Below are 67662 nucleotides of genomic sequence, written 5' to 3'. Positions count from 1 at the left end.
AGCGGCAGCAGGAGGAGAATAACCGGATGAGACAGGGAAAGTAACTACTGTAATTGATCCACATATGTATAATATATCCGGTGTCAGAGACTGATAAAATCAATTTTACAAATACTTATTTAAAATAGGAATATCTTGCCATTAACTTTGCGTATTGAAGAGTAGTACACATGATTTTAATATAGGTTCATGTCTTTTTGTGATAATAAAAGTATGTGAAGACAATCACAATAGAGTGTGTTTAGATCTAAACTTAAGGATTTTTTGAGTTCTTTGGTTTTCTAAATCTTAGCATTTGTTGGATAAATCTAATAGTGACTCGAATCTACTGTGTATCTCCATATGTTGTTTATGCTTCTATCTAACTAGATTTTCCTCATATTGCTTGTCTGACTTTGGTTTTTCTATCTCGTTCCTTGTGATCTCTCCCCTCTCTCGGCTTGTTCTTCAATGTACACTCTCTTCTCTTTATATAGTCGGGTCAGGGGAACATACTTTACTAAGAGGTTTCGAGTGTATGCTTCCTAGATTATATTAATTTTGAATATCTAGAGAACTTATTCCTTATCCGAGGATGATTTTTATGTAGAATACGATGAACTGTCTAGAATATCGTTATGTGCCACATTTACCTTAGGATAGTTAAAAAATCAACCGTATCGTATAAAGTACACGTGCAAGATGGTGATTTATCTTCAGAATATACTGCATTTATGATAAATCCTTAATTATTAATAATTTAATCCTGGTCATCCGACTTCACTCGTGGAATAAAAAAGTGGAGTCAAACGAAAGAAGCATGAGTCTCGTTGATTAAGATTAATCGTGTGGCCAACTCACCTCACCCATCTTCTTCCTCTTAATTTTTTTTTTCTTCTTGGCCCCGTTTGGAGGTGAGTTGGAGTGGCATTGCAATTTGCAAAAGTTGTCAAGCAATCAGGTTGAGGAGAATGGTGAATGAATGGTGCGGGAGTCGCAAGCACGACGGACGCGACGCCTCCTCCCTGCTGCGTCTGTAAATATTCTTTCTCTCTCTCTCTCTTAGCATGCAGTTGACTTTGGATCATTGATTCGCATCGAATCGGGCGGTGGAGTATGAACCTGAAACCGGCAAGCAAGCACATATTCAGACTGCTGCCTGCATACTCTCCATTCGTCCTTGTGTTCCTTCTTCCTTGTGTTCGTGCGCACCACCTCTCTTCCTCTTCCTCTTCCTCTTCCTCTTCCTCCTTGCCGCGCGCCTCTTCCCTCCAAACCAATCACCCCTTCGAATCCAGCTCCAGCCATTGTGTTCAAATAACGATCGAGGCAGCTGGCTGGCCACGGCCGGCCATACCCAATTACCCATACCCATAGCAGCAGCAGCATGCAAACATGCCTCGGAGCCATTGTTGAAGCCTTCTTGCTGCTGCATTGCGTTGGGGGACAGGTTCAAGCTTCAGCTTTTTCCTTCCTTTGATTGTCGGACTTGCACTCCAATTGTCGTACCAAGCACCGACCGATTGCATCTCTCTCGTCAGATGATGAAGAAAAGGTGATCCCTGCCAGCACCATGCATGATCCATCCCCCCTTTCGTCTTCTACTCATTGTTTGTTTCTACTTGATACCTTGAATGCATGCACCACCGATTCAACACTCGGGAACTTGCTTATTTCCATCTCCATTCTCGATCGGTTTTCCATTCGGCTTTCAGTAGTAGCACAAGCTTCAAAATTAATGATATGCTCACAACAGATACAAGGAATCAGCAGCCACTAACTAGTGCTACACCAACGCCTTGAGTTGCTGCCAATCTTCTTCAATCTGTAGCATGCACTTCCTCTTTGAATTGCCAGCAGGCAGCAGGGGCTACTTGATTCTTTTCTTCTTCTCATCATGCATGGGGAAATCTCCACTAGCACTTTCCTTTTGCTGCAAATTCCATCCATCGTTTTATTACATGACTATTTTGAAACTGATTCTGCAGATCAGCAAGCGCATAACAGCAAAGCACAGCAAGACGACCAAGAAGAGGCAGTAGAAGAGAGCCAGCCATCGCTCGCGGGGCATGGCATCCAAGGGGATCCTCAAGAACAGCGGCTCCAGCCGCATGCCGCCCCAAGGCGCTGGCAAGCCGCCGACGGCGCCCACATCTGCGCCGACGGTGGTGTTTGGCCGCCGAACTGACTCCGGGCGGTTCATCAGCAACTCTCGCGACGACCTGGACTCCGAGATCAGCAGCGTCGACTTCCAGGACTACCACGTCCACATCCCGATGACGCCGGACAACCAGCCCATGGACGACGACGGCGGCGCCAAGGCCGAGGAGCAGTACGTCTCCGGCTCGCTCTTCACCGGCGGCTTCAACAGCGTTACCCGCGCGCACGTCATGGACAAGTCCGGCGTCGCCGGGCGCCGTGGCGCCAAGGGCCCCAGCAGCTGCATGGTCGAGGGATGTGACGCCAAGGTCATGCGCGACGGCCGCGGCGACGACATCCTCCCCTGCGAGTGCGAGTTCAGGATATGCGTCGACTGCTTCACCGACGCCGTGAAGGCCGGCGGCGGCGTCTGCCCCGGGTGCAAGGAGCCTTACAAGAACACGGAGTGGGAGGACCTCGCCGGCACGGCGGATTTAACGCGTGCGCTGTCGCTGCCCCGCGGGCCTGCAGGGGCCAACAGCCACAAGATGGAGAGGCGCCTGTCGCTGGTGAAGCAGACGACCGTCAACCAGTCCGGTGAGTTCGATCATAACCGGTGGCTCTTCGAGACCAAGGGCACCTATGGCTATGGCAACGCCATCTGGCCCCAGGACGGCGCAGACGATGACGCCGCCCCAGCTGGAGCTGGGCACCCCAAGGAGCTCTTGACCAAACCATGGCGACCGCTCACCCGCAAGCTCAAGATTCCAGCTGCCGTCATCAGTCCTTACAGGTGCCGTCTTTACCATCTCACTCCTACAGTCTTTACTCCCAGAAGCCAACAGTTCACCTGCAGGCAGTTGAAATTGAATACATCGTGTATAGGCAAGGTTGGAAATAGCGTATAGTGGAGCTTTGGCAAGGATTCTCGCTTAGCGTTTAACATTATAGCGTGATATAGCGACCGATAAAGATTAAAATATATTATAGATATTTACCTATTTTATCATAATTTTACATAATTAGATTTACTAATCAACACACAAAGTACATTGATAAAGTACGAGACGTATAGTAACAAACAAGGTAGATAGTAGCAAGCGAAACATTATCAATAAAAATAGACAAATATTTTCTATTCGTCTTTTGACCTCAACTTTGCCGAGATAACAATACATCAACTCAAAGTCTCACAAACAAGATCGATAGCCAGTACTAAGTAATTAAGTATTTAAGGGATGAGCTCCCTGACGACTCCATCTCAATATCTTCATCCCCATCCTTACAAAAGCAGATTGATTTTTTTGACAGCTAGGGTTTCAAACTGACTAGCTCCACTTCACCTTTGTATATATGACCATTGAGTTAGACCTATTGAGCCAAAATAGCCAAAAACCTAACCCAAACACAACTTTGACATATATTGGTGATACATCGGTCTTAACACTAAGAGGATATATCGCTATAATCGACGATAAATCGGCAAAAAGCATGAATTACGATATCCTTGCATTCTTTTGCACCAGCCACTATTTTGACGCTATAGCGTCATATCACCGTTAAATTGCCACAATTTGTAAGCTTGTGTATAGGTTAACAATGCTTATCCAATTTTGCATGAAACTAGACAAAACTCCAGAATACATGCATCGGCACAGCATTGGCACTCGTTGTGTTGCGCTCCAGAATTATCATCTTGTTCTCAATGTTTACAGAACGTCAACAATGATAATCAGGAGTAATAATAACAAGTACAGAATAAAATCCAATGAACAACCGTGTTATACCATTCATTTCACTTCATGAATACATGTTGTGAGTGGTCTAAATACTACCAGAGACCATAACAGCCTGTACACAGAGTAGTTATGTTTATGATGCAGATGCGCCTATGATTCTAGTCATTACACCCAAAAAAAACTTCGAGAGTTTCTAGAAAATGAAAAAAACTTTGGGAGAAGAAAACACTAAAAAATCCAAATTTGCACAGTACTAGATATTGAATTCTATTGCTGCATTTAAAAGAACTACATCGGCTTCTACTGCATTGCCACTTTGTTGCACCTTCCTCTTTGTCTAGTTGTTCTCATTGTTCCTCCCATACAGGCTCCTCGTCCTCATCCGCTTGGTTGCACTGGCCTTCTTCCTCATGTGGCGTATCAAGCACCAAAACGATGATGCCATTTGGCTCTGGGGAATGTCAATTGTTTGTGAGCTCTGGTTTGCGTTTTCGTGGGTACTGGACCAGCTTCCAAAGCTCTGCCCTATCAACCGTGCTACAGACCTCTCAGTGCTGAAGGAAAAGTTTGAGACGCCAACACCTAACAATCCAACAGGCAAATCCGATCTCCCTGGAATTGATATCTTTGTGTCGACTGCTGATCCAGAGAAGGAACCGGTCCTGGTCACTGCAAACACCATTCTCTCCATCCTCGCAGCTGAGTACCCTGTTGAGAAGCTTGCATGTTACCTGTCAGATGATGGAGGGGCACTGCTCACCTTCGAAGCGATGGCTGAAGCAGCAAGCTTTGCTAATCTCTGGGTGCCATTCTGCAGGAAGCATGACATCGAACCCAGAAACCCTGACAGCTACTTTAACCTGAAGAGAGATCCCTTCAAGAACAAGGTAAAGCCGGACTTCGTCAAGGACAGAAGGCGGATCAAGCGTGAATATGACGAGTTCAAGGTCCGTGTTAATGGCTTGCCAGATGCCATCCGCCGCCGTTCTGATGCACACCATGCCCGTGAAGAGATCCAGGCAATGAACCTTCAGAGAGAAAAGATGAAGGCTGGTGGTGATGAGCCATTTGAGCCAGTGAAGATTCCCAAGGGAACATGGATGGCTGATAGCACTCACTGGCCCGGCACATGGCTCCACCCCTCACAGGATCATGCTCGAGGTGATCATGCAGGAATCATACAGGTGCTGCTTCGATCACAAAGCTCCATCTAGCCAAGAACCATACTAACATGTGCATTCTTGTGTATCTCAGGTTATGCTGAAACCACCAAGTGACATGCCGATGTACGGGAACATCAATGAAAAGTCACCTCTTGACTTTTCAGTAGTGGATACACGGCTTCCAATGTTGGTGTATGTGTCAAGAGAGAAGCGCCCAGGATATGATCACAATAAAAAAGCAGGTGCTATGAACGCACTGGTCCGTGCATCAGCAATCATGTCCAATGGTCCATTCATTCTTAATCTGGACTGTGATCACTATGTCTACAACTCAAAGGCCTTGAGGGAGGGTATGTGCTTCATGATGGACCGTGGTGGTGACCGCCTCTGCTATGTGCAGTTCCCTCAGCGGTTTGAAGGCATTGACCCTTCTGATCGTTATGCAAACCACAACACCGTCTTCTTCGATGTTAACATGCGTGCACTTGATGGTCTGCAAGGACCAGTGTACGTTGGTACTGGATGCCTCTTTCGTCGAATTGCCCTCTATGGCTTTGACCCACCTCGTTCCAAAGATCACAGCCCAGGATTCTGTAGTTGCTGCCTCCCACGCCGCCGCAAGGCGTCGGCTTCCAATGCCAACTCCGAGGAGACAATGGCTCTTCGCATGGGTGATTTTGATGGGGACAGCATGAACCTCGCAACATTTCCAAAGAAGTTTGGAAATTCGAGCTTTCTGATTGACTCCATTCCAGTAGCAGAGTTCCAGAGTAGGCCCTTGGCTGACCATCCATCTGTCAAGAATGGGCGTCCACCTGGTGCTCTAACAATTCCACGTGACATGCTGGATGCATCCATTGTGGCAGAAGCAATCAGTGTGATCTCATGTTGGTATGAGGAGAAGACAGAATGGGGTATACGGGTGGGGTGGATCTATGGGTCTGTCACGGAGGATGTTGTGACAGGGTACCGCATGCACAATCGTGGATGGAAGTCGGTGTATTGTGTCACACAGCGTGATGCCTTCCGTGGCACCGCTCCTATCAACCTTACCGACCGCCTTCACCAGGTGCTTCGATGGGCTACTGGTTCTGTTGAGATCTTCTTCTCCCGCAACAACGCATTGTTTGCCAGCTCCAAGATGAAGGTATGCACTATACGCCCCTCAAGAATTACTACCCCTCAAGAATCTTCATTGGAAAAATGACCAATCTTCTCTGTGTCAACAGGTGCTCCAAAGGATTGCATACCTTAATGTTGGTATCTATCCCTTCACATCCATCTTCCTCATTGTCTACTGCTTCCTTCCAGCACTCTCCCTCTTCTCAGGACAGTTTATTGTGCAAACACTCAATGTTACCTTCCTGACATACCTACTTATCATCACCATCACGCTTTGCCTCTTGGCCATGTTGGAGATCAAGTGGTCTGGGATTGCACTTGAGGAGTGGTGGCGAAATGAACAATTCTGGCTCATTGGTGGAACTAGTGCTCACCTGGCTGCTGTGCTGCAAGGTCTTCTGAAAGTGATTGCAGGGATTGAGATCTCATTTACACTCACATCGAAGCAAGTGGGTGACGATGTGGAGGATGAATTTGCAGAACTCTACACAGTGAAATGGACATCATTAATGATACCACCCCTCACCATCATCATGATCAACCTTGTTGCCATTGCTGTCGGCTTCAGCCGAACCATTTACAGCACAATCCCACAATGGAGCAAGCTTCTTGGGGGAGTGTTTTTCAGCTTCTGGGTGCTCGCTCATTTATATCCATTTGCAAAGGGGCTCATGGGCAGGAGAGGCAGGACACCCACTATCGTGTATGTCTGGTCTGGACTTGTCGCCATCACCATCTCATTGCTCTGGATTGCGATCAAGCCTCCATCACAAGCTGCCAACTCGCAGTTAGGCGGGTCGTTCTCTTTCCCTTGACCCAGTATGTGCTGAAACTTACAGCTCTTACTGGATTGATACAGGAAATTGCAGAAAACAACCAAACAGCATTCGGGTTCTGCAGCAGACCTAAAGAACATCCTGTGCTTTAGACAACAGGTTACTTTGCAGCTCAATCTCATTACAGAGCAGAAAACATAGGATATATCTAGTACATCAAAAGGTGGTATCACTGTTTTGGTTCTTTCTGATTTTTCATTTCTTTAGAGTTTGCTCTCATTTGAATCGTGTGCCTACAAAAAAAAAGGTGTAATGTGTTGTTAGAATGTTAATAATGCTACTTCACAACGTTTTTCCCAGTTGAGTTGAATGTCACTATTTAGTCAAAAGTCTTGTGTATTTTTAAAGAAATATGGCTATTGCGAGATAATTTAGACGCATAACACAGCATTAGAGGTGTCACCTGACCTACATAATATGATTCCCTACCGTTAGAAGTCAGAACTAACAAATCCAGAGTTTCCAATCTGATTGACTTTACAGAAGCAGAATAAACTAGCAGTAGTAGCAGTTACATACAATGCTGACCTTTATTCTCTGGGGCCAATTTAAAGCCAAAATGGAAAAAAAAAACTCACTTTCTTAAGAAAACTAGAAATCTATTGCAAGGTAAAAGTGCTGCAGTGAAAGCTGCAAAATATCTAAAGCGTACCTGCACTTTCTCTCCAATCAAGTGCATGGGCCATGTTGCAAAATCATTTAAAGTGTAAACCCCTAATTTTAACTGCAAGTCTGCAGAAAGATCCAATATTTATAATACCAGACCACTTCATTTCCTGCACCAAATAAAGTTGTGCAGATGGCTCGGTTTCACCACAGTATAAGGGGGCACAACCTGTATCAGAGTCAAACCAAAGGATCAAGAACAGTTTCTTTCAAATTATTACCATCGAATGATTATTTACCAATAAACCAGATATGAACAACCTTGGAAAGGATAAGAGAACACAGGATCGTCACTGCATTATTATAGAGCAATGTATTTCAGCTAGAACCAACCAACCAGTAAAAGGAGTTGCTCTGCAAATTCAATGAGATACTCAATTAAACTGTAGTTCTTGAGTTATTAAATAGAGTAGACATACATGTAGATAAAAGCACACATACACCAGAAAATTGTATTGATTGCCACAAGCACTTCACCCAAGTAGATGTTCTTCAAAAAAGAACACCCGCGATTGATAGATGGACTCTGGCAGATAAAGTAAGTACTGCAAAAACAAAAATGAAAATAAGAATTAGCTGCAGCACTAAGCATGGGAAGATCCACCACCCTGGCGAGGCCAACTGCCTGTAACTGAGCCGGCAGTAGAATCCCCTTCCCCAGCAACTAATTAATGGCTTCCTTCTATATTAAGAGTATAAAGTATGGAGAGCACAACTATACTTAAGACATGTTTACTAAGGTGTTTTGTTCTCAAGCACTGAAATGCAATAGTAATGGCTGGTTTACCTTTTTCACTGCAAATTAAGAAACGATCACAACGATCGGCAATTAGTACAACAGAATGAGAAGGGATAGAAAAACCAGAGTTTAGTTGAATGTTTTCTTCACAGCTTGGCTTGGCAAGTATAATAAAATGAGAATGGATAGCAGAATCAAGTATTTAGTGGTATGTTTTCCTTCATGTTTTGGTTTGGCAACCAATGCGAACAATTATATCAATGACCATAGCATGCATCCATCTTCTTATGATCTTCTAGATTGCTAGTGCTACATCTAGTGTGATGTCAAGTATTTGCTTATGTCATTGTTGGATATTTATCGTGTTCTACACCACCCTACCTAAAATTTTGTTCTGCATCCGCCACTAGAAGTTCAGCACATTTTGTAACTTAAATAGTTGACACTACAATCAAGAAAAAAAATGAGCAAAGAGACATAACAGCAGGACATTTAAAAAGTTCATAGCTCTGAAATAAATAGTTGTTGGATGTCACAAGGAAAATGGTATAGCACCTACGTTATGGAAGGCAGTAGTTTGTATATGTATGCAACTGTGCACAGCCAAACAGTATGCTTGTTCAGTTGACATAATATTGCCTATACAGCTGAGCATACAAGGAAATCACTGGATGAGTCAGACCCATCAGTTTCAACAGTGGCCGTGGTATTATCCTCCAGAACGAACTTATAGCCAACAGACTGAGAAAGTAATGAGCAGGTTTTGGTACTAGGCTGCATGCCTAGATTAAGCATTTCTCTGATCATTGCAGCAGCTGAGCCAATACGCCGTGACTTAATTAAGAGCACAACTACTGTGTTGAATGATATACTGTCCATCTCAACATCTGCAAATATCATTTCTGTTAGCAACTCCTTGACAGCATGCAGATCCCTGGTCCTACAAAGTCCACGAAGCATTACATTGTATGTACAAGTGTTGGATGCCATTCCTGAACATTTCATCTGGTCAAACAACCTGCAAGCCTCTTCCACCAGATGAGCGCAGAAAAGACCATGTAAAACAATAGTGTAGCACACAACATCAAGAGCATAATTTTCACGTACAGCCTCCCTCAAAATTCTTAAGGCCAAAACATATTGGCCCTGTCTAACAAGACCACAGAGGATGGCTGAATGGACATAGGAATTTGATCCAGGATTGCTCACAACAATACTGCGGTAGACACTGATTGCATGGTTTACCCTTCCCAGCTGGCACAGACTATCCAATAACCCAACATAAGTGTAGCTGTCTGGCCAGATACACTTACCAATCATATCAATGTAGAACCGGATGGCTTCTGATGGAAAACCCGAGTTGCACAGAGCACTCAGCACAGAATTGCAGGCCACAAGATCATAAGAGATGTCTGAGCCCCGAATCAATCTGGGAAGAAGATTTATGTTAGACGACAACTGTAAAACCCGAGTTAAAGTAGAAAGTGTGTATGCATCCGGCTTTATCTGGCTGCCATGAATATGCATGTAAATGTCCAGGGCGACATCATATCTCCTCTCCTTGGCCATGCAGTCCATCAGAACATTGTACAGAACAAGGTCTGGGTTGCAACCAGTGGACACCATGTATCCCAAAAGCTCGCTGACCATGTCATGCTTCCCAGCTCGCAAGAATGCTCTAACAAGCGGCGTGTATGTGACCACCGTGGGAGAAGAACTAGAACCCGCCATCTTTCCCAGCATCCTACAAGCTTCTTCTAGCCTCCCCTCGCGGCACAGATGAGCGATCAAACATGTCCACATGGCCGAGGTGAGCTTGCAGCCCGAGACATGTGTGAACGACAGCAGCTGCAGATGCTCGGACACGGTTCCAGCCTTACTGCAGCAAGCGAAAACCGCCGTGAGAGAAGCAGCGCTGGGGAGAAACCCCAGCCGCAGCATTTCGACAAAACAGCTCCGCACCCCTGACCAGTCCCCGGCTCTGCAGAGATGAGTGAGCACGATGGCGTAGGTGAGGTAGTTGGGCGCCGGGTTGTCCCGCAAGTTGCGGCGCGCGGCGTCGACGTCGCCTGTCCTGAGCAGGACATCGAGGACGACGTTGCAGGCGAAGGCGTTGGGACGGAATCCCCAGAGCGGCATTTGGTCGAACAGCTGGAGCACGAGCGGGTAAAGGCCCCCGCGCCAGTAGAGCCTGAGCAGGAGCAGGAAAGTCTGGGGCTTGACGGGGCAGCCGAGGCCCTGGAGCTCGCGGAGGAGGGCGGGGGCGGTGCGGAGGCGGGAGGCGAGGCGGGTGCCGGCTGGAAGGAGGCGGTCGAAGGAGGAGGGCGGGTGGAAGTAGCCGGGGCGCCGGGCGCACCAGAGGAAGAAGGAGAGCGCGAGGGCGTCGGAGGGGCAGCGGGAGACAGCGGCGTCGACGAGCTGCGGTGATGGCAGCGGTGGTGGCTGGGGCTTGGAGGCGAAGAAGAAGGCGGCGAGAGCGGCAGGGAGAGGCGGCGTCCGCCTGCGCGCGGCGTGGAACATAGAAGCGAGTGGACGGGGATGGAGACGTCGCTGGCATTGCAAGCGCCGACGACACGCGGGAGGGAAGAAGGGAGGGAGCAAACAGCAGCAGTTGAGTTGATTTAAGCAACAGCGCGGTGCTCAAACGCCGCCGGGGTTTGCCTGCCGCACGACGGCGGGGCGGGCGTTGCTTTCGTCAGCGGCGGCGGGGGCGGCTCGGCGAATTATTTTATTTATATATTTCGGCTCAATGGACCTGGAGCTCGGCTCACCATGGAGCTCGAGCTGGACTGCTGGAGCCTGGAGCAGCAGCACAAAAGACTACGGGGCAAAAATTTGCTCGTTTTCTTATTTGCCACATGTCATTTGAGTGAATGAAAAAAAAAAGAGGTAAAATTTTCAATAGCAAATAAGGAATTTAGCCAAAGACTACTCCCTCAGTTAAAACCTTTTAGATTTGATGGGTACTTTTGATCATTATTTTTAACCAAAATATATGTATACAATCTAATAAATTTATGATATTATCAAAATATTTTTGAAGACAAACCCGTAAATATAATTTTCATGTTTTAAAACTAAATATTTCAAATGTTATTGATGATCAAAGTTTTAAAATTTTGATCAAACCTTATTCAAAACGAACAACATCATGTATTTTTTACCGGAGAGTATTAATTCGATTGAAAAATCCACCACATTCACATCAAATACCTTCCCTGGCTACAGCAACAGACACTTGCTCCGCGCACTATCGTCCCAACCTATAATGCAATACCAGTATTCGCAACGAATCAAAGCTTTACGGCTTATGGCAATGAGACAAGCAAACGTCAGGCACAACTATCTTTCGAAGACTACAGAGAATCAGCAAGATTTTCCTGCATCCATGTCTAACAAACAATCAGAGTTAGTTACAAATTAAATTCAGTGGGAAAACTACAGCAACACCCTGCCAGCATGAAATTTTTAATCCATTGGCGTCGTCTCCGTGATACTGTGTGAAGTCCTAACAATCCATGTCCAGAGGATAAGAAAATGAAAATTACAGGCCCTGATCAGTGGCCCAGGGCAACAGGTTTCCATTATCCAGATTCCAGAAGAGGACTACAAGCAGCACCAACCAGGGCCTCTCTCATTTTGCAACGCAACCTTGCTGACCAGGCCTCTCGCAAAAGGTTTGTAGAATAGCCACCAACAAAGTTATGCAGCAACAAGATCAGGGGTCTCCGCCTCAACTGAAAGCAATGTAGTATGCACCTTTCCAACCCATGCGTCCAGCCGCTCACGCAACGCTTTGACCTGTGGAATTCCAAGTACTCTAGCCTGGACCCACGACACATGAACTGTACTGTCCACTTCATCAATTATCCCCTCAATAAGATGAACCTGCGGCAGAAAAGAAAATAAGAAATGTTACAAATGGATCGCCAACCGTATCGCAGCCAATGAGACAATGGAAATACAATACCCAACACTCCAGTGATACTTCAGCAACTAAACAAAAAGCATCAACAGGTTACACTTAAACAAGAACAAGCTGATAGCAGTGACTCTAATTAAAAGTTCAAATCTAATCTTATATAGAAGACTAAAGATGGAAACTAGTATCCAATATTACCACATCCAAGGGCTAAAAAGACTAAGAATTCAAGTTGATGCTTTGGACAAACACTGCAGAGAGTAGGTTATAAAAAACGAGAGTCAAGAAACAGGTCTGTGGCAATCAACAAACACTTGAATCACAAACATTTGTAAACATGTGTAGTAAAATGTGAGTCCCACAAGACTAGCCAACTTAAAAGGAAACGAAATTCATAATTCATTAAGGAAGTTTCACAAAATCAACCACTGAAAATATAAATACCTATAAGAATAACACAAGTGAAAATTCATTAAGGAACTGAAGATAGTGATGTAAATAAGGCCATGCAAACATGCATTGAGTTTCCAATTATCAAAAAGAAAAATGCAAAGCATAAACAAAAACAGGAAGTTTTGTGACAATCCACAAGACCACGGTCCATCCCAAAAAGATTCTACGACAATGTAAAAAATATCTTATGGCAGAAAGAATGCAGGAAATGAAGTTACCGAGAGACTCTTCATAAGAAGATACTCCACATCACTGATAGAAAGCTTAGTCCGCTCAGCAATAACACTCAATGGGATAGTTCTATCTTCTGATGGCCGGCTGCAACATGAAGACATGACCATGTCAAAGGAAAGGAAAATGGAGGTGATACTAGAAAAGTAGTAGCCCACGAATGGTACCTAAAGATTATCTCCATCAGACACAGAATATTGATCTTCTCAAGCAGTTTCCGTTCATTCTGCACCAAAGCTGGCTGTGCGCTAAGAGCAGCATTGTGTACCTGGCAAAGTTCTTGGTACAGAGCAAGGTTGCCAGTGTTGAACGCTTGTAGCATATGATAGACCCACTCCACCTTGGTTCCAATAAGACTATTGATCTAAGGGTACAGATAAAAAGCACTTTTAGACCAAGGAAGTATCAAATTAACAAAGTAATTTGCAAGAATACTCTAAGTCCGATTTAACGAATGTTCCTGTTACATTAATCAGCTTGTCTTACAATGAAATAAGATAGCCCATCCAAATTAATTTTGTCCAGATCATTTACTATAATCATGCTGTTAGGGTAAACACCGCTGAGAGGATAGTCAGGCAGCATCGGCTGCTAGGGGAGGGATTGGACTATAGATTAGGGAGACTTAGAACACTGGAGGAGATATAAGAGAAGGGGACTGAGAACTAGATTGATTTCTCTTGCCTGATTGATTAATCACGGCTGACGCCGTGTATATATAGTCGGCCAGTCGCCTACAAAGACTATTCAAACCAACTCTATCTCTAATCTTATCTCTAGTTTAAATCCAACTCTATCCCTTAATCTTATCTCTGATTCTCTCCTGATTTAAACTAACCAAACTCTATCTTATCTCCTAAACCGAACCTGATCCAAACTAACAAACCAATCAGGTGCTACAGTACCACCGACGCCGCACTAACCATTGTAAACGTCAACCAAACAAAAATGTAATGAAAATTACTCTGTAATGAAAATTACACTATATATGACTATAGTATGTCGGTCTGTGTATATGTACTTTGTATTCGAAATTTTACATTATTATGTGACACATTTACAGCTTAATTTTTATTATCCCACCGATAACTGCGTACATAAAATTGTGCAGTTGGCACCGATATCTTAATAACTATACCGCTGATATTTGTGTATGAAACTATGAAAGCCACGAAAGAAGTAGCAAGTGGCATGCATATCGTGAAAAGAAAACTAACAATACATCAAAAGTAGGGATGCGAACAGAACAAGTTATGGACAAGCAAAGCATTACTTACAATCGGGTGAGCTAACAATTCGCCAAAGTTGTAAATGTTATCACCCAGCAAGGCTGCAAGTGAAAGATCAAACGCCAAGTCCTAACACGATAGAATATCATGCTATCAATATCATTAAAAACAATAGCCAGGGCACACTTCAAATCAACGAGAAATTAGAACCAGCTCAACTTGAAACTGAATCGTTATGACGGAACATACCAGTTTAAATGACTCTGAGAGAGATTCCACAGTAGTGTAGGCCAGATAGAGAAGAGAATTCTTATAGAACTCAGCAAATTCTTGGCGAGCCTTGTGGTACTGAGATGATATCCAGTAAAAGGTAGCATGAACTGTGGGATCAACATCAGTCATACTATCCAGAGTGGTTTTTCCTTCCTCCAACAAATTCTTGCACTCCTTTTGGTTTCCCTTCTCAAGGTTGATTGCTGCAATTTGCATCTTCACATAAAGAATCGGTTCATTAATCCGCAGTTCCCTTGTCTCATGCAACTTTGTGATCACTCCCTCTAAGAAAGCAATTGCAGCATCCTTGTCAGGATATTGCCGTGAAGCTATCACCGCAAAATGAGCAAGTTTCAGCAGATTAATCTTTGTCTCGAAATCAGTGATGAAATTGCTGTACAGCTGTATGAGAGTGTCGCCAGTCTGTAGAAGAAACAGTGGAATAAGAATTGTGAAAGATTATAAAAGTTTGAAAATCATGGCAGGGAGAGTAATATGAGGCAATATAAAATTAATGGAACTTCCAAACGTCGTAGGCAATCAAGCTGTAGTTGGTTCAGAGAGGCCCATGGCATATTCACATTACATTAAAAGAAACTAGAACAAGCATGAAAGTCCTTCTGTGTGTTATAAACAAACAAAATGTTCATCATAAATGAATTAGGAAAAAACCCACAATAAATTACCCAATCGCCTAACCGTCACAGCTAACAGCAGTAGACAAGTCTGAACCGCACAGCACGGAAGAAAATGCAGGAGACATGAATATAAAGGCTGTCATCTATGTACCAAACAAGAAGAGAAGCGATTCATCTTCATAAATTTAAATCAGGCGAATTCTACCCTCGAATTACCATCAGCAAGCTACACAACATAAGCAAGTTAAATGGAGGTGAGTTGGTTGCGGTGGCCTATATAATAGTTTAGGCTAGTCCCCACCCAATTCCCCAATTTTGCCCATCATCACAATTCCACGTCCAAGTGAGGGGAAGGGGGCATGAGTACGCCCTACAACTAGGTGAGGTTGCGGCGAGATCTAACACTAAGAGGAGGAGGAGGAGGAGGAGAGGACGAACCTGTGCGGGCTGGAGCTGGAGGAACTGGTCGAGCTTGAGGGTGAGCTGGTGCCAGAGCTTGCGCTGGTAGAGGTCGGCGAGGGAGGCGTACCAGTCGGCGAGGTCTGGGCGCGCCTGCCGCTGCGCCTCCACGTACTGCAGCGCCATGGGTTCCCGAGAGTCTGGAGAAACTGACTGCCCTCCCTGGTCTGGTCGTTAGGGTTCAGAGAGATCTGCGGCGAGGCGAGGGAGACGAAGAGGAGGGTAACAACCAGCAGCAACAAATAAAAGCTTGGGCGAGGGGAGGCAGGAGAGGCCGAGAGGGAAGGAGGATGCTTGCCGTGGAAGGGAAGGGAAGGGAAGGGAAGGGACGGGATCCCGATCAGATCTATTGTATCTGGACACGACTGCGACCAAGGCGGCCGGAGTGGGAGTGACGGACCAAGAGAGAGAAGACGACGACGGCGGCGGAGAGGGATGGGCCCAATGCAGCCCATCCAACCAACACGACACCAGCCGAACTCAACTCGGCCGGTATGCTATATTGGGCCATATAATCCCTTCCTTCTTTTTCGGATCATCTAAAATTAAATCACAATATCGTATTTAATATATTTATTCGACAATACTTCTACAATACATTCACATTCAACGAATCTTAAATATATAATTAATATTACTAGATCCAAATAAATTTATGTTTTACGTTACAACTCATGAGTACACAGCTAGTCCTATTCCTATTAAGGGAGGGAATGGATTTATACTGGGCCAGAGCTCGAACAGGAGCTAACGCTGACCGCGTTGGATAGAATAGATGGTGGCCGGCGTTGATGCACTCCCAGTCCCAGGGAATTGCCCCGCGTCCAAGTCGACTCCATGGGGATCTATCCATTTAACTATAGTCTGATTTCTCAGAAAAAATCTAAAAATAGACAACATATATAAATATTTTTATCGAAATAGATAATATATCGGCGTATTTATAATTTTAGCATCCGTATTTAGCATCCTATTTACTGAAAAACAATTTTCGATACACCGTACCTGAAAATACGTGGATCCAGTCATATTCGGTACACGGTGCGTCGAATATGTCATTGTAGCCCATAATCGGCACACGATAAACCGAATATGATGCCGGCGCGTTGTGATTTCATGTAATTGTCAACTTTCAATAAAATTTGTAATTATTTACTAATTTAAATGTACATTTCAAAATTCCTAATTCAATGTACATGTAGTCTCTAAGGTAATTGGCAGTCTTAACACTTAGTTATGTTTAAACATGCATAATTTAAAATATAGTAGTGGCAATGTTCCCTCTTGTATCATTGATCATCTCAAGATGACGGTGGAAAGTGACGACGTAAATTAGTAGAAGAATATCAATTGTGCCAGTTAAGGCTATTAGGGTAAGATGGTTGTCGTCTACGAGGTGTTGATTGGAAGTTGTGAGGATATGTGCAAGCAAATCTACCGTCATCTTCACGGTCATCAGTGTTCTCCGGAGATAGAGGCCTCGGAGGGAGGGGTCATTGTGGCATGAAATACACATACTTTGAGCTTTTGTCTTCCTTCTCTCCCTCTCTTGGTTTAGTGTTGCATCTTTGAGAGGTTTGAGAGCATCTAGTGCATAATTTCAAGAGTTTGAGCAATTAAGCACTAGTGAACCTTCAAGTAAGCGTCATCAGCTTTTTATTCTTGGAGGTTGCCGCTTCCTAGACGGCTTGGAGGTTGTGGCACCGTCGAGCCCTTCAAGAAGATTGTGAAGGATCCGCGGTTGTGATTGTGAGAAGTTTGAGCACGCCTTACCGGAGTGGCGAAGTGCATCTCTAGTGAAATCGAGGTATTGAGTAGTTCTTGTTCAATTTCGACTTAAGGTCAAGTTACTCGGTGTGAGCCCTTTCTCGTGAGAGAATTGGATACTTGATAGAGAAGCGGATTGAAGCTCGAACTCACCTCAACGTGGATTAGGGGTGATCGGCAAATCACCGATACCACGGGAAAAATTCTCTTGTGTCATCTTTGAGCAATTTACTTTATTATTGAGCCTTTTACCTTCATGCAATTTACTTATGCAATTTATCTACCTAGTCTATTAAATTGTTGCATGTCACCCTAGGATTGCAAATCTCAACATAGCTCTAGTTGTCTTTTATATTGCTTTAGTGATCATAAGTTTTATTCCGCAAGTTTTTCTTAATCGCTTTGCAATTAGTTTTAAAACCACCTATTCACCCCCTCTAGTCGATATCCTTGATCCTACAATGTAGTGTGTGAACGTCTTCTTGAAAGTGCCTAGAGGGGGGGGTGAATAGGCTTTTCTGAAAATTAAAACTAAAAACAGCGGATTAAACTGCCGGATATTCCGGTGAAGTCCGGATACTCCGGTATGGTCCGGAGTATCCGGTCTAGTCCGGAGTCTCCGGCCTGACAGGAATTTTCAGAATAAATTTGAACTAAAGGCCACAGCTAGATTCTAAGAGTTGCACTAGGTCAAGTAGATATTGCTAAGCTAGAATAACACTTAAAACTAGCAAGATTGATACTATAACAATTTAAATGACAAATTACCAAAAGCACACGATAAAGTAAGTTTCGCAAGTAAGAACACGAGAATATATCCCGGATTCGGCCACCTCACAAAGAAGTGCCTACGTCTCCGTTGAGGAGCTCACAAAGAGCCAGGTCTTCTCCAACCCTATCCTCTTCTAGCGACCACAAAGATCAAGCTAGAAATTCTTACTCAATATGAAGATGCTTACAAACTTCCTGAGGCACACCACAAGTTTTGGGTGCTCTTCGGACGACTCCTTTCCTTCTAGAAACCCAAAGCTTCAAGGGAGATGATCGCAGTAGATGCTCGATGAAGAAATCAATGCTCAAGTGGCTTGAACCCTCTCCAAACACACACTCTCAAATTTGTGCAAATTTGGCTCTAGAGATGATTGGAGGGGCTTTGAATGCTCTTAAAGTGCTCAAGAGGTCTCAAGGAAACCAGCCACAGCAAGCTCTAAATGCTATGGAGAGAGGGGCATTTATAGCCCTCTCTCACAGACTAGCCGTTACCGTTTTTGTCAGAGCTTACTGGAGTATCCGGTGTACACCGGAGTCTCTGGTCCTAATTCCAAAAACGGCGTCAGAACGGTCACGAACGTGTCAGAACTAGCCGTTACAGTTCTGTTTAATTACCGGAGTCTCCGGTGAACACCGGAGTCTCCGGTCCTGACAGATTTTCCAAAACAGACTAAGTCCGGAGACTAGCCGGATCCTCCGGCATCTCCAGGTACCGGAGTATTCGGTAAACACCAGAGACTCCGGTCTTTACTTCTTTTATCAAAAAGATTAAATGCTAACCGAGAGCCTCTGCCGGAGTCTACCTCGGAGACTCCGACTGCACACTAAACATTTTACCGGAGTATCCGGTGAACACCGGAGACTCCGGTCTTTTTCTTGAAAAGATTAAACCGTAACCGAGACTCTCTGCCGGAGGCTATCTCGGAGACTCCGGCTGAACGCTGAGTACCGGAGTATCCGGTGAACATCGGAGACTCCGGACTCTGAAGTTTTTCAGAAAGAGTTTCGTGTCCGTGAGTGAATGTGTCTCTCAACTGGGTGATTCTAAAGGATCTCTTGAGCATTGAGACACTAATCAAGCAACTGAATTCATCCATCTAGGAAAAAATCTATCCTAGACTCAATTTCAAAAGTAAAATGAATTTAAACCATATCTTGTATCCTTCGTTGATTCTTCAATTGTTTCGACGGGCGTCAAACGTCATTTACCTTCACAACTAATGCTTATACCTGTTCAATACTCGCAAAGTATGTTAGTTCTTTAATCGTTTTGTCATCAATAAGCCAAAACCCACTTAGGGGACCTAGATGCACTTTCACTTCTTGCAGTGTTCGTTGAACCTTCTCATGTATTGTTGCTGGAACGTCGAGTCATCGGTGGCATGAAATCATCATCATCATTGGCCTCATCATTTTCTAGTTGAATAGTAGAGGGCGCCCTTGTACCCCTTAGGTTCGCTGATCTTCGTTATCTTCTATGTGAACCAGACATCACATCCTGTCGAAGAGCAAATGCATCACCAAGAAGTATGGGATTTTTTTTGTTGATCAACTATGCGTCTTCAGAGAACGCCTAACGTATAAGAGGAAAGTTCGAATCAATGTAAATAAGATAAGTAGGGTGACGAAATAGAAAATGACGAACCTGGATGTGGGATGCATACTAGTTGCGTAACATCGTCATCCTTCTTTGCCTTATAGAGAAACCTAGCATACAAGGATGGTCGGCTAGTTCACACACCCTGAGATACATTTGATGCCGCTCATGCAAGAGTGCTCTAAGGTCGTCGGTGGTTACATGTAGGAGCGAAACGGTCAACACAAAACAGAAGGGTCTTGCATGCAATTTGAACACTACTTGGATTAGGTTGCTCTCCTTGAATGGATCATCCTTCCCTCCACACACAACCTGCAAGAGGCATTTATTGCTACATTGATTGTTGTAGGTGTCCATGGAAAGCCTGTACTAGAAGATCCCGTCATATATGTATTGATCCTTGACTGCAACGTTCATACTTTGCACCAAAGCACGAATCTCTGATTCTTTAATAAACATTAGACAAGTATTAAATATCATAATTAATATGTAAAAATGCTTAATAAATAACTAATAAATAAAATTATGTGTCATAATTATTTAACAAATATTAAATAAATTAAAAGTAATTATGTTAACGATACAGTGCATAAGACATATTAGAGATGACTACGATAATATAGTGAATAATACATATGTCATGAACAAATGTAAGTGCACCGAATAACTGTATTGGCTACTCAACAACAACGATGCCGCATGCAATCCCCAGGAGTGTAAGTGTTTGGCGGGTGTGTGGCTCTCATCCCAACGGCCTGTACTGGCCCCTATCACGTGTGCATTTGCTCATCATCATCATCGTCCTGCCCTGTTGGCCCCCCATCGAACGTGTATCCAGACCCGCTAACTCGGCCCTGCATGTACCATGATGAAGGATCCTCATGCGTAAGTGTGGACGATTGTAGTACGTGCTCCGATGGAGTCTGGTGTGCCGAAGTCTCACCATGCTGGTACAACTGTTAACCCCCAGGTGTATCGGGATATTAGGGGTACTGGCCACTTAGGAGCTTAGCGAAGCTACCAGCCTGCATTGCAGGAACCGAGTCAAAATCATATGTGCCGCTCCAGTTAGGCGTCTACTGTGTGCGGTCAATGACGTCCTTGTGATAAGTCGATACTGCAGGTGGAGGTGTCATCGTGGTCTGAGGAGGTTATGTCCACTGTGGGGTTGTAAACCTAGTGTACACTCCTCGGCTTCAACACCGGAAGATGACACATGATACTCCGCAGCCGATGGTGCCTCTCGTGATTGTGCACAAACAGGTTCATCACGGGTACTCGACGAGCGCCTAAGTGGGAGGTACGATATGGGTCCATGGCTGATATGTCGTACCCCCTCAAACGCGGGGCACGACCACCTAAACCACATAACGCGAATATCAAGTGAGACCCTCTCGTCCTCACGTAGTCCCGGAGAGGGTTTTGATCCCTCCGCGTTGATGACCCGCTTTATCGGTGTATTAGGAACCTGGGGTCCCTAAGTCCCGAGGCCCGACCGGCCATCCGCCACGTGTCGCCATCCCGCAAGATCCCTCCTGCGGGGTGAGAAAAGTTCAAGTCCCGGGAGAAGGTGCTCGGGGCTACAGTCCCCGGTCCCCGAGCACCCCAGTTCCCCGATGATCCGCAGAGCCTAAGTATCAGGAAAAAAGTGCTCGGGGAAGTGCCTGGTCACCCTCGAGCACCCTGGTCCCCCGACGATCAGAAGAGCTAAGTTCCGGGAGAGAGTGCTCGGGGGCTGCGTGCGGCAGCCCCCGAGCGCTCGGTTCCCCGAGGGTCAGTGTGAAAGTGCTCGGGAGAGAGTGCTTGGGGCTGCGCGTGGCAGCCCCCGAGCTCTCGGCTCCCCGAAAGATCTGTGCAAAAGTGCTCGGGAGAGAGTGTTCGGGGTTGCACGTGGCAGCCCCCGAGCACTCGGTTCCCCGAAGGTTCGCGCAAGAGTGCTCAGGAGAGAGTGCTCGGGGAGGTAAACAGTGCCCCCGAGCACCCGGTACCCCGAGGGCAAGGATAGGCATTCTCGGGAGAGAGTGCTCGGGGAGGTGAACAGTACCCCCGAGCACTCGGTGCCCCGACGACCCAGAAAGGCCCCCGAGGGGCCCGCCGATGAGGTGTCAATTAGTCAGAGGTCCGATGGCGCATTTAATGAGCGTGCGTGGCTTGACATCCCCAACTACTCCCGCCGCAGTGTCAGTCCCTGCCATTGTTTGGCAGAGAGGCGTGGGGCCATTAATTGCACGGGTCCCGTCCCGTATCATTCGGTGTGTCTTGGGATAACATCGCCAGGATCAAGGCGTTCCGTTCGCCATCCTGCTGTGGCAAGGAACAAGACAGGGTGGGCACACCGGGTTGCTCTGTGGCTGCCCGGTGGGCCCTCTCTACGGCGCCTGTTACCAGGGCGTTTATGGTGACAGGTGACTGGGCGTGCGCCGCGTTTTCCACCCCCCGGTCACTTCACTCAGAAGAAATGATGACGCCTTTTCCAGTCATGGTGTCTTGGAACTTGTGCCCCCCCCTTCCCGTTTGGGGCATGCCGCAGCCGGCGAGTGCTTAAAAGGGCCGGCGGCACAGAAGAGAAAGATAGATTCAAAAAATAGACGAAGAGAACCCAACCCAATCCGAGACCCAAGATACATCCGAGACGTTCAAGAGACCGCAAGCATCGAACACAAAAGCACCAAGAACCGAACCATAGTCCCTGCCCAAGAACAAGGAGCCTCAAGCTCTTAGTTAGACACAATATTTTTGTAACCGGCAACATCCTTGAGGGACTTCCTCAGGACAATTATTACATCCATACAGGAGTAGGGTATTACGCCCCCGTGCGGCCCGAACCTGTCTAAATTTTCAGTGCATTTACTCCTCTTTGCACTAGATCATCACCCCCATCCACCGGCCGTTGCATTTACTCTCATTCATTTCTCCGGCGAACTTATTCAGGATCATCCCCCGGTCGAATCTCTAAAAAGGGGTCTCTCGGGATCCCTGCGACAGGAGTTAATCCTCCGACACGCTTGCTTCCCCACAAGCTTGCTCTGCTTGTGTATGCTTTTGTATGTCGTTTCGGTCTATATAAAATGAGGGTCATGTCAATAATACAGGTGTAATACTAATGAAAATCGTTAGAAGTACCGCACCACTTACCACAACAGGAAGAAGGCGGGCACGATCCTCGGGGAAGGGTCTGGGGGCTGGCTCTACAAGTTCGCAGAGTAAGATAGCATGTGTGCAGGAACGGTATCACGAAAGGTACTCCCAGTACATTCTGTCGTCGTATTGTCCAGCAGGAATGACGACAACCACCGCGGCTGACTCTGTTCACCTGTTTATGTGCTCAGAAATAATGGATGACCAATCTTGCATCCCTACGGTCCCCTGTGCGCTTCTCCTATATGTGACATAAACAGTTATAATTTCTTAATATGGATCATTTAATGTAATAATGATACATACAATAACACACTTACTCGTGCACCCGTCCAGCGTCTCATGGGGAAGGTACTGGCACCAATTGTCGATGCCCGAACTGCGTATATACATGCTCAGAAGAATATATTTCCATGTTGTTCATATACAACAAGAAGTATCTGGTCATCCATAAGTCTGAGTCACGTAAACAAGAGGGTGTGATGAGGCCTCCAGTCGCAATTTCGGTCACTCGTGCCATACGCCATGGACCCCACTCCACGAGATCGGCACTGAGGACGTCCAGATCACTAATCACCTGGGAGTAGTTACCATGGTCTTGCTGGTGAGTCCATCTCAGCCTAGCATGAAACCACCGATACCCCTTAGTAGGCCTCAAGTCATTTGCTACGCCATCGGAGATAGGGACTAGATAATAGCTCTTGCTCACCTATGATCGACAAACTGGGAGGTACTCCCAGCTCCATAGCTGTAAGAGGTGTAGGCAGCCTGAAACAGATCCCGTCTTATTTGACCGCTGGGTTTCGGCACACAATCCTTTGTACGTAGCAGCGAGCATAACAGATCCCCAACTGTAAGATGTCGTTTCATAAGAACGTAAGGCGAGCTGACCCGCTAACCATACAATATAAGGGAGGACATAATCGCCTGCGGTGTTGTAGAACATGATGCCTCCCAGCATGATATACAAGTATACATCATAATGCTGCATAATTGTAGCCTCGTCCGCATCCGGTGGGCATAGACCGAACTGTGGTAGCCCATGAATTCAGGACATGGAGAGGCCAACATCCTTCATGTCATATTTCACACCAAACCTACAAGATGCAGAAACTCAATGAAGCATGAATAACACTAGAATATATGAAGTGCATTACATAATAAATAATTATCTGGTCTGAAAGTAACTCTTCTACTACTCCTTTGCTGGTCACATCCCTCAAAGTTACAGCCATCTCACCAGAAGAAAAGTGTAACGTGTGCGTCTCAGGATGCCAGCGGTCGACGAGACCTACGAGTAGTGACACTTCAATCGGCAGGAGGGGAGTCCTGCAACAACCCGCCATGGGAGCTCCGGTCATCATGAGAGCTAACGGCAGTAGTCCTGTCCGTGCGAGTGGCTCGTGAAATCGAGGGTCTAACTCCTTAATCTTGTGTACACTCCTGATACGTAATGGAACCAACTGCAAAGGTATCCAATACATGTATTGAGTAAGTAACAAGTTATCGTGGCAATTAAAAAGCACGTATAATCGTTGTACATGTTGTCCTGTGAAAATCATCTTTCCTCTGTGGTTCTTATTGTACCGCAGCTGATGAAGCTCAGGAAGACGACCGTGAGCCATGATAATGATTTCAAGCTTCATGGTTCAATAAAAAAAACAACGTAAGGCAACAGCTATTACGTGTACCATATATTACATGAACATTTATGTGATGCTAGTACCCTTACGATATATTACAAAATAGGTAGAACAACGAATAGGCGAATAACAATTTATAATACAAACCATGTTTGTGACTAACTTCATAAAAAAAACAAAATTGCAACAACTCTAATACAATAGAGTTCGATCATACCATAATAGTTTACTGCTGCGTCGGATAAGTCCTCCTGTCATGGCCAGATTGCTTGCAAATTTTGCACTTACGTAGGTCATCAACAACATATGCTATATCCATGTCACCTTGCTCTAGGCCTTCCAGGATCCGTGTGTCGTGCTCGAGGATAAGGTACCCACTTAAGCCACTCGATTGCTTTGTAGCTGCTTTCGATGTTGAAGGAACACATCTTTTGAAGCCATGTGCTCCTTAATGCATCGATCGTGAAGTACGGTGATACGTACTGTGATCCGTCATTGCCATCCATGTCTCTGCAAGCGGCAAAGACATGGAAGCACGGGATATGGTGCAATTTTGGCTTATTGCATGTGCACTTCACCTCGTGAGGACCAATTTGACATTGTTGCACGGTGTCCCCCGCGCTATACCCTGAAGTATACCGGCGGCGACACATGACCTCGAATTCATTGTTGGCCCGGTCGTAGATCCTAGTACGATGAAAATGTGCCTTATTCCTCCTTCTGGATATGATTTCCTCCATAGGTGCGAACCGCGTGCTGCACTCCATTACAGCTATACCACGGTCTCAAAAGTAGTCAGCCGTTCTATAGAATGTGAGCTCAATGATGGCACACAACGGGAGGTCGCGTACACCCTTTAGGACATTGTTGAACGAATCTGTTATGTTCGTTGTCATGATGGTATACCTAACATGAGAGATAATAATTTTAGAAGGGATATTTGCATAAGCAAGAGTAAAATACAACCATCGAAATGCTATGTGCTAACCTGACACTGTGAGTGTCCTGGATTATGGCCAAATGCTCCGCTAGCTTTCCCGCTATCCACTGGCTAAACGTAGCACGTGAACGGCTAAAGATAATTTAGGCCCCCACCATTTGCGTTCGCAGATGGTTCACTGTGCTTCCTGCTCTGCCATCATCTTGTGAGTGGTCTCATTTAACTTTCTCCATATCTCGTTTAACTTCGCCTACTGGTTCTAAAGGCACAACTATTGGAACATCTTTACAAGACCCTTGTTGTGGTACCTTGTGTACAGGTTTGCGTCCAAGTGTCGCATGCACCACCTTCTCTCCACATCAGGCTATGCAATGGAGTAGTTTGTGATGTCATGCCGCACGTCCAACGCATGCAGAAGACCCTTGTTGCGGTCTGAGATGATACAAACTCGTTCCCTATTGCCCACGACACGCGTTCTCACCAAGGTGAGGAACCACAACTAGCTATCATTGTTCTCACTCTCAACTATTGCAAACGCAAGAGGAATGATCTGATTATTTGCATCCGCTGTCATCGCTGTCATAAGATTACCATGGTACTTACCGCTAAGAAATATGGTATCCACACATACAACCGGCTTGCAAAGTCTGAAAGCTTCGATACATTGTGCAAAGGAACAAAAAAACATAATGAGGTATCGATTAGTGCTACTGTATGACCCATCCTCCAGCTTGATCGGCTCATCCGCCATGGTTCCCTGAGTCCCTGAATTCGTCATGGCAATCTTCTGCAACAGCCTCAGAGCATAGTTGTAAGACTCTTCGAAGCTTTCAAACAATATCTTCAATGCCTTCTGCTTCGCTCGTCACGTGGTAGTAATTGATCAGCATACCCGTCTTAGTCTGCACCTTGGCGATAAACAAATGTTTGTGCCAACTAGGGTGATGGGGAGTTAGGCTATGAACCTTGCATCAACAGTGTGTCTCACATTCCTAGTAGCATCTTCGCTACATGTATGTGGGGTGTGTCTATTGAGCACGAAATAGCTCTCATATTTTGGCTTATATGCTCGTATGAAATAAGGATAATTCATGTGCTTGATACACCTGACCTCATATTTTGTGGGGTTAGATCGGGCGTATTTGTGATCCCTTCTTGTGATTACAGTATAGCTACTAATAAAGTGGATGACCTCCTCCTCGTTACGAAATCGTTGTCCGACCTGGATGTCACTATTCTGGTATCCCCAGTTAGATATGATGTTATACTCAATGACGATTCAATCCAGCGGCCCAGCACCACGAAAGTACTGAATCTCCAGCACCGGGTCATTGTTGTCAGCAGCTTCTTCATCCCCGCTACCACCGGCTTCATCATCCATACATCCTGCATCTACCTCAGAAGGGTCCACTCTAGCTCCCTCTGTACCGGAACTGCCCTCCCCGACATGCCCTCCCTCCTCTTCATGCATCACATGCTGGCCTGATCATTTCACGCTAGTCACTGTATCATCTTGCACCAGTCGTGACATTATGTTTACGTATACTCCCATTTCAAAATTCTCCTCTAATACCTTGTGTGAGTACAAAGCTCATACGTTGTTCCTTCTTATCTCGAATAACGTATAGACAACGATCGAGCTGTTTGGAACAACCGTGGCCGCACACCCTCTAGAACAATATTATAGGACTGTTGGTTCACACGCAAAACGCTCATAACATGTGATTTCAGACCATCTAGGTAAATAGGTAGCTCAACAGTACTCTTTATGTGCTGGCAGTTCTAAATTGATATAAGCCTCCTGTGCAAAATAGCGGGACGTTCTTCATAATAAATATGGATAGTCATAGCGTATCTGCTAAACAAACATATATGTAATAAAATAACTACTTAGATGTATATACGATACATAACTAATTACGCCCCTCGATAAATAATAAATACATTAATCTAAGTGATTAAGCTAATTAATAAAATTAGTTATGTTAAACTAATTACTCCTATTAATTATATAAATCTAATAACTCTGATTAAATTACATAAATACTCTGATGATACTGGTTAATGACATGCATATAATTATATTAAGGAAATAATCTAATTACACTGATTAAACTAAATCAATAATGTAATTACACTGACTAATTAAATTCATATAATCAAACTATTCAAATAATCTAATTACTCTAATTTATCAACTTAATATTATTTATCAAATGTAATTGGACACATTAAATAATCTACTTACTCCAATTATTACTAATCTAAGTATTAATTACATACCTAATCTAAGTACTCTAATTTAACAAATCTAATTGAATGGATTAAACAATGTACTTACTCTAATTATTATTAATAATCTAAGTACTAATTACCTACATAATATAAATACTTACTATATATGATCTCGCGCTGCTGAGCTTCCTCTCCTCGCGTTGCTGGTCCTCCTCGCCTCGTGCTACTACTCCTCACCTCGCGCTGCACTGCTGCTCTTCGCCTGAGCTCCGCTGCTCGCCTCGTGCTACATTGCGCTGCCTTTGCTGCTCCTCCTCACCATGCACCTTATAGCGTGTAGCAAGCGACGCACTCAGCACAAAAGGCAGAAAGCAACACACTTAACACCAACACAACCCGCCGAGCCGAAAGCACCGGCAGCATAAAACTCGACGAGACCCTATGAGGCGTGAAGCGACAAAGACGCGACGATCATGCCCGACCATATTTGGCACACGGTGTGCCGAATACAGTTGATATTCAGTACACGATGTGTCAAATATGTTCGAGCCCACGTATTTTCAGGATACAGTGTAGCGAAAATCGTTTTTCGGTAAATAAGGTGTCGAATATGGATGCTAAAATTATAAATACACTAATATGTTATCTATTTTGACAAATACGCTTATATATATGGTCTATTTTTGGATTTTTACCGTTCATCTCGGATACGCAATACATACATCGATTCAGACAGCTGAGCTGCAGAAAGTGTTTGTTCCTTTACCTTAAAAATATATTTTTTTTAAAAAATATAACTATTTTAATATATATTATAGAAACTATAATTTCAAGTACTCATTTTAAAACTTATAATTATTTTAACACATATTATAAAAAAATATAATTTTCTTACTATAAATTCATATGTCATCCTCTGTAGCATGTAATATGAGTATTAACCGTAGGCGTATTTATTGCGAGAGGATTACATGTGGACTCGCGGTAAGAAAATTATAGTTTTTTTAACATATGTTAAAATAATTATAGGTTTTTAAATGAGTATTAGAAGTTGTAATTTTTTAACATGTGTTTAAATAGTTGTAAGATTTTAAATTAATTTTAAAAAATGTTTGTTGACTGAAACTAAGTGAAAAATGGCTTCTGCAGCAGCGTGGTGAGGTACACCACGTCCTTCCCACTGTTGCCGGCCTTGTCGTCGACGGCCCGCTTTATGGTCTTGTAGGCGAGCTCCCGCAGCATGGCGGCGTAGATGCCCTCCAGGTCGCTCCTCCGGCACCAGAAGTGGTCCACCCAGAGCAGGCCGCCTGGGCGCAGCACCCTGTCGGCGTCGTACCACAGGAACTCCAGCGCCGCCTCCGGGATCCACCGGTTCATGGCGTGCCCCGCCCGCACCACGTCCATGGTGCCGTCCCCCACCGGGAACCGCTGCTGCAGCGGCGCGTGCAGCGGCACCACCCTGGGCGCCGCCGCCGCCTCCGAGTAGGGCGCGCCCAGGTTCATCGTTGTAGTTAGGACGGTGGCGTTGGCTAGCTTCTTGAGCCGCGCCGCCAGAGTGCCCGTGCCGCCGCCGATGTCGAGCCCGAGCCTGATGGGCCCCGCGCGACTCAGCGACGCCAGCCGTAGCAGCTGCGGTGCGGTCAGGTCCAGGGCCCCCCGCGCTCAGAGGAACCGGGTGGCCTCCGTGCGCGCCACGTCGAAGCCCAGCGACAGCGGCAGGCAGGAGAAGATGTGCCCTTCCCGTCCTTGGGCCAGCGGACGGCGGCGTCGGGGAGCGGGGAGAAGGGGTCGGTGGGGAGCATGAGCATGGACGCGGACGATGCTGTGGTGGGAGAGAAGCACCTGCGGCGCGGGAGCGGGTGGCATCCGCGGAGGAGGAGGGGCTCAGCGAGGGAGAGGGTGTCGTCGGGGCAGGGCGCGAAGGGGGCGTAGGACATGTAGCGGTGGAGGAGGTCCGGATGCGCCGAGCAGGCGGAGGCGACGGGGGCGAGGCAGGAGTAGAGGAGCAGCTCCGGCGGGGGAGGCAGCGGCGAAGGGGACGAGGAGCGGAGGTGGTTCAGCTGCGACACTCCCGCGCGGATGGCGTCCAGCTGACGGGCCAGCTCCTGGTCATCTTGGTGGATCTGCTGCTGGTGCTGGTGCTGGAGGGAAGGGAGGAGCGGCGGCGCGGAGGGAGAGGTGGTAGAGGGATACCAGGTTGGTGGCCACCACCGACAGCAGCAGCACCACGTTCAACTTCACGCTGAGGTTGAGGCCACCACCTCCTCCTGTCCCTGTGCCTGTGGAGGTGGAGGTCACCGTCGTCTTCCTCATCGCCGGCACGCTTGGCTAGGAGAATGTCAGCGGGATCTGGGGGTATTGCTACTGCAGGCAGTGGAGTGTGGACTGTGTCTGTGTGTGAGCTGAAGCTCTCTTTGTGTGAGTTGAGAATCAGCAGGTTTTCAATTAAGAAGAGAAATAGAGAATCAGCAGGTTTTCAATTAAGAAGAGAAATAGAGTAGGAATAAGTGTATAAGAGGTCCACGAAGCTCTGATTGTGTGAGCTGAGAATCTTGCTCTGTCTGCTCTCTGCTGGATTGGTGGTACCTCACCTACATACATACGGGCGGTGGCCACCGAGTGGACTGCCACCCTCAGCACTCCTTCACTGATTGAGTACTGCACTACTGCGTCTGTGTTCATTCATCCAATTGCATGCTGCAAATTGCCTCTACTTTGAGAAATAGCTGATGTCTCAAACAGCAGAATGAATCCATCTCTGTCTAGCATGGCAACAGGTGAAATGCAATATGGGAGTAAACTTTTACACTCTGACCCAAAATTTTCACAGTGGCATATTGTTTTGCCATCTTCTGAACAAGAGTTTTTTACAGGTGACTTGACCAACGACTCGTCACCCGGCTATGAATGTCAAGCTCTGCCTCACTGCTGGAACCGAGCAAATCAGCGAGCCAAAAATCCCCGTGAGACCGTAAGCGATGGCGCAGAAAGGGAGCGCTTCAGGCTCCTTGGCTGACAGTGCTGCTGTTCCCAGTCCATGAGCACTGCTCCATCAACCAAACAAGATTAGTACCTGCTACCTGATCATGCTCACAGTCACAGAGTAAAGTAGAAGGACGAGCAAATTACCTGGAAGCTGTCCCTATTCCTCTGGCGATCGGGTCGTTCAGACCAAGTTTATCCATAGCTGCTTGGACAAAATTCGCACCAATGAGCCCGGTAAGGACAACCACGGCAGCGGTTAGTGAAGAGTTTACACCTGAACCACCAGAAAAAAAAAAAGCCATGAATCGTTCACCAAGCAAAGACAGATGGCAACAAGATTCAGCTCTTCCTAAGGAATCGAGTTAATTGACCTACTGTTAACTTGCCTCTGAATACAAGGGAACTAATCATCAAAGTCATAGCCCAGGATTTAACAGAAAAATTCCACACCTAACCCACTCTCCTCCTCATATCTACTACAGAAAAAATAAAAAATAATACACAGGAGAATGCAGGCTAAGGTTTACCTTCAAAGAAAGATACTATGCTCAAAGCCAGCGCCACAGTAATACACCTTGGTAGTATCGATATGGTTAACGTCGGCTCTAGCCCTATCAGGCGCCCTAAGACAGCAGTTGAGTACAACGAGAATGTCGATGCAATGGCGATTGATGTGAAAATCTCAGCTGCATGCCTCTTTACGAGCTGAAGTCCAGAACAAAAACAAGTTAGCAACTAGACAGCAGGCACCGGCAGGAAAATAGAGCTAATGTCTCAGAATAACCACGCTACTTAGCTGCAGTTAATCAGTAGTACCTTTCTCTGCTTGAACATTGAGAATGCAAATGATATGATCACGGACCCAAGGAAACCCATTAGAACATCACCAGCTCCAGGATTAGAGGGCGCCTTTGTAAGGTAATCACCTGGAGAGGCGCCACTTTTCTGAGAGCAGTATGATACTCCGTTTATGTACTAATGTTACTTGATGCACGGTAATCTCTACTGTCACACTTGCAACAATGTTTTCAGCTTTCAAGACAACTCTTCTGAAACTAAAGAATTCGCAATTTAAATGTAGGAGTATTAGGGTTTAGCATATAAACCTAGCACAGCATCAATTCCAGACCCGGAGAGGTACCCATATGCTACAGCAGCCAAATCAGCAGAAAGCGCGCAGGAGATGATTGGATGTAACACTTTCTTGACACCAGATGGTAACCTGAAACGTACCAGGTCGTCAGGTAAATAGAATAAACTGTGTGCATACTTTGCATCCTATTGAGTTTATACGAGCATATTTACCCAGAACCAACCATGTATCCCAGTACAGTGGAAGCGAGCAGGAAAGGAAGACATGTTCTTGCTGTGGTACCAAGTGCTGTGGGATTGAAATATGCAACACCAAATGATGCAACAAAGATAGCAGCCCATGCCCAAATTTCGAATGTCGAAAAAGGAGATGGTTTGCTCATGGGCTCTGCTGGTATAAGCTGTGTCTTCACAAGTTTTCTCACAGCTAGTGCGGTATATCCTGCAACCGCGAGTGAAGCAAACCAGCCACCAACTAGAACAGAAAAGAAAGCAAAATTAAAACCATATAACAATAGATGTTCCACATTTTTTTGGGAAAATGAAAATCTGCACTGCAAGGGCACAACTAAATGCAGAATATAAAATCAATCTTGTATGGATGTGATCAAATATAATTCCTTCACTAGCATGTATTTCGTGTGCACACATGTCACATAAGTAGCTAAACACAACACATGGATTGTGATGGTATTACTAGATACACATACGTTTCAATTGCCAATATGTTGTTTACTAGTGGTTGCAGGTTGAAAAACTAGATCCGGAAGTAATACAGTGTTACAGTATCATAATTTGATATGCAGCGCAGGGGATGCTGACTAGTAACAGGTAGCAGCACCAAAGTCTAGCTACTAACTAAATTTATGCAGAGAAAAAATGAGAGAAATTTATGATCGGGAAGAATACATACAAGTGATTAAGAAAATCTTGAGGCCCGAAGCAGCTGGGACATCCCTGACCGCAAGCGGCAGCACGACCAGCGACGGGACATAGAACAAGGGCAGCCACCTCTGGATGAACAGGGTGGCGGGCTCAAAGAAATCCATGAAGCCCTTGGCGAGAGCAGGCACGAAGGTGTCGAAGACGACGAGCACGGAGAAGACGCAGAACATGCCAAAGAGGGCGCTTGGGAACTTGATGGACGCGGCGACGAAGGCCTGTTTGAGGAACTTGTCGGTGGCGAGCACGATGCCCAGCGACACGAGCAGGTGCGCAACGCCAAGAACCTGAAAGTGGAATGGATTTCAGGAGAGAGAGAGAGAGAGAGAGAGAGAGAGAGAGAGAGAGGGGAGGGGAAAAGAGAAGATTTTTGGCAAGATCGAGCATAAAGAAAGAAAATGAAGCATGTCCTCACAGTGGACAGCAGTCCGGATGAACTGGGCGTGGCACTGGCACCGGAGGTGGAGTTGGGGACGATCAGGCGCTGGCGAAGGTCGGACGATGATGATCGGTGAAGCGTGGCGGTGCCATTGTGAGGTGGACCCATGAAGTTGGTGCTGCCGGAAGTGGTGCGCTTGAATGCTGCTGTTGGACGGCCACGGGGCGGAGGGACAGAGGAGGCGGAACAAGAAGAATGGCGTGTGAGCAGCAGTCTGCATCGGGGAAGCGTGCAGGAGGCGGCGGGCGACGTGGCGCGGGGGCGAGCGGAGAGCGGGTGGTGGCTACGGGGAAAGGCGGGAATCCCAATCATGGCGGTCGTTGCCATGGCGTGGAATTTGGTGCGCGGAGTTGCCCTCCTTGTTGCTGCTCGCTCGCGCGCCTGGAGCAGAGCAGAGCAGAGCAGAGCAGGCAGGTAACGGAGATGCGACGAGACGAGAGCTGTGGCCTGAAATCATCGGCAGGATGGGGTTGGGATTGAGATGGTTGGGCTCAGACCTCACCTCACCTCACTGATCGGTTGATTCTCTCCTCTCCTCTCCTCTCCCTCCTGTCCTCTCCTCTCCTCTCCGCACAAGGAAAAGGAAAGCGACGGCGGCACCAAGCAAGCAAGGGGATGGCTAACCGCCGCGCGCCGACGGCATCACCGGCGGTTCCGCCACCTCGGCCTCACTGCCCCACCTGATTGACGCTGGCTGGCCCATGGGCCATAAGCTCATGCATGACTTGGGGACCCAACAGATTTGAGGCAAAATGGTTCAGTGAAGAGAATTTTCCTGAAGAAGCGCAGCAGGCTTGGGAACGACAACAATTTAAATCAGAAGTGCTCAGCAAGTTTGCATGCATGCCGAATTGCATGACTGGGCCAATCGAGTCCTCAAAAGTCCTAAGAAACATTTGGGAAAGGCCCAGAAGGATTTGGAAAGAGTCATGATGTCGCACCTCTCCTTTAGATCATCTCGTGTAGCTCATAACAGTTACTAGATCAGTAGCTGATACGCACAAATTACTAACATAAATAAACATCATAGACATACATCGATTAAGTACGATAATAAGGTAAAACACATAATTCATTACAATAAAGACCCGTATGTATAATTTAACAAACCATTATAGCACAACGGAAACAACGCAAAAACGACCCATACCCTACAGGCAGCTTGAGTGCGGACGAAACCAGCTTCTCTATTCTTCATCTTCCTTTTCGACGAAGTCGGCCTCTGGATCATTTGGGTCTATAATTAGCAAGCGTGAGTACATAAGTTACTCAGCAAATCCTACCTCAAGGGGTGAATATTAGATGCATATGGGTAGATCAAGGATAAGGCTGTAGTCTTTTAGTTTTTTGCATAAATCTAATTTTTTATGCAAGGTTCATTTTGCAAAGACTATTTTAAAAAATATTTCTGAAGGGAACATATAAGTTGAGCTTATACGGATTGACGGGTCTGGGGGAGATACTTCCATCCCGCTAGTTCCCACAAGTCTTTTGCTGGTGGACACACAGTCCAGAAGGCTTAGTGCACAAAACCAAAACCCTTCTTTTCGAAAATACGGGCACACTACCCACTCACACACCAAGGAGGTACTCACGCCAAAAAGCTAATCATTGTGACTAAACCATAGCATGTACTTGACTGAGGGCTATCCGGATAGATTTAACACTCTGCAGAGGTTGTACACTTTACCCACAAGATATACACATGCTCCCATCTTAGCAACTGGTGGAGCTATCATAACGAGACGCAACGACCTCACAACGTAGTCACAATATCCACTCATAGAACACTAAGATACCAGGGGCCTTAGAAGATCCATGGGAAGGACCACTTAGCAATCTCAAGGCTTTGTCATAGCCTTAACTATATTACCAGTCGAACCTTGGGCTACGTACCACCCAAGTCTTCTCCTGTTCCCCATTGCCACTATCGACCTCCGATGGGTACCAAACTAAGTCGGAGGGGTTAGGTCAAGTCTTGCCCATTCATACCATGTGGTTATACGAGTGGATACTAGGTAAGATGTCACAACAAACCGATCCTTATACGATCGAGGTAAGAGTCTTCTATTAAGAACACCACAAAGGTGAACCTTGCCCTAAGGTAGTTCCCACCTTTGTGGGGTACCTTACTCACCCTCATCAACATTACTCTAGAGTTTTCCCCAAGAACATAAGTTTTACACGCACACGCACCAAGCACACATTACTTCACATTTTTGAAAAATATGATTAACATATGTAAATAATCTAGTTCTTTCTTTTGAGCGAAGCAATCCTAAGTATACTAGTAAACAAGCATTTATCCAAACAATCATTATAGTTGATGTTAAGGACCTTCTAGGGTTTCAACAGAATAAAGGTAACAACATCAAGGTATGGCATAAACAAGCTAGGTCATAGCTATTCTAGCATTTCTTTAAAATCACAACTATTAACTTAATCATGCATATCCATATTGTTTGAAACAATGACTCTACAGGTTGTATTTGAAAACATAGGATCAATATGATCAACAGTTGTAGGACTTGCCTTCATTAAAGTCCTCATTCGCTCCTTCTTCAAACTCCAGATCCTCAGGGTCTTCCTCGAATGCTCCTTCCTCTAATAATCACAACAACGATAAATGCGCACATAATCAATTAAACGATTAAAACAATGACTAAACAATTTACAAAAATTAAGAAATTGACATGATCGGGTAGATCTCGAATTTAGATGAATTTCGATGGAAGAATCGTTGAAAACGGAGTTAGGACGGAGGAGAAACGGGCTTTGGAAGTTTTGCTGGGAGAGAAAATCAGAAAAAAGAAAAGGGAGGAATATTCCTGAAATATTCCGTTTGAATCGGCTCGGGGCTCGGCTCTCGGCTCGGCTTAGTTTTATCAGCAGCTCGGCTTGGTTTTAGTTGTGGCGGCTCAGTTTTGTGGCGGCGGCTCAGTTTTGCGGGGCCCGGCTGTCAGCCGCAGGAGAGAGAGAGAAGGATAAAAGAGAGAGGGTGAAGAGGAGCTGGCCCGGCTGCTCTGACGGGGAGAACGAGGGGGGGGGGCGACAGAGGGAGAGGGAAAGGGCGACGCGGAGGCCGGCGGCGGCGGCTAGATCCAGCTAGCGGGGTGGAGCTGGCGGGCGGGGGGGAAGCGGGCTTTAGCCGGCGATGGAATGCGGCAACCGACGACGGGAAGCAGCGGGAGACCCAGGTACGTCCCACAGGGGGGAGAAGAGAGGGAGAGAGAGAGAAGAACGACCGGGGGGGGGGGAAGCTCACCGGCGGCGGCGACGGTGTTCGAAGGGAGGCGGCGAAGGTGCTTGGAGGGAGAAGTGGAGGTGTGAATGGGGACGAAACCGTGCACTGTGCATCCCTTTAAATAGGGGCCGGCGAGGGCTGCACGACGCGAGGGGCGAGGCGGCGCGAGGCGGCTGCACGGGGCATGCATGAATCAATCTTAAAACAACAGGCAGGGAAACCTTTTCTTGATGCGCCTTCAGTCTCTCACAGTTTATTTATCTTCATATTAACTTGGAGTTGTTTCTCCTGATGCAACAGTAACAAGACAAGAAGAAATGTTATTACTGGCAAAACCACAAAAGTATTTACATTCTATATATCAGAATTTCGCTGAACACCCCCCAAATAAACTGATGCTAGAAATGTGTCTAACCTTTAACAGAGCTCACGCCTAGATCCTTCCTCGTGCTAAATTCCTCATGACATACTGATTGTAGTCCTTCAAAATCCGCATTATGAGGTCTGAAGTAGATACCCCGTCTGTCCTCTTTGTTTCCTTGAATTTTCCAATCTTTTTGACCCAATGCACTAAGGTAATTTTCAGTGAGGAAGCAAAGGAAAAAGAATGACCTCTAGTTACACTAGCCGCAGCCACATGAACTTCCAAATTCATAGACGTCATTTGCAGCTCCACTAGTATCTGCATAACTGTACAAGAACAGAGATTGTGTAGTTAATCGGGCTGATTAGAGGGAGGACAGGAAATATCTGAAATAGAACTTGTGCAAGTCATACTTACGGTAGAGCATCATGAACAGCATAGTCAATCTGATGCTTATCAATGAACTCTTGAGTGAGAACCCACGGAGCATCAGGAATGACCTCATCGACCCACCTAAAAGCAGCAGATAGATGGTTAGACAATTAGTGCATCAGGAAGGAGCACGGTTAAATTTCATTTCATCCGTGAAATAGCAGAGTTTTGAAAACCTCCCAGTATGGTTGTTTTTGTGAGATGACCTATTTTTTTGCTATTAAAGAAATGAGAGGCTGAACATCTTGTTTGCAATAATCTCCGAATCTTTGCAACAGTCTAAGCGAAGTGTGATTGACAAAGCAACTGAGAAGACACAAAAAAAGCAGCATGATGCAGCAACCTACGCAAATTGTTGGGCAGTCCAGTCTACCGAACAGAGGCTTAGCATACTAAATGGATCAGATATGGTGGTATCAAGAAGAATTGAGTAGCTGCAGTTGAGGAATAATTTGTTAGACATCTACTCAGTAATATATTTTTTTTCCCGAAAAGACGGCAAGAGCATTGCCGATTTTTACAGTGTATTCCCTTCAATTAACACTGTAACGGAAAATAGGTGCAACATACAGCACTAGCACACAATGGATTGCATCCAAGACCTATGGTGCATAATATACTAAGTAGCAGCAACCAACATTTGCAGAGAATATGATATGATATTACTGGGTCTGGGCATAATAAGTTGGGGGGAAAAGTAGTTGGTTCAGTTAGCAGTAGTGACTTGCAGTGGCGCAGGGACTCGTATCGCTCATCCTGGGTCATGACGGTCTTGCCCTTGTAGCGGTAGGTGAGGTGGTCGTTGCAGCATCCGACGAGCAGATAGGTGTTGGGGAACCTGCGGTGATTTGGCAGCAGCAATGGCAAACTAACAGTAAATGCACATATCCAGATCCAGGTGATGAAGGGGGAATGGAGATGTCAATACTAGATCTAATGGAGTCCGTGGAACTGCAATCTCGTTGTCGTTGGATGGAGGCGAGCCGCCGCGATGGATCTATGATGTATCCTTGTGGCAATTGAGGAGGGGAGGGGAGGGAGTTAGAAGAGAAAACAAACATACAGCTTCTTGGCCTGCTCGAGGGCGCGGGCGTGGCCCGAGTGGAAGAGATCGAAGCTGCCGTCGGCGGGCGGGGGGCGCTTCTTGGCATTCGAGACGCGCGCCATGCCTCTCTCTCTCTCTCTCTCTCTCTCTCTCTCTCTCGGCACGGCACGCAGGGTCAATGAAAAGTCCCCTCCTCCGTATTCGAGACAAATTGCGAGCGCCAGCAGATTACAGCAGACTTCACCAAACCAACACAAAGATTACCAACAAACACATCAAATCTACTCCATAATCCATATACTGTACTATACTACTGTGATCTAACCAACCAACTAACTAGTATCCCACCGGCAGGCAGGCAGCAGCTAGGAACTAGCTGCTGCTTTCATCCAGCCCAATTAGCAGAGACGTGCCAAACTGCTAGCTACCTGCTTCAAGATAATACTAGCGCTGTGTAAGGATCGGCGATGTTTTAAGAGACGAGGTTCAGTTAGGAATTCTAAAACTAATGGGTTAAAATCAACTAGGTCTGCTAGTGGGATAAAATCCGACCCAATCCACATAATACATCTATGGAAACTCAACCCCGTCCAACTTAAAGAACAAATCTGACAACTCAACCTAAACCAACCAACAAGTTTTCCCACATATTCCAACCCAATCCAATTCGTTGAGATGGGTTCAACTTGATCACCAACTCACTTTCTCCTCTCCTCCTCCGTGTTATTCCCCAGCACCTCCCCTGATAAGAGAGAGTGTGTTTTCAAGTCCTCAAGGAGGATGCGACCTTCCTCGACTGCTTCCTCAACACCGATAACAACGTGGTCAACCTCCTTCTCGACAAGATTGGCAAGGAACCACACTCCTTCGTATTTCACAGACCTTTTAATAAGACACTCCTTCAGTTTCAAAATATAGGACCTATTGTGATTCAAAAAAGTCAAACTTCATGATTTTTAACCAACAATTAGTCAAATTATACGCATATTTAATGTAAAAAAAGATGTACCAATATATTCGTATTTCACAAATCTTTTAATAAAATATTGATCTCGTAGCAATTGATAATACATTGTAAGAGAAATTAATAATTAAAGTATATTTTAAAAGATTTTCTAAAATCCTAATACTCTCTATAACAAAATTGGAGGGAGTACTTATCATAATAATTAAGCAGGTATGCAGATGCAAAAACATTCTCTTGTCCACCAGGTCACTATAGGGTGATGCTGCTGCAGCACATTACTCTATAGTATTTGATAGTTTTGTTATTACTGAAAGTGTCCAAGGTCGTCATCAAGCGTGCACTTGCCGGCAACGGGCTTCATTGTATCTTGTGAGGCTACTTGTTGGTAACTCGATGCACACCTTGTGGTGGGGACAAATAAGCCTTAAGAAAAACGTCGCTACGATGTGCCTTAAAGCCGCCATTTCCAACTACGAGTCATCTTAGACAACAAAAATTCTCCAACATCATCTGTTGTTACAGTTTGGAATGGCGACCAACGTCTCTCAGAGAGTCCTTGAGAAGCCTCCGGAGAACCTTTCCGGCAGCCGACTTGGGTATCGACTCCACGAATACCACCTTCCTCACTTTCTTATACGGGGACACCTGCACCATCACCACCACCTCACAAAATTCACAAAAACGAAATTAATTAAGCTAGGATACATTACTTAATCACCAGCATTTGATCTGACTGGCACCATCAAAACAGTTTTACCGTATTATCTAATACATGGTGACTAATTTACCTAGACATAGTCCAAGAGAAATCAAGAAACAGATTCTTGACGCAAGCTATGGTTTTTCTTGCAACTCCATCTCTATGAAAAGAAAAGGTCTCCAAGGAACAGCTAGCTAATGTATTTTGCTTTTGTCCACCATAGATTTTTTCACAGCTGGCGAGAGAATCATCATTCTTGAAGGAAAGGAGAATTCTATTCTCAAGTCAGCAAAGGGTACCAGCCTGACCTGTTAGTACTTACTAGTAGATGATATGATAATCACTCGATTCTAGAATGGGATATGATACTGTATGAGGGAGGCTACAGCCTACTACGGCCAAACCACCTGACCTCACACTACCAGTTATACATTGCCATCCGTACAGGTACAGACAGATGGTGCTGGTGAGAATGGCAGCTTCTAGCAAGAGCAGGACAGCACTACAGGTGGGGAGCATGCACAGCAACAATGCAGCTCATGTCATGTATGGACACGATCCGTCTTGAAAACCGCTAGTATCTGCCTTATCAGTTCCTAGTCCTTAATTATTTGGTGACTGCAACACATATCTATCTGTGTCATACTCGTTTCAACTAAAATTTGATGGCTATGAGGGGGCGTGCTATACCGTCACAACATGACAAGTAGAAGAAGAAACAACAGAGTGTAGTGTGGTTTACGTAGGATCTTGTTTACCTGCTTTGCCACATACTCCATCACTTGCATACAAGAAAGGCTGCTTCCAGATTTCCTCACCACAAAGGCTACTGGTATCTCTCCAGCTTCTTCATCTTCAGCACTAACGATCGAACCAGAAAATTCTTTGAATTAGGTTGAATCACATGAGTGATGGCAGATGAAGTTAAATTAGCTTTATCTTACCGGGCTGTTTCAAACTCACCGTGTCACAGCAACATCAAGGATTTCAGGGTGCTCGATCAAAACTGCTTCTAAGTCAGCTGGAGCTATCTGATGGCACGAGAAACAACTTGTCATTACAACCAAGACTTTGGCTCGCACAACATATCGAATTCGTTGCAACGCAAACAAGAGCAAGAATAGTGCGTTCCAAGGCCTGCTACAGGAAGCCTGCATACCTGAAATCCTTTGTACTTGATCACGTCTTTCAAGCGGTCCACTATGTACAAGTGCCCGTCTGAATCAAAGTAAGCAATGTCACCAGTTCGCAGCCAGCCATCCTTCCTTAAGCACGCACCCTCACCATTCAAGTATCCTGTGAAGAAATACATTTTAATTTGGTCATCCAAACACAAATTAAATAAGCAAAAAAAAAAAAAAAGAGAAGATGTCAAAATGTAATTCATACGGGATGCTCGAGACACCAATATAATGCCACAGACTAGGCCTGAGAATTGACTGTGTTCAATACTATATAAAAGGCAGATAAATCAATGTCTTGGTAGCATAATGGGGGTACTTGGATGTGTTTATCACTGCAGCAGTGAGCAAGGTCTACAGATTGACATCAGTAGTGCAGGGGAGTGACTAAATATGCTTAACCATATAGAGAAGGCAATCAAACCAGGTGTAGTGAACAAGAACGATTCTGTTATATCAAGGAGCTACAGAAAATGTCATGGAAAGGAGAGACAGCACATATGTGAAGTCTTGATTAATAGGATTCTCATTAACCGACTCACAGCAGAGGTAAATACAATCAGGCTTGCTGAGTTTTATAGTTGCAGAAAGAATTCTCAAGTCCATAGAGTTAGTTTTTACTTAAGCATCAATTTGCATCATACTGCATGCAAAAATGGTGCAATGGCCTAGTAGAGTAGCTGGTAAAATTGTACCTTTCATTATACCCGGGCCATGGAGCCATAACTCCCCACAAGAGCCTGGGGGCAAACAGCGACCAGTTTCCAGATCAACAATTCTGGCATGCATGTTTGGGGCCAAAAGTCCTACTGATGCATATTTCTTCTGCTTTGAAGTGTTGAATCCGCGAGTTCCTATGGCAGCAGATTCTGTCATGCCGTAACCCTGTGCAAACATTGAAGTCGCATGAAGGTAAGAATGGGATGGAGAAACAGTTTGCAGGTACTGAAAATGATGGAAAACAGCATGGTGACTTCCATTTCTTGCACTGCATAAAGATTGACCATTTGCAAAGCTGTTTATAGAATCAGGTAGTTCCTGCATGCCTTCTTCTGGAGTAAAATCTCTGTAGAGTCGAGTCCATTGCTGGACTCAGCGGTGCACAAAGCGATGGTGACAGGAATGCCAAACTGGGAGGCTGAAGGGACTGTCTATACATCTGTCAACAGATTATTGGGGGTAAAAATCTGTCAGATTTCTATCCATCAGATTTTGAATCAATGGCCTAGATCGATCTGCACTGCATATAAGAAACCTAACCCTAAATCCCCTCCCTTATTCCCGTTCCACGCCGCCGCCCATCACTTCCGCCCCCATAGCGCGCCACCCCCCCCCCCCCACTGCCTTGGCACCGGCGTGCCCTCCGACGAGCTCGTCCGTCGCCCGTCCTCTCTCCGCCTCCCTTCCCCATCCGCCGTGCTTCTTCTTCGCCGTCTCTAGCCATGGATCTGAGCTCCTGACGCCTCCGCCGCTAACATGTTCAATCCCGACGCCCCCGCCACCACCACAGGCCAACCGGCAGTCCACCACCACTCGTGGCGGGCGGCGCCCCTGCTGCCTCGCCGTCCCGCCCGCCGCCCGCCTGCCACCACTGTTGGCCACCAACCTTTCCGGGCCTCCCTCTACCGCCGGCAGCGACAAATCCCTCCACCAGAAACCCGAACCCTAAACCCAACCCTAACCCTAGCCCTCACCGGAAAAGACTTGAGCTCGCCGGAGAAGTCACTGGGGAAGAAGACCACGTGAATCTTGGCACAGGTCCTACGATAAAAAATTCGACATATTTCTCCCCTTTTTTCGTCGAAAGATAAATAGCGTTTCTCTTTTTAATATTCAGAACGAGGCGTATATATGACTGACCACCTGTAGTTTACATGTGGACAACTGGACTAAAACAATTCAATTGGTTGGTCGACCCTTGTCTGATCCCCAGGTTTGTGCACTGTACTGTACTGATCCAGTTAGTAGCAAAGAAAACAGAAAAAAACACCTGACCCCACCTCAGCCGTTGCCGGTAGCTAGGGACTGACTGACTGCCACTGGGGGTCGGCAGGGTACCGGCCGGACGCACCTGAATGAAATCGACGTGGGGGAAAGCCTTGAGGAAGTCGTTGATCAGCCTGCCGCTGGACGGCGCTGCACCGCTCGACACCTGCACCAACGAATCCAATGCCGCCGGTGCCTTGGCCGCGCCCACCAACGCCGCCATGATGGGCGGCACGAGCGGGAAGTGCGTGACCTTGAACCTCTCGATGGCCTTGACGGCCTCGCCCGCGTCGAACCTTTTCATGACCACCACCGTGGAGCCGAGCGACAGGAGCCCCACGGCGAAGAGCGAGAGGCCGTAGACGTGGAACATGGGCAGCGCCGCCAGGTAGACATTGTCGCAAGCAGCTGTCGCGTATTGCGAGGCCTCAAAGCGCACGAAGAGCTCCACCGTGGCGATGAGGTTGCGGTGCGTGAGCACCACGCCCTTGCTCCGCCCGCCCGTCCCCGACGAGTAGAGGATGGCGGCCGTGTCGTCCTGGCCCACCGCCGGGGCCGCCGCCGTGTCGGTGGAAGCGGATTCCACCAGCAGAGCGCGGAAGGGCGCGAACTCGGGGTCGGCAAGATGGAAGCTTTCGGGCACGAGGACGACGGGGACGCGCACAGATGGGATCTTTCCGGCGTTGTCGGGCGCGGCGAGCACAAGGGCGGGGCTGGTGTCCCGCACCCGCGCAATGATCTCGGCGGGGGCGCTGGACGGGTTCATGGTGGTGGCAACGCCGGCGGCGGCGAGGACGGCGAGGAATGCGACGGGGAAGGCGACAGAGTTGGGAAGGATGAGAAGCACAACGTCGCCCGCGCGGAGGTGGAGGCGGCAGCAGAGGCCCGCGGCGAGGGAGGAGACGAGGCGGCGGAGGTCGGCGCGGGAGAGGGCCTCGGAGGTGGCGGCGTCGAGGAGGGCCGGGGCGTGGGGGCAGTCACGGGGGAGGCGGGCGAAGAGGTGGGGGACGAGGGAGAGGGAGGGGTCGGCAGGGAGAGGCACCGAAGGGTGGGTGCTGGCGTACACGCCGGCGGTGGCGCAGTACAACTTTGCGGTGGCGTTGGGGCTGTGCTGCATTGTCAATGCTCTGGGCTCTTGTCTTTGTCTTGCAGTCCTGCCGTGCCGCACTCGGGTTAACAACTCGTCGGTTACCGTCGAATTCGACGCGACGGTAACCGATCTTACCGTTTGTTCTGATAATATAAACTAATCGGTTACTAAATTTAAATTTAAAAAATTCAAAAACTTTTTTAAAAATCAGAAGAAAAAAAATTCTGAAAATACTAGAGACAATTCTAAGAATTTCTATTATTATTTTTAAATAATATCGTTTGCATCATATCCTACAGGAATGAAGTTTAGAAGAAAAAAATTAAAACATGCAGAAAGCTTAACATAAAAATACATATATTTTTTTTATAGAAAGTATCTTAAGAGGGTCTTTAAAATTGGTTTCACTTCATTTAAAATACTATTAATTTCTCCATAATTTTTACAAAGTTCAAAAGCATAAAATGAATATTTTAAGAAACAACACTGTAATTAACTTTTTCTTGTCTACCATTATTTTTCCTATATAAAGCATAGTATAAGTAAACTAATAAAAGTGGATTCACTAATTTTGGAGGTGTGATGGGTTAGTTATGAATTAATCTAGTTACAACATATTTACACAATCTTGCATGTTACAATAACTATTCATAAGTTCATATATTTTTAAAAGACATAGGATCATGTAATAAGACTAACAAACTTATTTTTATGATTTTTGGATTAGCAAAGAGTAAGCTATGCATTTAACTTGATTTAGCAAATACATTTTCTCACAGAAAATATTCAAATTTTTTATGAGTATAAATACTTTTATCACGTAGATCATGTTACAGGAAAAACAGCAAAATTTGTTTCACTTGATTTGAAACTCAGATTAATTAGTTATTGATTTTACAAGATTGAGATATATTTTTTAGTTTTTTTTAAACTTCACTGAAATACTAGAAAACTGCTCGATAAATCGCTAAATGCGTTCGGTAACCAGTGCAAACCGACCGGTTACCGTTCGGTCAATTCGGTCTGAATTCTCGCTAAATTTTAAATTTGATCGAGTGAATTTTGAGCGAATTCTCACCAAATTTTGCCTGGTTATCGCAGTTACCGTAATTTTTCGGTAACCGCCAGTGGCTGGTTTTCGTTGGCAAAACGAATTTGTAAACCTTGGCCACACCGCACGGGTAGAGTATGTAGTATTAGGGTGTGATTGGTTATTTTTACGAGAGCAATTTGGTATGTGGATGTAAATAATTTTAAGAAGAAATATATTTGGTTATTCATACGTACCGTTCTATTCTGGTCTGGTCGATACAAATGTATGCTCGCATGCTGGCTCGGAAGGAAAGCTTGATTCAAGCTTTACTCCGCAGTCTGGCCTGTCGGATGCTCATACAGGTGGGTCAACTTATCAGTGCCACAAAATTATTTTCATAAGAGCAACCAATCACAGTCTGAACTCTTGTATCCACTCATGCAGTTTCATATTCGGTCAACAATACAGAAACTCACCTCAGCATATCTAGACAGATACAACTAATCAAATATTTTTCTTTTCAACCAATATGATTTCACTCAGACTGCTCAACCTGCATATGCGTTCCATGTAGGCAAAACGTATGCAGGCAACCAATCACACCTTTAGTGAGTCCTATATCCGTAGGCGAGGCGGGAGGTAAAGTACTAGGGTGGATAATAAAAATAAATAAATTATTTAATTTTTTTTTAAAAATTATTAAATGAAATGATAATAGGGAAAGACGTGACGCGGGACCAAACGGAGATTAAAGACCTGTTTTGTAGAGCTTTCGCTTGCCACTCCAAATTAGATTTTGAGATTGCAGGTTAAAATAAAATGATTTAAGTTTTTAGTTAAAATATGAATAAGATGACTTACCTAAATACCTTTAATATATCTATAGCTTTAGCTTCACGAATTCTTAAGCTAGCGATATCTAGTTCTAAAATTTTTTGAAGCTGAAAGCTCCACCAAACTGATACTAAATATAGAGTAGTCTGGGATACAGTCTCTGATGAATGAATCTGGTGAGAGAGGAAGCAAATGAAAGCTGGAGAAAGTCCAAAAACGTGAGGAAGAAGACGACAAAGACCACCAGCTGCTAAGACTGATTGACAATGCAGGCTTGCATTTATCTGCTGCTTTGCTACTACTTTTCAGTGGATTATGGCCTTTTCCGGCTTGAAGCTTCAGAAAAGAAGAGGAACGGAGGAATATATGCATAACCGACTTTATCACTTATTGACCCGTACCATTTCTTCTACTCTGTTTTCTTGTAACCAAATCAAATACCAGCACACCTCCATCAACTAGAATAACAATTCAGTGAGAGACATTCTCATATAGTCGACAACACTTATGGCAATTCCTCACATGTTGCTGCAGGGAATCGATGTTCAGCCATGACACATCATGTTTTACAGTCACTATCAATCACTCGCATGTACATCGAACAAATAATCAGCAGTTCAGCATCCTCTTCCTCTGGGCTCTGGGGGGTTGGGTAACTATATCAAGTTAGACGGCTGCTTTTCAGCATCATCAAGGTTCGATGTCGAAATGATAGACCAAGTGCGGTGGCGACGGCGAATCTGTGTCGCTCCTCACGTGAATCCCCTCATGATACTGGCTGCTCCTGACATGACTCTCCTCATTGTAATGCGTCTCATGTGTGCTCCTGAAATGAGTCTCCTCGTGATACTGTGATGAGCTTCCCACATGATTCTCCTCCTCCTGACGATGCTGTTGCTGATGCTTCTGGGCTTTGTCGATTCTCACCTCTACCGTCTCCTCTTTGTCCACTTCCTCGAAAACATGGAAAATGGGGTGCAGGTAAGCGTTAGCCAAGTAGGACTTGAGGTTCAGGTTAGGCTCCGACGCACGCTCCATGTAGTCCTTCTCCATTGCTTCCTGTCAAAACAAAACAGCATCCCAAACATCAATCAAAGTTGGCTCTCACAGTCATTGTCATAGCAGAGAGAAAGAATGTTGCTGTGCAAGTAGAATGTGTCTGACCTCTAGAGGATATTTCCTGAAAGCGGGTTCGAACCGACTTTTGCAATACTTGTGGAACCACATCGTCAGCAGTGGCAGGAAGATGAGCAAAGGGGTGGAGTAGGCAGCTTTCATCGTGCTCAGCAACCCAAACAGAGTTACATGGGAGATCAACAGGCTCGCTATTATGCGGGAATGCACCTGAGGCCAAAATGCAGCAGCGCTCTCATATTCCTGGTTGTACACATTGATGATCTGAAACCGGCAATGAACAAAAGGGGAGGACAAAAGAATTTAGTTTAGTGAAATGCAACAATATGGATATCACTAGGTGAAAGTGGCATCAATCAGGTTAACTGACCTGGTGTCTGTAGACAAGGAAAGCAAAAGCGAAGAAGATGATTATGAACGGGAGGAGAATGGGGGTGACAACTGCGTATACGAGCCCAAGGAGAAAATACAACTGCAGGGATGGAAGGTTTTCTCCAAGTCCAATGCTGCCTGGATCCATTGCCTTCTCCCTGTCCCTCTCTGTCTTCACGATAAACATGTTCTTCAGATGGTATATTACCAGTGGCTTCACTCGAAGAATCTCGTTAGCAATACCAGCCCAACCATCAACCATTATGTACGTCATGAAAAATGTAGCCTTCATTGGTATAGCTACTCCGATGGTCCTCGGTATTCTGCATAAAGTTGTTATAGTTTATATGACTATAAATCCGAAAACCTCTTCATTCCACAGCTTTGAGATGTTAAGAAGCTGTAGTACTGCACTTTACTTGTGTTGCATAAATTGAATAACAAGAAAAAAAAAGGTCTTTGGGTTCATATTATAAGTGGGGAAAAAATTAAGTCTGAATAATTTACTGTGTAGGAGGCTGGTGGAGAAAAGAATATAGCTGTTGAAATGCTGTGCCAGCTATTATGCTTCCAAGGAATACATTCACCAGCATGAAGTAATAATATTTCGAAGCAGTCCTTCTCTCCAGTGATGATAAAGAGACATAGCCTTCAACTTTTGACATAATCATCAGAACTGTAGGGAGGATATAGAGAAAGAGCTTCAAAGCCAGACCAGGAAGAAACCCTTGCAGGAAGGATTTTACCACTTTTCTGCAAATTAAACAAGAAAGCATATAAATCACTAGCAAAATGGAACCATCTGATCTAAGTAGCACCTAAAGAATTGATGGAATCAAGCAGGAGAAAGAATGCACAGAGAAAGAAGCCTTACACTTCTATTGCTGGCCTCAGAAAAGGAGCAACTTTTTCGAGACCCTCGAGATTGGCAAGTGATTGCACAAATGCAATTGGTATCATGTAGAAGAATACTAAGGCAAAAACGGCAACAGATATCAGAAACCTGCGGATACTGAGAGAGAAAAATGGGATCGCAAGATTCTGCCAATAAACATCCCGAGGTTCAGGAGCCCAATCAGTTAGCCATTGGGTCGGATTCTTTGATTGCTGTGTCTGTGCACATACAGCAGCACCCCATCTCGAGTCAAATGTCACAAAAGAAACTGGCATAATAGCTTTTGGGTCACTGAGAACTTTGTGACGCTCTGATGCCATCTGAAAATATCAACACAACAAACAACATTTGTTAAAATCGTAAGCATGATGAAAAAGCAGCTTCATTCATGCGTAGATATATGCATGGGATCTAAAAGTACAGCCCACAAAAATAAATGCTTTGTGCATATCATTAATGAGAAACCATCACGCCAAGGATTGCAGACCCACCCTCTTCTCAAGTTCGCTGATTCTAGCCCGGTAGTAGTAGATTTGATCCACCTCCCTGCCACAGAAACCAAGGCATCCTGTCTGAAACACCAAAAACATAAATGTGCTGAGGTATTTGTTGAAGAACTTATCATATGTGCAAATAAAAGAAAGAACAGAATCAATGTTGAAAAAAATACCCTTCCAGTTGGTCTTTTGTCAGGATGCCTTTCAAACTTCAGCTGGTAGTAATCCAACCAGTTTTGGAGCCTCTCTTTTTCCTTCACGAGTTTAGCGTACCGGTTTGCATTGTAAACAGCCTGACCATCCAAAATAAGTTTAGTTTTGTAATCAATACAGTTGTGAAGATTGGTTGAAAATAAGGTAGAATGTATGAAAATCATTCCTGACTGACTGCAAGGTGAAAGAAACATTAGCGAAGGAGAGGATCATGCACCTGTTGACCAAGGTAGTGATCTGGATGATTCCTACGGAAGAACTCGTCCACTGTTTCAGATGTTGAATGGCTTGAAATGTGAGGAATGTTTCTAACAATCACCTGGCATTGCAAAAAATCATTAAATTCCAAATGTTACCATACTAAGCTATATCACAACCAAGGTACATGTTTTGATCAGCAAATCCAGACTAGAGATATTAAGCACAGGCATTTGTTCACAATTGCATTGGAGCTTGGTTGAAGATGGCATAGGTTGCAGTAAGAGTAAAGATATCTTAGCATATTTTTGTTAATGTACTTACTGTGAACTGATCAGCACAACGCTTCTGAGAAGCCAAGAAATGCAATCTCATAAATGCCACATTGCTGTATTCTTTGTAGAGCATAAAGCATGTCCAAAATGTGAACACATATGCCATCAAAAGATGAATAAAGAATCTGAAATGAAACACGATAAAAAATGGTCAGATTATTTCAAGTAACATAAAAAAAAAATTAACTACAACAATGTTGAGGTAAGGTATAGCAGCCATCGAAGTGCTATAAGCTTTGTATGGAATGAACAAGACTAACAATGTTAGAGCTCACAAGGTTCTTACCTGTTGGATCCAGGGCTAACATTTGATATGGAAAGCTTATCGATATCACTAAAAACAATATCTTTTCTTAGATCAAGTAACATGCTGCCAGACACATTGACTGGAATAAGAACCAGCAAGGCAACAACCGTGATAGGCAAAAATATCTTGAGGCTGCCAAGGACATGAAAAAAAGTGTGTTAGCATACAAAATGAAAAATTGCATTGAGGCATAAATGAAACTGTATGATACAAAATATCACACTGAAGTGACCTAAAACGCAGAGCTTGATTCCTTCTCTTGGAACACAGTTACAATATTCCTCCGACAGGGGGAAAAGGGGAAAAGGACACAATGTTACTGCCTTTGGAATTAAGATCGAAATTACCCACACATTTTGTGTGGATGCAAAGCATTGCCCATGTGTAAGGCTAAACGTGAACTAGAAGCTTGAGAGTTAATTAATTGAGGAACAAGTGATGGTGGAATCATTCTCTGTTCATTTGTAAAATTTGGACCATGACGTGTTTGGTCACATTTGCACTCTGAATAAGGAAACCTTTTTAGTGAATTTTCATCCAAAGTTATTCCAAACTACCAAGAAAAGCATCTCCAGTTGTAAAAACCGGTCCCCGCAGATTGAGAGAACGAGAATCAGTTGGTGCCACTACATTAACAGTGACAACAGCCCAAAGTTTGTCTGGGCCCTTGAACGCGAAAGTATTGTTCTTTAGTGGGCGAGCACTACGCCACTACCTAGGAATAGGATAAACTGAAGTTTGGCACTCCATTAATGATTAAACCAGCCACTTAGCCTCTAGAGATATTGAATAATAAAACCACAGAACTTTGTGCCTTCCTGAAAGAAAGCCAGGAATCGTGCAGATCAAATCCAGATTATTTGACGACACCATTTTCAACGCACGACTGAATCAATGGGATAACAGCACAGCCACAACGTGCTAAGAATAACTCTGTCATCAGACACAAGCAATTCTCTGGATAAGCAACCAGTGCAATCATGGAATCCTTGTACCCTCTCTTCTCAAATAAATCATTATGGATGGAAGTGACAAGTATACTATTAGGGACTACCCCCGAAATAAAATGGTAAAAACCTTCCTGTTTCTTTCTCTCTTTTTTTGCAAAAAAGAGGCTATTTCCTTTTTTTGGTTAGTCTATGTGAAAAAAAAGAGAAGTTGTATTTTTGCCTGCTGGCCACCTAAAGAATATGCCGTCTTTCTTTCATGTGAAACGATGAAACAAGCACAATCCCTTTGGTCATTTCGCTTTTCGTGCCGGCCTGCCCCCCAAAAGCTTGCATTTTAAAATGCGGAAACAAACAAGTTGTAGAAACGGAATGCAGTATTGACACGCAAACCAGTAGGCGTCCAGCCAGCCAGGCAAAGGTGGCGAGGCAAATCAGGAATCCAAATTCGGCGGTTACGTTTGAAAAGACGAAAAATGTGAGACTGAATTTGGTCCCTGGGGAGTTTGTTTGAAGGGAAAATATTGCATTTTACTGGTACTCGATTTCCACAAGTAAAGGTTGGGTCTTTAACCAACCCAGAGTCCCAGAGGAAAAGCAGAATTGCTATTCTTGATGCTGCAATATAGCATACTAGTGCAGTAGCAAGGACAATTGTTGGTTATGCAGCAAGCACTAAGCTGGGGAAGGGGACTGACCCGAGTGTGTAGATTCGAAGGTAGACGACGGAGTCGAGTCCGGCGTGGTTGATGAGGTCGGACTCAGTCATGCGGAGCGCGCCGGGGACCCAGCTGAGGAACCTGATGTAGGTGCAGAGGTTGAGGTTGACGAACCTCCGGACGGCGGAGCGGGAGGCGTGGTCGTGGCCTCGCTTGTGGGTGAGGTAGAGCTTGGGGAAGTAGACGCGGTCGTTGATGGGCTGGATGCGGAGGACGGCGAAGAGGAGGAGGAAGACGAAGGCGCCGAGGATGTTGATGAAGGCGGACACGCCCAGGTCCTCAAGCGTCGCCATTGCTCGCTCTTTGTTTGAGGAATCACCGCCGAATCAATTGCTGCGAGGGAAATTAATCGGTAGCAAGGAAAGGAAAGGAGAGTAGAGGGAATGAATGGGAAGCCGCGTCGGCGTCCGTGCGTGGCGGTGTAGTGTACTCCGTACTACTAGTGGTGCATGCATTGCAGGCCAGTTGGGTTGTTTGTTGGGTTTCGTTTCTTTTCTTCTCTCTTCTGGCATGGACTTGGACGGACTCCATGGAGTGGCTCTTTGGTGTCATGTGAATATCCGTCTCCATACGATATTCTCGTCTCCTCCCGTGGATGTCGACCATCGATATCAATATGGATGAAACACAAACAGAGAGAGAGAGAGAGAGATGAATAAAGTTGATGGCTGCTAGTCCACTCCAGTACACATGCGGCAAGTAACAGGACTGAAAGTGAAAGCTGGAACTAGAGCTACAGGTGCAAGCAACGAAAAGGATCGACCGACCGATCCTTGGGATCATGCACTTTTGAGCTGCACCATGTCAAAATGTGTTTCGGTTTATATTAGAAAGAACAAAAAGCAATACTAGTACACCTTGCAAATCTCTCTCTCTCTCTCTGTCTCTGAATAAGCACTGACAGCAGAAACCGGGTTGCAAAAATATAGTGCCAATGCTACCTACAGGCAGCAAGCCCTTCAGTTCACTGATTATGCAGCCACATGGCAGCTGGATCATCTACAGGCTCCCTTCAATCTCTTCCAGGGACATTCCTTTCGTCTCCGGGACGATGAAGAATATGAACACCAGAGACGCCACTGCGATCGCCCCGAATCCAGCGAAGAGCACCCCGGTTCCGATCAAATCCTACACCATCATACATACATACAGTCCAGTCCAGTTATGAGCAACCAACTAACTTCATACTACTAACATCTCCATGGCAAATAACGACAGCACAGGCTCCTACCTCCAGCGGAGAGAAAGCAAACGTGACCAGCGCATTGGATGCGAAATTCACAAGAACAGCAACGCTCAGTCCACGGCCTCGCAGCCTCAATGGGAAGACCTCCGAGATCATGAGCCAACCAATAGGACCGAATGACAGCTGCACAACAAGTTTTCTTCATCAGACATATTGCCAAGTATAAACTCACGGATACGAAGCACATACTGAACTTCGGTGCAAAGGCAAGCCTTTCTACTACTTCGCAAAGCCCACTACTGCCCAGCCAACAGAAGCCAACAACAATCCTAAACGGAACTCTCAAATAAGGCCGGGTAAGCTTACTATGAATGCGATATATAAGGATAAAGTACCTGGTAACAGCCAACATACAGTAGAAGTGCTATTACAGCCACATAAGAGGCATCCTTCAGCAAGGTGTAGTATGAGGACAGCAAAAATAAGGAAACAGCCTGCGCATTATAACCATCAACAGGTAAATTCAGTAACCATAGCAACATCTCCTTGAAGATATTTGTATTCTACTGAAATGCTCAACAGATTGTCAAGTTGGTCGGTTTTTGATAATCTACTTGAGGGCAGACTTACAATTCCACTGACACCTCCAATGAGTAACGGTCTTCTGCCAAGTCTGTCGACCACAAGGACCGCCACTCCAGTCATGATCAACTACAGTAATCAAACCATCACATCATTAGCGGGAAGTAAATAAGAACACAACTAATTGAAGGACCATACTGTATTTCTGTCACCATGGGTGTAAACCATATTTAGAAACAATAAGAGTGGTTTTCCTTTCAGGAACATGTATAACCTTACGAAGGAAGACACACAATGGTTTGGGCCACAAGTAACTACAATATGCTTAGTTCGATGTGTAATGATGTAATTATATAATGTATTGCTGCAAAAGCATTTCTAGGGGCATCTATAGATCAGCTTAAAAAGTTGCAAAATACCAGTGCAGGTTGTAATTTAAACAAAGCTTATACAGAAGTAATGGCATGTACCTTCAGTAAGCCAAGAAGAATTGACACACGAGTGGCATCAGAAGCTCCAGAGAATCCAGCACTCTGCTTGCAAGCAATGATAGCCATGAGTAATACAATACAGGAATGAAAGAGAACGAAGCTGACATTTAAACGGTCCTCTGACAGTGCAAGCTGCCCATACAAGTTGACAATTCATTTCCCCTGATGAAAGTTAGATTGACAATGTTTTGAACCCTTGAACACCCCTACACTGGGATTCATTATAGCGTGTCCTAACATGAATGGGCTTCCATTTATGAAGAAACTAATTGTACCACAAGACTAGGACATGCTTGAACTGGCTAATTCCATACAGGAAAGCAACAGTACCTGAAAGATCGTAGCGGCATAATATAGCACGCTTGGTTGACCAGTGACCTGACATATACATAAGGCAGGATCAGACGAAAACACCACAATATTTTTTTAATAAAAAAGAACACCCTCATATCATGGAATATTTTAGTAGAAGCAAAGGAATACATGCCGGATAAAACATATAAGAGATCACCTGCTGAAAGAACACCAGACCACATCCAATTATCATTGCTTTGAGACATTTTCCTTGAAAGATCTCACTGAAGCCTGCTTGTTTCCCTTGATCAATATATGAAAGTTCCTCCAGAATCATGTTAATCTGCTCCGAGACCAAATCAGGCGAAGCTTGACCCCTCAATCGACATAAGCACCGGGTCGCAGTTTCTTTTGTTTCCGGCAGATTTCCCTTCCCTTGTATGGCACATAACAGGAGCCACCTAGGCGAAGAGGGTAACCAGCACATGCCAAGTCCCATTATGAGACATAATGGCGTACTGGTGGCATACATGTAACGCCAACCGGAAACCACTTCAACGTAGAGATTGCCTACAATATAACCAAGCTGCAAAAGAAATGTAAATAAGAAGCGTAAAATATGACTGGAAGGAAGAGAGAGAGAGAGAACATAATCTCATCTGCACTTACAAGCATCCCAAGAACAATAAAGAACTCCTTCAGAGAAATGAGCATGCCTCTTATCTGACTTGGTGCAGTCTCTGCAATATACATCGGAGCAGCGTGCATAGCCTGATGAAAGCAGCTTACATAAGCCTCATAATTGTTTTTTTTAAATAAGCCTCATAAAGAAATGTGCTTTGATCATATGTTTTGCAATGTCAACTATGACATGAAGGTTCCATTACCAATCCAATTCCTATGCCATATAAAAAGCGACCAACCACCATGATAGGGAAGTTGGGTGCTGCTGCTGTCAGAAGGGCTCCAATCAAATATGAAATAGAAGCAAGAATAAGCTCTTTGCGTCTCCCTGTGTAAAGTAATAAGCATAAATAATATCAGAAGACCAGACTACATCGCACCATAGATCATCAGTAGCATAGAGACGAAGAGGGGGCTAGACCTAAAAAATCTGCAATGGTAAATGCCAAGGCAGAGCCAATCAAAGCACCATAGAGTGAGCCACTGACCTGCATCATGCATAGAGGAATCAGAGCATTTAGCAAAAGAATGCTAATTAGTGAAGCCAACCTTACTGAAATAGTTGGGAAAAAAATTATGTGATGCAGAGTAAAGCATTACCACAAGGCCAGTTTGCACAGATGATAAATTGTACCAAGTTGTACCACTGAATGCCGATGACTGCAAAATGGAATCCATGAAGAACTCATTAGCAAGCAATATTGACTGAACTGATGTGCAAGTTCTAAAGCGGCACTTCTGAGAAGCAAGCAGGCACAAGATAAGCAGTGCTGTGACACCTTGAGTGATATGGTTGCGCCTGATGTTGCTCCGATGTCATAGCCGTAGAGAAGGCCTCCCAAAGCTGGAAAGAAGAACCTACATACAATTGACCAAAGTTGTAGATTTTGGTAAGGTAACACTGTACATGAGTGTAGTAAGACTGAAAGTTTGTTGTGAGGCATTGAATCTGGATGTGATGTTGTGATAATAAAGAGCAAGTCTTTGAGCATCTGTCGAGTATCAGGCAAAGTAGAGATTGAGTGCAGTACCGAATGGGTGAACATGGTTGATTGAGCTTGAGCCGGAGAAGTAAGTATTGGGCTCAAAGCAGGGAAAGAAAAGTGAACTAGTTTAGCAGAATCCAGTAATAATTAAAGAGACAGAGTCCACAGTGAGTATGAATCCATTCCATTGAGCACTGAGAGCAAGATTTGGGCTGTTGACTGACTTGACTGGTAGTGAGCACATGTGGCATGAGAGGTGGGGCGGGTCGGAGGGAAGAATGGAGTGGAGAAGAGAAAGAGGAGCTCACGGGAGGATGGCGGCGGAGACGGAGTAGCACTCGGCGGAGGCGGGAGTCCTAAGCAGCAGCAAGGGGCGCCGGTTCTCGCAGTCTTGGTCGTTGGTATGCGCCTGAGCGCCGCCGGAGGAGACATGGATCTCCTCCTCCTCATGCTCACCCCAGCCCTGCTGGTCCCAGTCGAAGACGATGGAAACACGAATCAATCAACCGTCCACACGCAGATGCAAGCAAGTAATCAAACAAGTTAGTCATACCTTGGCTGAGGCCATTGGAGGAGCTGAGCTTCGTCTTCGTCTTCGTCTTCGGCTTGGTCGCGTTGGCGTACACGTCTAACGTGAGTTTCCTGGTGGATACGTCTGGTCCCCTCCGCCTCCGGTTTGGTTTGAGGAAGAGGAGGCCGTGGTAGTTGGGGGAGACAAAGCTTTTGGCCGTGCACGTGTCCAACAGCGTCCCAGGCACGTGTTTCGTGAATCTCCTCTGACTCCATCCGATATAAGAAGATATTCTACGAGATTCTCATCTATACCGTGTAAAAAAATTAAGAGTGAGAGTCTTTTAAAAAATCAGATCCTGAATTTATTTCTATTTACCTGGAAACAACTTACCCTTCCAACCAAAAGCATCAATGTCCCAGGCCAGCATCTTCATTTGAATCAATTCAATATTAACCCAGATAGCATATTCAGAGACAACCAAATAGATACAGATGATCTCCCGTACAAACAATACTCAGAGATAACGCAGCACAGAGACAGCACCAAATTAAACAGAGATCAGTAACAAACAATCTTTCAAAATTAAACAGAGATGATCGAATTATACAGCATTGCTGTCAAATAGTACATTATTCAGGCAGGCTCAGTCCAAGAACCCAAGGTCCTGACCCAGCGCAAGCAAGCAAGCAACAAAACATAAACAGGATCCGATCCGATCCGATTGGATACAGCATTTAGCTAGCTCCTGCCCCCCCCCCCCATGTACATGTACAATGTACTCAGGAGGAGGCTTGCTCTTTCTTTGGTTCCCAAGGCTGGTACCGAGTCCAGTCCCTTTGCCCTGGGTTTAGAGCATGCCCCTTGGAGTGGTAGATCAGCTCCTCGCCCTCACCAGAGAAATTCTGCTTGTGTTCCACAAGGTACCTAGCAGTCTTCTGATTCAGCAGCTGCCACACAGGGAAAATAAAACCAAATCATATCAGTTTAACCAGTTTCCACTTCCAAATAGTTAATTCGTTTTAGTGTCACGAAATGTGGGAGCAAGCAGAGCACTGTAATAATTTATAAGCACTATATGTTGGACGACTGAAGCCTCAACAAAAACTTGCCTTATCCCCAGTGTTATCTGTGATGTGGTGCAGCCATCCATGCCATTCAGCAGGCACTTGGGATGCATTGTAGCGACCTTTTTCTGCATATTCTACCCACCGATGCCTTCCTGCAAAATTTACCAATGCTTAGTGTTCTAGTGTACTATCACGGGAAATGGCCAGCAACACAAGAAATATTTTGCTCGCATAAAAACATGCAGATTTCAGTCAAGCCACAATGATCATGAAAGAGCAATGTTACATATCTCATATGTTGGAGAAAAGAAAACAAGAGCCAACATATTGGGATACTATTACTGTCCATTATAGACTTTGGCTCACTTCTTTCTAACACAGCAAAGTTTATCACCCTCATGATCTAAATTCTAACGCAAGCACACAGCAGAATGACCCTACAACCATAGTGGATCAACTAGTGGAAAAGAGTATTACTCACCATATTGAGTGTCATGCAGTTTCTCATAGTACTTGTTTCCAAACTTGTCAACCCCTACAAGTGCTGCGCCGATATTGTGAATTTTTGTTTGCCTGAAAAGAAGAAGAGAGAAGAAGAAGATTAGTCTGTGCTGAGACACATAGCCACATCCATTGCTTCAAAATTGTAGGGGGAGGAGAGTGGTCACTCACAACAGGTTCCCATCCAGAAGGCATTTGCTGTAAATTGCACCATGTTAGAATATTGCAGCAACTCATTTGCAAAAACAACAAATTTAGAATTTACATACGCCTCCAAAACTAGAGAACTCAGTACCAAGCACAACACGAAATGATTAAATAGAAAGATTCCAGGAAATATAAACATGACACAAACAGTTTAGATGGCAGAAAAGAAACACATCATATATAGAAGCCAACCAAGTGTTTGCACCTGGTGTTAGCATTTACAAAATTGAAATTGGTGGCAGTATGTATTTAAAGGACTCCAGGTGGAAGTTGTAACCAGTAAGTATTCATCATAGTGAACTGAACTATGTTCCATCAAGATCATTTATCGATTGTCGTTGGCATCAGAGCAGCAGATCAGATTGCTTTCACGACAAATGTGCCTTAATATGGAATATTTGCCCAACTGATTTGATCTGACTGCATATGTAGGTCCTATTAAACTAAATAACAGAGGATAAAAAATTGCACGGATACTGTAAATTGGTCAGAACCATGGCAATAGCCTTGTGAAGAGCCTGAAAACATTTTGTTTGGAGAATGCTAGACGCCTAATTTCCTATGGTTTTGTTTTGACTTGAAAAGTTTGATATGCATACTGTAGGAGAGAAAAATACAATTGGGTCTAGAATCGATCGACCTAACAAAATTGAATGTAAAATCAGTTTATCCTGGGAATGAACCTAGGGTTTTATCTCTATCGTACTGCGGCAGAGTGATGGTGCTGATGTGTGGGACTGTCAGTATCAGGTCGAGTAGATTGTTAGCAGTAATTGTGGACCAAACCGTGATTGCTTCCCAGAGCGCAGGAAGAAGCGAATCCGAATGGAATGGGATCGAAAGCGGAGGAAGCAGGTACCGTCGGATCCGCAACAACCAAGAAGTGGCGGTGAATGAATGAGTGATTAAAACGAGGAGGAGGATTAGCAGTAGCAGAAGAGAGGAGGGATCTGGATCGAGATGGGGATGGAAATCGAGGAGGGAAGGGGGAGGAGATGAGATGGAGGCTTACAAGTAGCCTTGGTCGCTGGCGTCGCGGAGGAAGTTGCGGAGGCCTTTCTCCCTGACGCCCCTCAGCACGCCCCGCACCACCGCAGCCATGGACGACGACGACGCACTCGCCGGAGCGGAGATGTGTCTGTGCTACGTGGTGGGCCAGAAGCACGTTGTTGTTGTTGTTGTTATAGGCCGGCCCCGGCCCATCCAGTCTGACTCTGATCATGTAACGAACGAAAGCAGCAATGGTGATGGGCCGGCGCCGGGGATGCAGACAGACGAGCTCCAGCGCCGGCGTCCGACAAAAGAAGGCCGAAAGTGAAGCCGCGTCCAAGGCACCATCGCTGAGAGATTCAAGCAAGTCGGCATATCGTCGAGCACGTGGACTCTTCTATTGCTCGAGCTGCGACCTCAAATACAGTCCAACGGTGCAGCTCACTGCAGTTCAAGAATTATGGGATTTATTTATCTTCGAACAAGTGCTTGACGAGTGCGAATTCCTTGCTGATAGTGCGCTACTTACATTGTCATGTGCAGCAATTTCAGGCCAAGAGTCAGCCAAAACACTCAAGTTTTCAGGCCACATTCAGGGAATTGAGATGTTAATGCTTATAGACTCCGGCAGTTCTCATACATTCCCGAGTACAGCTATTGCCAATCAGATCACTGGGGTCACATCTCTCTCACAACCTATCCGAGTTCAAGTTGCTAATGACAGTATCTTACAGTGCATTGCACAACTTCAGAATCCAACATGGTTCATTCAAGGGATAGAATTTCACACTCCATTCAAAGTACTGCCTCTACACTCTTATGGAGCCATCGTTTGTATGGACTGGCTCCAAGTTTTCAGTCCCATGAAGATTCACTGGGGTTACAAATCCATGGCTGTTCCTTATGAGGGCAATTGGATTACTCTCCATGGATTGTCTTCCTCACAGTGGGAGTGTTCTGCAACGCAAGTGATGACAGTCTCTTCGGACGACAAACAGTGGCCACCACCAATTCAGACTTTGCTGACCAAATACAGTGATGTCTTTGAAGAACCTCAAGGCTTACCTCCCCAATGCCAGTGCGATCACAAAATCCCGTTGCTACCAGGTGCCAAGCTAGTAACAGTACGGCCCTACCGATACCCAGCTCTGAAAAATGAAATTGAAGAACAAGTACACAACATGCTTTAGCAAGGCATTATTCAGACCAGCAACAACCAGTTTTCCTCCCCAGTACTGCTTGTCAAGAAAAAAGACGGTGCTTGGCATTTATCGACAACTGAATGCACTATCAGTGAAGAGCAAATATCCAGTCCCCGTCATAGATGAGCTTTTGGACGAATTGACTGGTGCTAAGTGGGTTTCTAAACTGGATCTATGTGCTGGTTACCACCAAATTCGCCTCCACCCCAGTGACGAATTCAAAACGGCATTCCAACCGCACTCTGGGCACTATGAATTCCGTGTCATGGTATTCAGTCTTGCAGACGCTCTAGCAACATTTCTCAGTGTAATGAACACCACTCTTGGTTCTCTGCTGCGCAAATGCGTATTGATTTTCTTCGACGGCATACTTATATACAGTCGTACACTGGATGATCACATTGGCCATTTAGAACAAGTGCTGCAATTACCGTGACGAGGTTTATGGAAGGTTAAACTTTCTAATGCTCATTTGCTCAGCAAAGTATTGCATACTTGGGGCACATTGTCAGTTCAGAGGGGTGCACACCGACGACTCCAAAATTGCTACAATCCGAGACTGGCCGGCCCCTGGTAACATCAAGGAGATGAAGAGTTTTCTAGGCCTTGCCAGTTACTACCGAAAATTTGTTCCCAATTTTGGTTCAATCAGCAGACCACTCACCGATCTTCTTCGCAAAAGGGCACTCTTCATTTGGACACCACACATTGACACTGCCTTCCAAACTCTAAAGAATGCATTGATAACAGCCCCAGTCCTCGCCTTGCCGGATTTCAGTAAGCAATTTCATAACGGATGCCAGCGATTCTGGAGTCGGTGCAGTGCTGATGCAAGATGGTCATCCATTGGCTTTTGTTAGCAAGTCGCTTGGACCTCCCAACAAAGGGTTGTCGACGTATGAAAAAGAATACTTAGCCATCCTACTGGCTGTTGAACAGTGGTGCCCTTATTTGCAGCAAAGTGAGTTCATCATCCACACTGATTAATGCAGTCTCTCCCATTTGAATGAACAACGACTCCACACTCCTTGGCAGCAAAAAGTTTTCACTAAACTTTTTGGGGCTGCAATACCGCATCCTGTACAAAAAGGGCAGCGACAACAGGGTAGCTGACGCCCTTTCTCGCCACCCAAATCCGACAATACAACTCCAGGCCATTTCATCATGTCAACCAGCTTGGCTGCAAGAAGTGATTTCCAGCGATGAAAACGACTCTAGTGCCCATAAACTACTGGCCGACCTCGTTGCAAATCCTTCATCAACAGGACCATATACTTTGCAGCAAGGCATCATTCATTATAAAAAACGCATATGGCTTGGGCAAGATGCACAGTTACAGAACAAGATCATTGATGCTCTCCACAGTAGTGCACTTGGGGTCACTCGGGTTTTCCGGTAACATATCATCGCATCAAGAAGCTATTCGCTTGGAAAGGAATGAAATCACAAATCCACACCGCAGTCAAGACTTGCCAAGTGTGTCAACAGTCTAAACCTGATGTTGAGGTTTAGTCCCTGACAATGATTCCAGAGTGTAACGGTCGATAGGTGCGTAGCCGACGCTTACGGTGTGATAAACTCAAGAACATCTGGGGTTATCCAGGTTTAGGCCTCCCGAAGTGTTAGAAATAAAACACGACAGGATCGAACACGAGACACAATTTTTACGTGGAAAACCCTTGCGGGAAAAAACCACGGGCGCCAATCGACGATCTTCACTATATCAGGGATGTGTACAATGCAGAGGATTACAATGAGCGTCTTGACTCTCCTTGTAGCTTACAAGATATATTTATAGGGGTGGACACATACGACTCTAGTCTAATACGGACTGTTCCGGAATATGGGCCGAAGGCGTCCCTTGTCTGGCTCAACAAGAATTCGGATCACAATCCAACAAACTCCACCTTGAGACGAATTCCATCTTGTAACAAATAAAGAACCATCAATAAACTCCCTTCAATAATAAATATCACCGACGTCAAAAGTCTCTAGGACTCAAACTATAACACCAACTAAACTTGAGCATAACTTAAATTTAGTAGCAGGAACTGGTTTTGTCATCGTATCAGCAGGATTATCATGAGTGCTTATCTTGCATATTTTAATATCACATTTAGCAATGACATCTCGAATATAATGATACCTCACATCAATGTGCTTTGTTCTTTCATGAAACATCTGATCCTTTATAAGGTAAATAGCACTCTGACTATCACAGAATATATTAATGCAAGAATTATCTCCACAAAGCTCAGTATATAAACATCTCAACCAAACAGCTTCTTTGCATGCTTCAGAAATAGCCATATATTCAGCTTCAGTAGTTGATAAAGCAACAGTAGCCTGCAAACATGCTTTCCAACTAACAGCACAACCACCAACGGTGAAAACATAACCTGTGAGAGATCTCCTCTTATCCAAATCACCAGCATAATCTGAGTCAACATAACCAACAAGTCCATCTCCAGATTTTGCAAATTGCAAACAAGCACTAGAAGTACCACGCAAATATCTGAAAATCCACTGAACAGCTTTCCAATGCTCTTTACCAAGATTAGCCATAAATCTACTAACAACACTCAGTGCATGAGATAAATCAGGACGAGAGCAGACCATGGCATACATAAGTGAACCAACTGCACTAGAATATGGAACTCTAGACATGTACTCAATATCATACTCTGACTCAGGACATAGAGCTGAAGATAATTTGAAATGAGCAGCTAATGGAGTACTCACTGGTTTTGCATCATGCATATTGAAACGACGAAGGATCTTCTCAATATAACCTTGCTGACTAAGATATAACTTGTCAGCTTTCCTGTCTCTAATGATCTCCATACCAAGAATTTTTTTTGTTGCACCTAAATCCTTTATCTCAAATTCATTACTCAACTGTGATTTCAATTTGGCTATTTCTGATTTATCCTTTGCAGCAATCAACATATCATCGACATAGAGAAGCAAATAAATAGCTAAACCACCAACAGTCTTCAAATAGACACAGCTATCATAATCAGAACACTTAAAACCATTAGAGAGCATAAAAGAGTCAAACCTCTTATACCATTGTCTAGGAGACTGCTTCAAACCATAAAGAGATTTCTTTAATTTACAGACAAAGTCTTCTTTTCCAGGAATAACAAAACCTTCAGGTTGATCCATATAAATATCTTCATCTAACTCCCTATGTAAAAATGCAGTTTTAACATCTAATTGCTCAAGTTCATAATCACGCATAGCAACAATACTGAGTAAAGTGCGAATAGAACTATGCTTCACAACAGGGGAGAAGACATCATTATAATCAATACTTGGAATCTGGCTATAACCTTTAGCAACCAACCTTGCTTTATACCTTGCTACTTCATTAGGAGAAATACCCTCCTTTCTTTTGAAAATCCACTTACAACGAACAGGCTTCTTCTCTTTTGGCAATTTGACTAAATCCCAAGTACCATTCTTTTCAAGTGACTCCATCTCATCTTGCATTGCAATCATCCAATTATTGCAATCAGCAGAAGTAATAGCCTCATTATAACTAGAAGGTTCTGCATTACCTTCAACTTCTTCTGCACAACTCAGAGTATAAGCGACAATATTACACTCCTCAATTAACATCTTGGGTGGATTAATTTGCCTTCTAGACCTATCAACTGCAATAGAATGTTGTGTAGGCTGCACAACGGATGAAGGATGTGGAGCACTAGATGAATCATGATCAATAAATAAATTTTCAGCAATAAGTGTATCTTGGACAACGGTATCTGGTGTAGTTTCTGCATTAATAAAATGCTCTACCTGCACGCTAGAACTCTGCTGACTCTGAACAGGAGCATTTGGCAACATAGCAGATTCATTAAAGACAACATTCCTGCTAATCACCACCTTTTGTGTTGCAGGATTCCACAATTTATAACCTTTAACACCAGATTTATAACCAAGAAAAATTCACTTAACAGCTCTAGGCTCCAATTTACCATTATCAACGTGAGCATAAGTAAGGCAACTAAAAACTCTTAATTCTGAATAATTAGCTGGAGAACCAGACCATACCTCAATTGGAGTTTTCTTATCAATGACCATGTTAGGTGATCGATTAATAAGATAGCAAGCAGTGGAAGCGGCTTCAGCCCAAAAACGTCTATGCATACCTGCATTAGACAACATGCAACAGGCCCTCGAGATGATAGTTCTGTTCATACGTTCAGCTACACCGTTTTGTTATGGAGTACCAGGAACAGTGTAGTGTATCACAATGCCTTCAGACTTACAGTGTGAATCAAATTCATCAGAACAGAATTCCATTCCATTATCAGTGCAAAGCTTCTTTACCTTCTTTTCGATTTGCCTTTCAACCATAACCTTCCACTCTTTAAATGCTTTAAATGCTTCTGATTTATACTTCAAGAAATATGGCCAAACTCTTCTCGAGTAATCATCAATAATAGTTAACATATAACGAGAATCACCTAGTGAAGTCCTACGAGATGGTCCCCATAAATCAGAATGCACATAATCAAGAATACCTTCTGTTGTATGAACTGAAGTGTTGAATTTCACCCTCTTATGCTTGCCAAAAATACAATGCTCACAAAATTTCAGCTTGCCGATACTATGTCCATCAAAAAGACCTCTCTTGCTTAATTCTGCCAAACCAAGTTCACTCATATGCCCAAGACGCATATGCCAAAGATTAGTAGCATCAGAATCTGATAATGAATGTGAACTTACAGCGGCATCACATGTGATTGTAGTGCCTCGGAGATGATATAAATTGGCAGACTTTAAATCACCTTTCATTACAATAAGGGAACCTTTTTTCACCTTCAAAATACCATCTCCACTTAACCAATCATACCCTTTATTATCAAGAGTACTCAAATAAATAAGATTCCTTTTTATACCTGGAATGTGCCTCACATCTGTTAAAGTTCTAACAATGCCATCATGCATCTTTATCATAATTGATCCAATTCCAACAATTGGACGTGGGTTGTCATCACCCATCCTAACAGAACCAGCATCTTGAACAAAATTATAAGTGGTGAACCAATCTCTATGTATGTATATATGAAAAGAAGCAGTAGAGTCAATAATCCATTCATCATCACTACTAGCACATCCAGCAAAAGTAACGAGAGTCTCTCCATCAGAACTATTATCGAAAGCAGCAACAGATGTTTTACCTTCTTCATTAGATTTACCTTTCTTCTTTTCTTTATTCTTCAACTTGTAACATTCAGATATGTCATGATTATTTTTCTTGCAATACCTGCAGATTTTTTCTTTTCCTCTGGACTTTGAACGACCCCTATAACCGTTCGAACTTTTATCTCTTTGGCTATTATGCGAATTCTTCTCCTTTGTCCTGCCACGCACAATCAAATCTTCTCCATTGAAAGTAGAGCCATCAGTAGACACCATCTGTTTCATCTTTTTTCTTGGCATGCAAGGCCTCATAAACTTCTTTCAAAGTTAGTGTATCATGACTGTATAATATAGTATCTTTGAAGTTTGCAAAAGAAGTAGGTAATGAGCACAAAAGAATAAGACTCAAATCCTCATCATCATATTTTACCTCCATAGACTGTAAGTCAGCAACGATCTCCTTAAAGACCGAAAGATGATTCAACACATAACCACCCTCCTGTAATTTGTGCGTGAACAACTTCATCTTCAGATGCATTTTACTGGTTAGATCCTTAGACATGCAGATCGATTCCAGCTTTAGCCATAAAAGCAGCAGCGGTTTTCTCCTGCAAAACCTCCTGTAAAATATTGTTTGATAAATGAAGATGAATTTGTGACAAAGCTGTCGGAGATTGTTGGTCGTCTGGTGGTCGAAGGCTTTCTCTTTTTTTTTAGTGTTCTCCATCCTTTCCTTTTATAGGCGCGCCGACCTCAACATATCCTGAATGGGAAAGAGGGGACACGAATGCCAAGGTGCCACGGAGAAAGGCGTAATCATTTCATTTTGGCGAAGTGACAGGGGCGGTGGAGAAATGCGGCGCGCATTCGACCACCAGCCGCTGCGGAAGCCTCGGGGCGCCCTAAAAGGGGCCCACCGGTCAGCCTCAGAGGTGCCCAGTGCGCCCACCCTGTCTTGTTCTTCTGCCAGGGCAGGGTGGCAGGCGGAGTGCTTCGATTCTGGCAACGTTATCCCGAGGCACCTGGATAAAAACGGGACGGGACCCGTGCATTTAATGGACCCACGGCCCCCTGCTAGTGCATGGCAGGGTCTGACACTGGGGCGTGGGCAGCTGAGAATGTCAGGATGTCAGGATGTCAGACCGCGCGTGCCTATTAAATACGGCATTGGGCCTTTGACTGGATGACACCCTGTCGACGGGACCCTTCGGGTCGTTGAATGATCTTGCGCGAACCTTCGGGGCACCGAGTCCTCGGGGGCTGCCACGTGCAGCCCCGAGCACTCTCTCCCGAGCACTTTGGTGGGGCCTTCGGGGCACTGGGTCCTCGGGGGCTGCCACGTGCAGCCCCGAGCACTCTCTCCCGAGCACTTCGGTGGGACCTTCGGGGCACCGAGTCCTCGGGGGCTGCCACGTGCAGCCCCGAGCACTCTCTCCCGAGCACTTCGGTGGGACCTTCGGGGCACCGAGTCCTCGGGGGCTGCCACGTGCAGCCCCGAGCACTCTCTCCCGAGCACTTCGGTGGGACCTTCGGGGCACCGAGTCCTCGGGGGCTGCCACGTGCAGCCCCGAGCACTCTCTCCCGAGCACTTCGGTGGGACCTTCGGGGCACCGAGTCCTCGGGGGCTGCCACGTGCAGCCCCGAGCACTCTCTCCCGAGCACTTTGGTCTTAGTATTTGGACCCTGCAGATCATCGGGGAACTAGGGTGCTCGGGAACCAGAGGCGGCGGCCCCGAGCACCTTCTCCCGGGACTTAGCTTTTTCTTACCTCGCAGGGTGGTGACATGTGGTGGATAGCCGGCCTGGCCTCGGGACTTAGGGACCCCTGGTTCTGAATACACCGACAGTAGCCCCCGGGCCCGTTGGTAGCCGATGGGACGGAGACTGCGAATGGGCCCTTCGTCGCGACCGAGGCCAAGGCTACTGCGGACGCCATGTGGCAAACTTTCGAGAGGTGGCCCTTGCGGACCTAGACCTTAAGTACGTTCCAACGGGAAAATGAGTGGACGCGTGTCCACACAACTTCCGAAGGGTATGATAACCATACGGGCGGCACGCGCGGTCGCCGCGCAGATCGAGGAAAATACGCCTGGCAACCGCTGACATCGTGCGATCGGCGGGAGATTCGTCTGACAGTTGCGTCGATCGAGGCGACGCTTCGCCGAGCGAACCGT

At 45.2% G+C, this 67662-nt stretch overlaps 9 protein-coding genes and 1 pseudogene across 16 annotated transcripts; 1 reads left to right on the top strand and 9 right to left on the bottom strand.

The window, feature by feature from the left end:
• Positions 1-1394: 1394 nt before the first annotated feature.
• On the top strand, positions 1395-6957 carry LOC133903096 (cellulose synthase-like protein D1). The gene is made up of 5 exons (XM_062344458.1): positions 1395-1534; positions 1968-2911; positions 4225-5041; positions 5112-6167; positions 6250-6957. The coding sequence occupies exons 2-5, from the start codon at positions 2049-2051 to the stop codon at positions 6955-6957; spliced, it is 3444 nt and encodes a 1147-aa protein (XP_062200442.1). The 5' UTR covers positions 1395-1534; positions 1968-2048.
• Positions 3876-11151, bottom strand: LOC133903097 (putative pentatricopeptide repeat-containing protein At1g16830). Of its 3 annotated transcripts, none has more exons than XM_062344459.1 (5): positions 8939-11151; positions 8086-8189; positions 7906-7998; positions 7631-7813; positions 3876-7211 (listed from the first exon to the last, which is right to left on the bottom strand). In XM_062344459.1, exon 1 carries the CDS (start codon positions 10901-10903, stop codon positions 9023-9025), a length of 1881 nt encoding a protein of 626 aa, XP_062200443.1. In that variant the 5' UTR covers positions 10904-11151; the 3' UTR covers positions 3876-7211; positions 7631-7813; positions 7906-7998; positions 8086-8189; positions 8939-9022. The 3 variants fall into 3 exon arrangements, with proteins under 3 accessions (XP_062200443.1, XP_062200444.1, XP_062200445.1); XM_062344460.1 differs by having other exon boundaries at positions 8943-11151; XM_062344461.1 differs by lacking the exons at positions 3876-7211; positions 7631-7813; positions 7906-7998; positions 8086-8189 and having other exon boundaries at positions 9087-9270; positions 9347-11151.
• Positions 11152-11740: 589 nt separating this feature from the next.
• Positions 11741-15980, bottom strand: LOC133903446 (26S proteasome non-ATPase regulatory subunit 13 homolog B-like). Its single transcript, XM_062344832.1, has 6 exons — positions 15568-15980; positions 14468-14914; positions 14267-14347; positions 13157-13353; positions 12977-13076; positions 11741-12271 (listed from the first exon to the last, which is right to left on the bottom strand). The coding sequence occupies exons 1-6, from the start codon at positions 15712-15714 to the stop codon at positions 12086-12088; spliced, it is 1158 nt and encodes a 385-aa protein (XP_062200816.1). The 5' UTR covers positions 15715-15980; the 3' UTR covers positions 11741-12085.
• Positions 15981-28804: 12824 nt separating this feature from the next.
• Positions 28805-30079, bottom strand: LOC133903985 (probable methyltransferase At1g29790; annotated as a pseudogene).
• A 295-nt stretch (positions 30080-30374) lies between these two features.
• Positions 30375-33697, bottom strand: LOC133903309 (plastidal glycolate/glycerate translocator 1, chloroplastic-like). The gene is made up of 8 exons (XM_062344614.1): positions 33114-33697; positions 32670-32985; positions 31970-32231; positions 31771-31886; positions 31481-31590; positions 31192-31369; positions 30809-30938; positions 30375-30723 (listed from the first exon to the last, which is right to left on the bottom strand). Exons 1-8 carry the CDS (start codon positions 33462-33464, stop codon positions 30573-30575), a joined length of 1614 nt encoding a protein of 537 aa, XP_062200598.1. The 5' UTR covers positions 33465-33697; the 3' UTR covers positions 30375-30572.
• A 2695-nt stretch (positions 33698-36392) lies between these two features.
• On the bottom strand, positions 36393-38946 carry LOC133903840 (choline-phosphate cytidylyltransferase 2-like). Of its 3 annotated transcripts, XR_009907372.1 has the most exons (6): positions 38241-38946; positions 37902-38015; positions 37163-37258; positions 37029-37071; positions 36797-36951; positions 36393-36669 (listed from the first exon to the last, which is right to left on the bottom strand). XR_009907372.1 is itself a non-coding variant. In XM_062345301.1 (5 exons), exons 1-5 carry the CDS (start codon positions 38342-38344, stop codon positions 36877-36879), a joined length of 432 nt encoding a protein of 143 aa, XP_062201285.1. In that variant the 5' UTR covers positions 38345-38946; the 3' UTR covers positions 36726-36876. The 3 variants fall into 3 exon arrangements, 2 of the variants coding, with proteins under 2 accessions (XP_062201286.1, XP_062201285.1); XM_062345301.1 differs by lacking the exon at positions 36393-36669 and having other exon boundaries at positions 36726-36951; XM_062345302.1 differs by lacking the exon at positions 36393-36669 and having other exon boundaries at positions 36722-37071; positions 38241-38942.
• A 340-nt stretch (positions 38947-39286) lies between these two features.
• Positions 39287-44204, bottom strand: LOC133903838 (4-coumarate--CoA ligase-like 3). Of its 3 annotated transcripts, none has more exons than XM_062345299.1 (6): positions 43142-44204; positions 41766-41955; positions 41049-41185; positions 40853-40920; positions 40648-40750; positions 39287-39852 (listed from the first exon to the last, which is right to left on the bottom strand). In XM_062345299.1, the coding sequence occupies exons 1-6, from the start codon at positions 44171-44173 to the stop codon at positions 39706-39708; spliced, it is 1677 nt and encodes a 558-aa protein (XP_062201283.1). In that variant the 5' UTR covers positions 44174-44204; the 3' UTR covers positions 39287-39705. The 3 variants fall into 3 exon arrangements, 2 of the variants coding, with proteins under 2 accessions (XP_062201283.1, XP_062201284.1); XM_062345300.1 differs by having other exon boundaries at positions 39290-39834; XR_009907371.1 differs by having other exon boundaries at positions 39793-39834; positions 40834-40920.
• Positions 44205-46202: 1998 nt separating this feature from the next.
• LOC133903915 (CSC1-like protein At1g32090) lies at positions 46203-52283 on the bottom strand. Its single transcript, XM_062345399.1, has 11 exons — positions 51610-52283; positions 49944-50096; positions 49647-49782; positions 49342-49443; positions 49085-49204; positions 48906-48986; positions 48394-48734; positions 48027-48272; positions 47518-47842; positions 47178-47411; positions 46203-47072 (listed from the first exon to the last, which is right to left on the bottom strand). Exons 1-11 carry the CDS (start codon positions 51921-51923, stop codon positions 46704-46706), a joined length of 2421 nt encoding a protein of 806 aa, XP_062201383.1. The 5' UTR covers positions 51924-52283; the 3' UTR covers positions 46203-46703.
• A 149-nt stretch (positions 52284-52432) lies between these two features.
• Positions 52433-56583, bottom strand: LOC133903916 (D-xylose-proton symporter-like 2). Of its 2 annotated transcripts, none has more exons than XM_062345401.1 (14): positions 56407-56583; positions 56162-56319; positions 55647-55725; positions 55468-55527; positions 55289-55355; positions 55071-55195; positions 54853-54954; positions 54401-54769; positions 54220-54267; positions 53869-53931; positions 53447-53527; positions 53212-53310; positions 52862-52999; positions 52433-52758 (listed from the first exon to the last, which is right to left on the bottom strand). In XM_062345401.1, exons 1-14 carry the CDS (start codon positions 56419-56421, stop codon positions 52630-52632), a joined length of 1533 nt encoding a protein of 510 aa, XP_062201385.1. In that variant the 5' UTR covers positions 56422-56583; the 3' UTR covers positions 52433-52629. The 2 variants fall into 2 exon arrangements, with proteins under 2 accessions (XP_062201385.1, XP_062201386.1); XM_062345402.1 differs by having other exon boundaries at positions 56162-56316; positions 56407-56579.
• Positions 56584-56927: 344 nt separating this feature from the next.
• LOC133903917 (probable NADH dehydrogenase [ubiquinone] 1 alpha subcomplex subunit 12) lies at positions 56928-59410 on the bottom strand. Its single transcript, XM_062345403.1, has 5 exons — positions 59155-59410; positions 58107-58133; positions 57916-58007; positions 57477-57586; positions 56928-57314 (listed from the first exon to the last, which is right to left on the bottom strand). Exons 1-5 carry the CDS (start codon positions 59241-59243, stop codon positions 57147-57149), a joined length of 486 nt encoding a protein of 161 aa, XP_062201387.1. The 5' UTR covers positions 59244-59410; the 3' UTR covers positions 56928-57146.
• Positions 59411-67662: the final 8252 nt, after the last annotated feature.

The sequence above is a fragment of the Phragmites australis genome, chromosome 21 (genome assembly GCF_958298935.1).
Source record: "Phragmites australis chromosome 21, lpPhrAust1.1, whole genome shotgun sequence".
NCBI lineage: Eukaryota > Viridiplantae > Streptophyta > Magnoliopsida > Poales > Poaceae > Phragmites > Phragmites australis.
The sequence above is the reverse complement of the archived record's forward strand: the minus strand, read 5'-3'. Positions and strand labels throughout refer to the sequence as shown.

Coding starts and splice junctions, on each gene's coding strand:
- LOC133903096 (XM_062344458.1), top strand. CDS start 2,049: ATGGCATCCAAGGGGATCCTCAAGAACAGCGGCTCCAGCCGCATGCCG. Junction 2,912..4,224: donor GCCGTCATCAGTCCTTACAG/GTGCCGTCTTTA, acceptor CCTCCCATACAG/GCTCCTCGTCCTCATCCGCT. Junction 5,042..5,111: donor ATCATGCAGGAATCATACAG/GTGCTGCTTCGA, acceptor TGTGTATCTCAG/GTTATGCTGAAACCACCAAG.
- LOC133903097 (XM_062344459.1), bottom strand. CDS start 10,903: ATGTTCCACGCCGCGCGCAGGCGGACGCCGCCTCTCCCTGCCGCTCTC.
- LOC133903446 (XM_062344832.1), bottom strand. CDS start 15,714: ATGGCGCTGCAGTACGTGGAGGCGCAGCGGCAGGCGCGCCCAGACCTC. Junction 14,348..14,467: donor TCTCAGAGTCATTTAAACTG/GTATGTTCCGTC, acceptor CTATCGTGTTAG/GACTTGGCGTTTGATCTTTC. Junction 13,354..14,266: donor AATTGTTAGCTCACCCGATT/GTAAGTAATGCT, acceptor CTGTACCCTTAG/ATCAATAGTCTTATTGGAAC.
- LOC133903309 (XM_062344614.1), bottom strand. CDS start 33,464: ATGGCAACGACCGCCATGATTGGGATTCCCGCCTTTCCCCGTAGCCAC. Junction 32,232..32,669: donor CAAGATTTTCTTAATCACTT/GTATGTATTCTT, acceptor TTTCTGTTCTAG/TTGGTGGCTGGTTTGCTTCA. Junction 31,591..31,770: donor TGGAATTGATGCTGTGCTAG/GTTTATATGCTA, acceptor GCGCCTCTCCAG/GTGATTACCTTACAAAGGCG.
- LOC133903840 (XM_062345301.1), bottom strand. CDS start 38,344: ATGGCGCGCGTCTCGAATGCCAAGAAGCGCCCCCCGCCCGCCGACGGC. Junction 37,072..37,162: donor GCTGTTCATGATGCTCTACC/GTAAGTATGACT, acceptor GTTCTTGTACAG/TTATGCAGATACTAGTGGAG. Junction 36,952..37,028: donor CAAATGACGTCTATGAATTT/GGAAGTTCATGT, acceptor AAATTACCTTAG/TGCATTGGGTCAAAAAGATT.
- LOC133903838 (XM_062345299.1), bottom strand. CDS start 44,173: ATGCAGCACAGCCCCAACGCCACCGCAAAGTTGTACTGCGCCACCGCC. Junction 41,186..41,765: donor TGGCCCGGGTATAATGAAAG/GTACAATTTTAC, acceptor ATTTCTTCACAG/GATACTTGAATGGTGAGGGT. Junction 40,921..41,048: donor TCAAGTACAAAGGATTTCAG/GTATGCAGGCTT, acceptor TCGTGCCATCAG/ATAGCTCCAGCTGACTTAGA.
- LOC133903915 (XM_062345399.1), bottom strand. CDS start 51,923: ATGGCGACGCTTGAGGACCTGGGCGTGTCCGCCTTCATCAACATCCTC. Junction 47,843..48,026: donor CTCCACCAGCCTCCTACACA/GTAAATTATTCA, acceptor AACTTTATGCAG/AATACCGAGGACCATCGGAG. Junction 47,073..47,177: donor TCAGGAAATATCCTCTAGAG/GTCAGACACATT, acceptor TTGTTTTGACAG/GAAGCAATGGAGAAGGACTA.
- LOC133903916 (XM_062345401.1), bottom strand. Junction 55,356..55,467: donor CTGTGCAAACTGGCCTTGTG/GTAATGCTTTAC, acceptor TGCATGATGCAG/GTCAGTGGCTCACTCTATGG. Junction 53,000..53,211: donor TGTATGTTGGCTGTTACCAG/GTACTTTATCCT, acceptor CTTGTTGTGCAG/CTGTCATTCGGTCCTATTGG.
- LOC133903917 (XM_062345403.1), bottom strand. CDS start 59,243: ATGGCTGCGGTGGTGCGGGGCGTGCTGAGGGGCGTCAGGGAGAAAGGC. Junction 57,587..57,915: donor ACTGCATGACACTCAATATG/GTGAGTAATACT, acceptor TAAATTTTGCAG/GAAGGCATCGGTGGGTAGAA. Junction 57,315..57,476: donor CAGATAACACTGGGGATAAG/GCAAGTTTTTGT, acceptor CCTGTGTGGCAG/CTGCTGAATCAGAAGACTGC.